Genomic DNA, 70,231 nt, shown 5'->3' with positions numbered 1-70,231 from the left:
GGATCGTAATCCAAGTCCTTATGCCCCCTGAACCATCTCCTCCTCCCCAGCTCCTCCAGGGAGTGTTGTTAGTGGTTTCTTCTGGGGGAAGAAGTTGTACATTATTAGCAACCCTTTAAAAAAATGATTTATTTATTTATTTTTATTTCCTGTGCATTGGTGTTTTGCCTGCATGTATGTCCGTGTGGTGGTGTTGGATCCCTTGGAACTGGAGTTACAGACTGTTGGGAGCTGCCATGTGTGTGCTAGGAAGCAAACCCGGGTCCTTTGGAAGAGCAGCCAATGCTCTTAACCGCTGAGCCACCTCTCCAGCCCCCTATTAGCAACCCTTGATTGCTAAGTACTCCAGCCTTTCAGAGCGGTATAGATGGGATCGGAACCCAGTGATCTGAAATGCTAAGGAGTCCAGACTTTCCATTTGCTGTTTTGGGAGGTAACGATTTTGGTAGACTAAGGTTAAAGAGGTGACAAAGAGTAGATCTTTCTCTCCTAGTTGCACAGTGTTTGCCGTGTCTCAGAAACCCATGTCTGTATGATGTCTATAGGTCAGAGGACAACTCTGGAGTCAGCACTCTTTCCTCACCTTTATGAGGGTTCCAGAGATAAAATGCAGATCATTAGGCCAGCACAGCAAGTCCCTTTACCTGTGAAACCATCTGACTAGCCCTATTAATCATTTTGCCTGCATGTATATGTGTGCACCACTTGCCTGAAGAGACCAGAAGAGGGCATTAGATCCCTGGAACTGGCTGTGAGCATGTAGATACTGGGAATAGAACCCATGTTCTCTGGAATAGCAGCAAGGAATCACCGCTTCAGTCCCAGGCCCTATTAATCTTGTCTTTGTTTGTTTGTGTTTGTTTTTTCTTTTGAAAAATTTATGTATGTATGTATGTATGTATGTATTTTTATGTGTGTTGGTGTTTTACCTGCATGTATGTCTTTGTGAGGGTGTCAGAGCCCCTGGAACTGGATTTACAGACAGTTGTGAGCTACCATGTGGGTGCTGGGAATTGAACCTGGGTCCTCTGGTAGACCAGTCAGTGCTCTTAACTGCTGAGCCATCTCTCCAGCCCCCTTTTGTTTTTTTCTTAAGAAAATGAATTTCAGATAAAATTTGCAAAGTAAGAAGTTTGGTGGCATGGTCTGTGGTTGGCTGGTACCTGTTAGATGTGAAGAGACCATGAGAGACTGCTTGGAGCCAAGAACAAACTGCAGGGACAGGCAGTAAATGCCTCCACTTCTCTGTACACACGACACTGGCTGATGGCTCACAGAGGCCTCCATATGCACCTTATTTTAAGAGAGTATCTTCTGGCACTGCTTAATTGTTAGCCTGTTAAACAGTGGGAATACAGCCAGGTATGCAATTGAGTTACAAAAGAGATCATTTTCCAGCCAACTTTTAATTAAATTGAATAGTACCCTTTCATGGTTTAAGCAGCCTTTGCTGGAGTTATTTCAGTAAACTAGTTTATTCAGAGGCAGGGCATGGTGGCATAATTAGACGACTGTAATACGGGTCATTTCCTCTCACCTGAATTAGATTTTAAAGTTATATTCAAGCAAATAACTTTATATATTTTAAAATTATACCCAGAAATGTAATCTTGGTGATGTTCTCTTACTGTGCACATTATAAATAGAATTTCAGTCTTGAAAGGGCTATTAGCTGCCCCTTGCTGCTCTCTCTCCTTCTCTTTCTTACACGTGTACCCCTTGCACCCATTCCTGATGTGCATGTGTCTTCCCTTTTTAGTATTTGACGTGAGGCTCATCTTGAGTCCACTCAAATGAGCGGTGCAGATACACTCATGGGAAGCCATGACTGGAAAAACTATCTTTAGGGTATGCTTCTTATAGAAAATAACCAGGTGTTCTACAAGGATGCCTAGGAATTAAGTCTGATCAGCACTTGGAGAATCCAGGGGCAGCCTCAAGAGGCCCGTAAGTAAGTGGCAGGCACGTGAAGTTTCTGGAAGGAGTTGTGTGGAGCCACAGGTTCTCCTTTAGCTGGGAAGGCCACTGTAGACAGATTTGTGGGAACAGCTTCTCAGAAATAGTTTAAGATCACTCTGTACCAAAATAAGTAAGTCTGACATGGTTGATTTCTGTTGTTGTTTTGTTTTTTAGACAGCCTCCTACCTCTGCCTCTGGAGTGCTGGATTTAAAGGTGTGCACCATCACACCCAGCACACACTTGAGTTGAATTTTCTGCTATCTTACCAGAAATGTAGCTTCTTTATTTAAAATTTATTTTAAAGGATTTATTAAACATAACAAATAATATGATGTATCTAATTATAAAAATAATAAAAGCTCTTTGTAAACTTTGAAGAAAACATAATAAAATGGAAAAAGACGAGTCATTTTGCTAGAGTAGGAGCACTTTTACTATTTTACTAGTTATCTTACAGTGTTATTTTTTTCTTGTGTACATAGATGCATTAAAACAACTTTTTAGGTTAACTTTTATTTTGCCTAAGTATATGTATGTGCACCCTGTCCTTCCTTGGAGTCCACAGAGGTAAGGAGAGAGAGAGAGATCCTCTTGAACTGGAATTGGGGTTGCTTAGAAACCATCATGTAGGTGCTGAGAATCAAACCTATGTCCTCTACAAGAACCGCAAGTACTCTTAATCACTGCGCCATCTCTTCAGCCCCAGAGACACATTTTTAAAAATCAAAATTTGCCAGTACTTGGCAGGTAGGTGGAAGCAGTTGGATCTCTGAGTTCGAGGCCAGCCTGGTCTATGTAGAGAGTTCCAGGACAGCCAGGGCTATGTAGAGAGACCCTGTCTTACAAAGGGTGTGTGTGTGTGTGTGTGTGTGTGTGTGTGTGTGTGTGTGTGTGTGCGCGTGCGCGCGCGCGCGCAAAGTTTGGATCGTTCTGTACATGGACTGATTTCTCTAATACTTCACTAGTCCATTCTCCTATACCAGCGCAAACTGACACTGTTTCCTGTTTGGTCATGCTGGAGGTCAGAAGTCCAAAATGAGTGTCATAGGGCTAAAGTCAAGGTGTTGACAGCTGGTTCTTTCTGGAGGCTCTCAGGAGAGAATCTGGTTCCCTCTGTTTAAAGACACCACCTGTATTCCTTGGCTCCTTGATTTCTTTTAACAAAACCACACCCTGGCTTTTTATCATCCCACCCCTGAACCACCCACCTGGATGTATAGAGTACCTTATAGTGACTAGAGGGTGGATGATGCCCTCCCCAGCTTAGACTCCCCATACCCTGCTGAGCCTTTGTGTAAAAGTCACGTCCACATTCTGGGGGTCAGGATGTGGACATCAGTGGGGGACCATGATTCAGTCTGGTTCAGGACATAGTTAGAAAAATTGCTACAGGGCATTATATAGTACAAACCAACCATAATCATTTTCCGTCCCCTATTACTACGTGTTTAGATAGTCTCTAATTCTTTCCTGTTACAGTCTTGCCCTGTATATCCTTGGATTTAAATATGTGCTTTCAGGTTCATACACGTTGGACTGAGTTCCTAGGGCGCATTTTTAAAACAGCAGGCTCCTTTCCTCTGCAGAATGTGAAGACATCGGGGTTCCTACACAGCTTTCCCACTCAAGGACAGGGTGCAGGGGCAGCAAGGGCATCCCTGCTTTAGGCCTTACCTGAACGTGTGGGTAGTAACAGGATGTTATGACAGTTGTGTGAGTTATTACACGGTAGTAAATTAGAATCCTGTCTGCTCGTGGAATGGTAAGTAACTGTTAAGTTTTATTCCTGGCCAAGAATCTTTCCTGTACACTTTGAAGGGTTTTAGTGCATATTGACAAGTAGTTTCAATATTTTAAAAATTATTGATAACATGAGAATACATGGGATTGTTGAGTTATTTAACATGAGTTGTATTCTGAGTGCATCACCTTTTTGCCCCAGAAAATTACTTGTTTTTTATGTTTGTTTACAATGTAAATGATAAAAGCATTAAAGCTAATTTGAACAGAATGTTTTTGACTGAAGCTTTTCAGAAAACATGGCAAGTTCTATAGAATGGGAGCTAAAGTGCCCCCTCCCCCAATAGCCCAATCCCACATTCATCTATTCAGCCAATTGCTGATTGAAATTGTTTGGGGGTGTTGGAGAGATAGGTAGTGGCTAAGAGCATTTGCTGCTCCTACAAGGAGCCTGGGTTCTCGTCCCAGTTCCTACATGGCAGCTCACAAACCCAATGAAACTCCAGCACCAGGGGATCCCACACCCTCTTCTAGCCTCCGAGGGCATTGCACACACATGGTACATGTATTTATGTGCACATAAAACACTCCTACATAAGCTAAAAGTAAGTCTTTAAAACATTAAGGATGCGTCCATACTGAGCCTGCCTTGTTCTCTGAACAATATGGCCTTAACCATTCAACATTTGCATTTTTGGGTATTGTAAGTAATCTGGTATAAATTAAAGTATATGTGCACAGTTTCTGTGGAAGTGCTGTGCCGTTTTATGTAAAGTATTTGCACATCTTAGACTTAGGGGTTGGGGAGCTTGAACCAGTCCTCGGTAGATCCCCATAGCCGGCTACACTCCCATTTCATTTGAGTCAGTACTGTCACCTGCCATGTTGTGGGTGCCGTGGGCAACTGGTGAGTGGAAGCTGCTTCATGATATGGCCCTTGGGGTTCATCATGATTTGGCTGCTGTGGAGTTTTGGGAGGGACCTCAGAAATAGGCAGGTTCTTTTCAGTGCCTCTGCTGGAGGGGGCAGGTTGGGCTCTTGCCTGTGGCTGGCTGGCGTGGATAATGTGGTGAAGTCACTCTTCTCCTTTGTAAATGTGCATTTTAATGGGCAGCATTTTGAAACTTTGTGTTGGGGTCTGTTTGCCCATTTTGAATTTTTGAAGAGTTGGGTTCTGTTATTACATATTGTGAAGCTCAGATTGTCCCAGCTTTGGCTAGGGAGAGTCCCTCCACCCTGGCTTCTGACAGTACACCCCCCATTCTCTGCATGAGCACGGCCTTGCTGTCTGGTACAAGGGGTTCTGTAGTCATCTCATCTAGTCCCACCCGCCTGTGAGCTGACTCCCTGGAGAGTGGTACTCAGCAGGCTGGGCCCAAGTAGAGCCCAGGACATGGCCCTGCTGCTGTGTCCTCTGGGTAGGTGGCCATGTATTCAGATTTGCACTCGCTTACTTCTACATCTCTGTGCACATCTGAAAACTTTGAGATTGTACCAGCATTTCAGTTCCAGCTCCATCCTGAGTGGCTCACTCATTTTCTTTTTTGATGGCTTTGCCTCACATACTTTCCCACCTGCTAGCGTCCAGCTCTCACTGGGTCTCTGTGGCTTTCTTGTTCTCAGCAACCTGACTCAGAAGGGAAGGACAGTTAGTGGCTTCTTTGTGTGAGCCTGTGTAAACACACTTGTGTAACTAATTCTGTTGTGCTCCTGCTTGCCACTAGCTGTTGAGCATGTCTTGTGGCTCATGTTTACTGATTTGGGGTGGTATCTTGGGCACCATGGTTGTTGATGAAGGTGGGTAGGTGTGTTACAGTCCCCCTGGAAATGTCTGTAGGTCAGAATCTCTCTAAATGCACAGGCCCAAGAACACAGGGGTTAGTGCTAAGTGGTTGGCTTCCTGCACCCAGGCCCTATGCACTGTCTTCTAACAGTTGAATGGTGGTTAAAAGCCATAAAGGAAAATGACTTGACCCTCTTCCATGATTACCTTGGGCTCTGTAATTTTCTACTGCAGGCCTGTCACAGTAATGAGTTCTAAAAGCCTGGACTTTTCACCTTTGAGGACAGTCAGCAGGCTACCTAGATCTGTCTACACAGCAGAGCTGCTTGAGGGTTTTTTGTTTGTTTGTTTGTTTGTTTGTAAAATCATTTCCATCCTGCTCTTTTATCCCAGGAGACTTTTGTACCTGAAACAGCTTCCTTTTTTCTTCCTTCTAGCCCTGGTGGGTGTGGAGAACAGGTTCCTAGAATAAATGGGGCTTGGTAGAGTGCAGTCAGACCAGGGCAACTTTTTCTGGAAGGGATTAGTGACATTTTATAACATAATTTACTGTGAGTATATGAATAGATACTAGTGTGGGGATCAGAGTGGACATGCATGGGGGAGTTGCCGTGTGCCTTCCACCATGTAGCCTCCAGTGGTGGAACTCAGGTCAGGCTTGGCAGTGAGTGCCCTTGTCAGCTGAGCCATCTCCCTCTCCAGTGGCCAGACTTCTCTTATGGAAGTCTGAATTTTGTTTTCTTTTGGTCTCTCCTGTTCCTCTGTCATATTCCCCAAAGAAGAGGTGCTGGGTGGCTGGGTGGTTCAGGATTCTGACAGGCTCTGCATGCTTCCCAGTGTTGCTGAGCATCCTAAACACAGGTGTTCACAACATAGTTCCTATGTGGGTGTGAGTTTGGGTGTTCCCTGAGCTGGCTTCTGTATAGCATGTATGTCTATGTAAGAGTGTCAGCTCTTGGAGTTACAGTTGTGAGCTGTCATGTGGGTGCTGGGATTTGAATCCGGGTCCTCTGGAAGAACAGTTAGTGCCCTTAACCGCTGAGCCATCTCTCTAGCCCTGCAAAGTTACCTTGTGGCTTTGATTCCGTACTTATATTCTCCCATATCTGGTCATCAGGAGTTTGTTGGCTCCACCTTCTACCCATAAGGTCCCACTCAGCATCTTCTCTCCCTGGGTTACTTATACCCACGATCTTCCATGGGGTCCCTGTCCCCTGTCCCAGTATTCATTTTTCCTAGAAGGCAGAGTGGTCAGCTGTGCCTTCCTTTCTCCCTTTCAAAATAAGAGCTGAGGTCCTCTCTGATGTGCCTTTCTGATGTGTCCTCTGTTCCTGGTCTGTCCCCAGTTCTTCATCTCATCATCCTTCCCTTTCTGCATTCTTTTTTTGTTTGTTTGCTTGTTTGTTTTGTTTTGTTTTTCGAGACAGGGTTTCTCAGTGTAGCCTTGGCTGTTCTAGACTCACTTTGTAGACCAGGCTGGCCTCGAACTCACAGTGATCTGCCTGCCTCTGCTTCTGCCTCCGAGTGCTGGGATTAAAGGCTGAGCCACCATGCCCAGCCCGCTTTCTACATTCTGCTCAGCCACACTGGCCTCTTTGCTTTTCTTCTCACTTAAGACTACTTCCTTTAGGTCCACACCCAAGAGTCCCTTCTCCGGGACCTCTGTGGCACTCAGGCTGAGGAGGCAACCATCTCAGCTGTCCTGCTCCCTTCCTTTCTGTTTCTAGGCACAGCACTTATTATCAGCTAAGCTGCATTTACTTACCTTGTTTCTTATCTGCCTCCCCACACTGGAAGATAAGCTGTGTGAGGTCAGAGGTTTCTGCCATGATTGGTCCAACACTCTAACCCTCCTGCCTGTACGGCTCGGAGCTCAGCAGCTTTGTTCTCGGGCTCTGTATGCTCATTCCCCTTGGAGTGATGTCTGCATTCTGGAGTATCTTGCTCCAACCTGGTACCTGCTTGAGCTTCCTTCTCCATGCCCTTTCCCGTTTCTTGCTCAGACAGGATGCCCTATTGGTCCTTGTGTATATTCTGTGTTCTTCCTGTCGCCAGATGCACCACTTCTCCCTTCATAGTGCCTTTTGTGCAGCTCTTTCCAGCTCCGCTTCTTCTTGTCACACCTGGAGGGACTTTTTCTCAGCTTAGATGACTTGTACTCTGGCACCTTCCTTTCTTGCATTTGGCCTGGTGGTTGGTTTGTACCTGGTCCTCTTTGTTTCCTCGCACATAGAGCACTGTGTCCTTGACCCCCACCCCTTCCCATGTGCATACACACTGCACAGCAGCTGGCAGCATCTTACTGGGTAAGCATTCTATAAAATGACATGGCATAGTGAGTAATAAAGGCAGTGTCCTGTGCTGTTGGGGTTTTTTGTGTATCCGGTTTCCTGGCACTGACTGGAGAAGAGTGGGCTGCCTTACAGGTTTCCGTGTGCCCTCTCTGCTCTCCAGGAACCTGCTCTGTAGACCACCTCAGCTTCAAACTCAGAGGTCTCCTGCCTCTGCCTCCCCAGTGCTGGGATTATGCGTGTGCCACAAAGATTGGCTGGTTCTTTTCTTTCAAAAAACTTCATTTTGTTCCTTTCCATTTCTTTGTTTTAGAATAGGCCTCTGCCTAATTGGTAAACACCAACATCTTTTCTGCACAGAACACATGCTAGTAGAAAGTGGCTGTCTACCTGTGGGAGAGTTATCAAAGACAGTGTTCAAAGTAACTTATCAAAGTCAGGCCTAAGATGCTCTCTGAAGGCAGAAGGGTTTTAAGAGATTATTTTTGTTACTTAAAAAAAAAATTATGTGTATAGGTGCTTTGCCTACATGTATGTCTGTACACCATGTATGTGCTGCAGTGCCCAGGAAGGCCAGAAGAGGGCTGTGGATCCCTTGGAACTGGAGTGACAGATGACTGTAGGCATTGGGGATCCTCTAGAAAAGCAGCCAGTGCTCTAACCACTGAGCAACCTTTCTTGCCCCTTTTGTAAAGTGCACACTTACTCCAGCATGAGAACTATTACACTTCCCCAGTGATGGGCTGTGCAGTCTTTAACCAGTGATCTTCAGGGGCTGCTTCCTGAGGTTCTGCTATGATAGCTCGTAGGTCTTCTGGCTTCTGCAGAGTGTGTACGTAGCTTTAGCTGACCTCTGGTCTTCTACCTGGGTCTTTGTTTTCCTCATTTGTTCTTGTGGTTGACCTTGCTGTCCTCTGTTGAGATAGGCATAATTGTTCCTCCTGTGTGTACATCCCAGCAGCCACAGTCTCTGTTGTGGGTTCTAGACTGGCCTGTCATACAGACTCTTGGTGCTGCAGCAGGAAAGGTCCTACTGGTAAAGTCTAAGCTCTTCACTTGCTCAGTACTGTTTCATCCCTTTCCTGTTTTGGAAGTAAGCAGGGGCACTTGCCGAAAACAAAAACCTCTTTATTACTCTAAAGTACCAGTTTCTGTTGGAAGGATGAGTTTAAGTGACTCATCTTGGTTGATGAGTCTGATTTATTTAAAACAGAACAGCCTGACTTGTTCTGTGCCTTGACACCGCCCCCAACACACACACACACAATTGTTCCCACAGGTATGGTGGTGAGCTGTGTGTGCTGAACACCTTATGGCATTTCAGCCCTCACTGCCACTGTTGTGAGAGAGAGCTGAGCCCATGAGAAAGCTTATACTCAAATAACACTTTTTTAGGAATGACTTGCCTCACAAACTGTCCTCTAGTCTACTTTCAGTGAAGAGCTGATCTGATTTTTGATAGGTTACACCACTTCAGTTTAAGTTTGATGCTTCAGGTAAAATAAATTTAATGGCTGCAAAAAACATCTGTGTCATTTCTATAAAATGGCAGAAAGTATTTTAAAATATAAGTATTTTTATCCGGTGTCTCTTAAAGAACCTATTAAAATGACTTGGCTAGAAAATACTTTGCACTTAGGTATAATTTACAACAGAAAGTAAGAACCTATAGACTACACTTTTGACTGAAAAATTAGATGCTGATTGGCAACATACCCTGGGCTATGGAGAGCTGCTGATGACAGGAAACACAGTCTGAGGAAGAAGTAAAGGGAGGGACACAACAGATAGAACTTCCTCTCCCTTGTAGCATCAGGGATGGGGCCTGGCCTGTTGATGCTCCTCTATAGGCTGGGGTCTCAGTCTCTTCACTTTCTCACTGATTTTTCCCTTTACTTCTTAGGTTTCCATGAAAGCAGTGAGGACTAAGTAAATCTAAACAAAACAATGGGGACTTCTTGCTGCATTCACATTTATCTGTTTTGTAAGTGGGATGTGTGACCCTTCTGTTAAAATTGCAGCTGTAACTGTCATGTCTGGCTTGGTCAGAATGCTACTGATGTCTCTGTGTGCTGTTTGTGTTTCAGATCGGCTCACAGAGTGGTTGCTTGGGCGTCCCCGCTGGATTTGGGTCTGTGGTGCAAATGGAGTTTAGGACTCAGTGGACTCAGCCCTAATGAGAAAAGCCTATGCCCAAAATGGAGAAGAAGCGGAGAAAGAAATGAAAGCCTCTTTTTGGGCCAAGCCGTGGGTGACCATGGGACTGAGGTTTTCCTTTTGTTGGACAAGTCTGTAGGATGGCCAATCAGTAAGGTTGCAGCTTTTAGCCAAAACAGAAATTCACTTCTGATCAAGGAAGAACCTAGTGCGATTTGAATTTATGCAATTCTGTGACCATATTCACTTAGGACCATGAAGCTCGTCAACATCTGGCTTTTTCTGCTGGTGGCTTTGCTCTGTGGGAAGAAGCATCTGGGTGACAGGCTGGGGAAGAAAGCTTTTGAAAAGGTCCCGTGCCCTAGCTGTTCCCATCTGACGTTGAAGGTGGAATTCTCCTCAACTGTGGTAGAATATGGTAATGAATTGTCTTCAGAGTTGGGTCTTCTCATCTTACTGTTTTCACACTTAATATAAATGTTAGCTTCCATTCCACTTCTGTGGTAAATTTCAAATGGAATGAGTGCACGCCACATAGGTATTAACCTTTGCTTAAAGTGTTTTCCCTATGGAGTAGGACTGGCTGCACCATTGTAGCTGGGAGGGTGCAGATGCATGCTCTAGGCTGACACTACAGCAGTCAAGCAAGACTCAGTCAGAAGGGCCAGCCAGAAGTCTGTGACTTGCTGCTGAGCTTTGTCTTCACCTTCTGAAGAACAAACAGCTGTACATTCTCTGAACTCCTTTCCCTGTTGGAAAACTATATTTTAGTACTATAGTCAAATTTCAGTAGATAGGGAGGTCTTATTTGATTTTACTTTATTTTTTCCAATTTGCAAATGTTTTGTGTGTATGAATGTTTTGCCTGCATGTTTTGCCACTCATGCGAGTCACATGAGTGCTTGGCACTTGTGGAGGCCAGAGTGAGTTTTGTCTCCTTTGGAACTGGGGGTTGTGGAGCACTATGTGTGTCCTGGGAACTGAAGCCAGGGTCTTCTCCAAGAACGTTATGCATTCAGAACGCCTGAGCCCTCTCCCCAAGCCCCTGGCTTATATATCTTAAAATGTATTTTGATTATATGTGTGTACAGATATGTGCATGTGTGTGCAAATGCCTGCGGAGGCTAGAGGCATAGGTTTCCGTGGAGCTGGAGGTGCAGGTGCTGTGAGCTGCCTGGTGAGTGCTGCAAGGGAGGTCCCTGCTCTTAACTACTGAGCTGTCTCATCAGACCCACTTACTTAAAAAACAAAAACGCACAGGTGTCTGGTTCTGAACTGTTTATGTGCTTGAGATTCATAGGATTCAGCTTTACCAAGAACTGGCATTTTACACTCACTTTTCTTCTTGCTATTATTTTGCTATGGGCTTTAAGGTACATTGTTCTTTTGCCTACGAAGGTTCAGATTAGGTGTACTCTGTTATGTATGTGAGTACTTACTTCTGCTGTGACCTTTGATTGCAGAATATATTGTGGCTTTCAACGGATACTTCACAGCCAAAGCTAGAAACTCATTTATTTCAAGTGCTCTGAAAAGCAGTGAAGTGGACAACTGGAGAATAATACCTCGGAACAACCCATCCAGTGACTACCCTAGTGATTTTGAGGTGATTCAGATAAAAGAAAAGCAGAAGGCTGGGCTGCTCACACTTGAAGATCACCCAAACATTAAGCGAGTGACACCCCAGCGGAAAGTCTTCCGTTCCCTGAAGTTTGTTGAATGTGAGTATGGGGGGAACAGGCTGCGCCCCTGCTCAGCTTTCACCACAGAGACACCAAGAGTGATTTGGGGACACCTGTGTCCTTTTTCACAATTCTCCAGGAGGGAATGTTGTCCTTACAGGCAATTACTTTGTTTTGTTTTCTGAGACAGGGTTTCCTGTAGCTCCGGCTTCAGATTCACTATGAAGCTAAGACTGGCTGGCCTTGAACTCCTGCCTTCCACGTACTTTTACCTCCACCTCCCAAGTGCTGTGATTGCAGGCACGCACTGCCATGGCCAGTGGGCAGCATTTTCTTGAGAAAAGCAGCTTCATGCTGTCTTGGAAGGAACTCTGAGCGTCTGTAATGGACAATGGTCGTGACCTGTATCTGTCTGTGTTCACCTGGGACTCTTGACTTTGAGTCTACCAGCCCTGTATGTGTAGAGTGGAAAGTCTTTTTAAAAAGAAAAAAGAAAAGTCAGTTCTGTTCTATAACCCAGGCTTAGAACTGAGACAGTTTTTTTTCCTGAGCCTTACAAATGCTGGCATTATAGAGGTATGCCACTCCACCTTTCTATGTGCCTTGCCTCTGAGCACAGGTTTTTATTTTTACAGCCCTTTTATAACATAGCTTTTTCCTGGACTTTGTTTTGTTTCTGACCAGAGGTGGCTGTTACTCTGTGGGCATTGACACTGAGTATGGCCAATGGAGTCTGGCTCTCAATTTCTTGGCCTAGTATTGCCTCCAGTTGGGCCTTTGAAGGTAGAATCTATCCTTAAGTAACAAACTACAAACTTGATGCAGTGCTTTCTGTAATGTAGAGGACCTGATGCTACCTGGGGAACATTTTTTTTTCTGTTTGTCAAACCAGGTTAGCACACTGCTAGCTTTAACAATTTACTGACCTCTAGAGCTCAAGGATGTTTTTTTGGAGACTTACAGTTGCCTGATCCTAGCCACTAAGCCTAGATTGATGGGGTTTCTTTCTATGGGGTCTGTACTGCATTGTCACATACTACCCCTGACACTCCCAAGGAAAGCTCCCTCCCCACATGCCCGTTCTTCCTGTGGCTAGCTGTAGTCTTGAGCAGGAAGCCCCTTTTCACTCTAAGTTTCTCTTTTCTCCCCTAACATAGAAGTATTGACCCACTGGTTCTCAGAGGATGAAGCGACACAGTGCCAGAGTGCAGTCCTTAGCAGCTTGCTCACAGTGTGTGACACAGCAGTTGAGCTCGTTTTGCTTGGTGTTGGGCTGTCTTGCTTTGGATCCTTGGATCCCACTGAGTTTTGTCCCACTGGCCCTAAGACAAAGCTAACATCTTTTCTGTAAGAGATGTTTAATAACATCATGAAGATGTCCACCTGTGCTGGCTTGTTTACATCAACTTGATATAAGCTAAAGTCATCTGAGAGGAGGAAACTTCATTTGAGAAAATGCCTCCATAAGAACCGGCTATAGGCAAGCCTGTGGGGCATTTTCTTAATTAGTGATTGATGGGAGAGGGTTCAGCCCATTGTGAGTGGGCTGGTGGTCCTGGGTTCTATAAGAAAGCACAGCAAGCGTTAGTGAGCAAGCCAGTAAACTGCAGCACCCCTCCCTCCATGGCCTCAGCATCAGCTCCTCCTCCAGGATCCTGTCCTGTTTGAGTTCCTGTCCTGTCTTCTCTTGGTGATGGATTGTTGCCTGGAATTGTGAACAGAAATAACCCCTCTCTTCCTCAAGGTGCTTTGGTCATGGTGTTTCATCATTAGTGACTCTAGCCAGGACATCATCTCTGTTGTCTGCAGATGTCTTGCTGTTCTTTTTACCAGTTCCTTTGGTCCAAGCTAATATTCCCAGTTTTCTCAGCAGTTGTTCATATGACACTCTGTGCCTCTCTCTGATTTTCTTTAAGTGCTCTGTTCTGTTCTAGGTCAAGCAGAGCAGACTACGTACATCATCTACGTGTTTTTACTCATTGTCTCTGGGGCTGTCCCTGCTGTTGACTTAGAGGCTAGAGTCACCCAGGAAACTCAGTGCAGATAGATTTGAGTTGGGTTATCAGCTGCTCCTTAGGGTTGACAGTCTGTCTTTTCCAGGTCCCATGTTTTAATGTGTTGGTCTTGAAGTCTTGAGAATGTGAGTCATTTGCTTTAGAGCCTGTACTGTAGGAGTGCAGGCTTATTCTTAAAATGATTTGAGTGCTAGCAAGGTGGCTCATGGGTGAAGTTGCTTGCGTGTAAGTCTCCAATCTGAGTTCAGTCTCTGGGGATGTTGGAAGGAGAGAACTAATGACATAAAGTTGTATGTGCTCCCCCACACTAATAAGTGAAATAAGGTTTTAAAGATAAGATTTGTTTGCCATTATAACAGACTTTGAAAGGTAAAATGAAAATTCATAATATTTATTTTATTTTATTTATTCATTTATTTTGTTTTTGTTTTTGTTTTTTAATACAGGATTTCTCTATATAGACCTGGTTGTCCAGGAGCTCACTCTGTAGACCAGGCTGGCCTTGAACACAGAGATTTGCCTGCTTCTACCTCCCAAGTGCTGAGATTAAAGGTGTGTGCCACCACCGCCCAGCACTCTTTTATTTAATTTTTAATGAATGGATTTTTCAGCTATTAAAATTCATCATTTAAATGTACAGTTTGATAGATCTTGACAAAAGCACACAGGCTAGGTACAGAGTATTCTATCACCTCTGACCCTCCTCCTTGCCCTCCTGGTTCCTTTAGTTTTTTTTTGTTTTTGTTTTTTAAAGAGAAAATTGGAAAGTAAGGAAATTACTGAGTTTGAGGCAGTACCTACCTAGTTTAAAATCCTGCTGAAGTTTGGCCAGAGGTGTTCAGTCAGGCAAGACATCTCTTTTCTGTCCAGGGTGTAGCACTGTAAAAGCTGCTAATAATCCAGTGGGCAGCTCCAGGCCACTTCCCTTTCTTCTGGCTTCTTGAGGGCAGGACACTGGTGGGGGTGGTTTTTGGCTTTAGTGTTTTGGTGTCACAGGGCTTTGTGGGATAGCCTAGGCTGGCTTTAAACTTGTAGTCCTCTGTTTCGGCCTTGTTCAGGCTGGGTTACAGATGTGCATGACCATGGCCCCCAGCCAGCAGGGCTTCTGCAAAAGTTACTGTAAATCTTTCTCTGCCTTCCCTTGTCTACAACATTTTAAGAATCATTTGGGAATAATATAGCAAGTAAATATGGTCTCATAGTTGTGATTGCCTTGAGGAAAATCCTGAAACATGACTTCAAGGTGACCTTGCTGCTTGCAGGAAGTGGCCTTGCCTTACAGCACTGTGTGCACTTTTCCTCTTGGTCTCTGACCATGCTCTTCCTTGACTCTAGCTGAACCCATTGTGCCCTGTAATGAAACCCGGTGGAGCCAGAAGTGGCAGTCATCTCGTCCCCTGAGAAGAGCCAGTCTTTCCTTGGGTTCTGGATTCTGGCATGCAACAGGAAGACATTCAAGTCGACGATTGCTGAGAGCCATTCCTCGCCAGGTTGCCCAGACGTTGCAGGCAGATGTGCTGTGGCAGATGGGATACACAGGTGTGTGCTGCAGGCTGGGAGTTTAGACAGCATTCAGGGACGCCATCCATTGGGTTGCCCACCACAGCTCTGCCACAATGTACGTCTGTCCTTTTCACCGTGTATGGAGCTGGGTACAGTTAACTCTACTGGCATCTGCCTCTTAATTCTAGCATCTGCTTCTGTGGCTTTTATTTATACATGTAAACATTTTGTGTGTATGTGTGTGTGTGCGCTCTTCTCTCCAACTCTCTGGGACCTGGGAACGGAATGCAGGGCATTGGGTTTGACCATTACTTTGCTGTCAACACTACACAAAACAGCAGGTCTCGCAGCTCACACTGCAGTGCCACATCACGGCCACACCTGCAAAGCTGCATTTTTCTAGGAAGGTCATATCATTGAAAGATGGACACCTGGGTTTGGACAGTCCCATGACCATTAGACTTACTCACTTGGTTTTGTGGAGTGACTGAGTGATCTTCCCCCTAGCTGACCACTTGTTTCAGGAAACTCAGAACTAGTAAGAATCCCTTTGTTTTTGCGTATGAGGCAGAAGAGTTCTGTCTTCACTGGTGTATGAGTTTCTGTGGGCTGTGTTCTACCCCAAGGACCTGTCCTTGGTTTCCTGTTTCTGTGGCTCCCTCAGAGGAATGGTGTTTTATGGGTAGGAATCAAAGAGTAATTCTCCCAATGTGATTGTTATTTTCTTTTTTGGGGGTAAGGTGCTAATGTCAGGGTTGCGGTCTTTGATACTGGGCTCAGTGAGAAGCATCCGCACTTCAAGAATGTGAAGGAAAGAACCAACTGGACCAATGAGCGGACCCTGGATGATGGTAGGTCCCAGTCAGATGAGGGCATGAGGGCAAGGCTATCAGTCTGGAGGCCAATGCTTGTGAGCTGGCCTCTAATGCACAGACAAGCCCAGGTACTCAGAAGCTTTGCTGAAGCTCTCAGATGATGTGGGGAAGTAGAGGCTGGGGGAGGAGGAAGTACGCGCTGAGAAAGGTTATTTGTCGGGTTGCCCACAAGGGGGAGGAAGTAAGTAAGTAAGACCAAGGATGTTTAGAGTTTGGGGTGCAGACTCAGCAGAGGCTGCTGCTGTGTTTCCAAGACCAGGTGGGTATGGTCAGTGGTTTTGAGTGCTCCCCCTTGTTGTGCATCCTCAGCTGTCTCATGAGACTTTTTTTTTTCTGTGGCTCAGGCCTGGGCCATGGCACGTTTGTTGCAGGTGTAATTGCCAGCATGCGGGAGTGCCAGGGATTTGCCCCAGATGCAGAACTGCACATCTTCAGGGTCTTTACCAACAATCAGGTAGGTGTTTGAGGGGCCTTGAGGGGCCTTGAGACATGTGAGTGGTCAGAGCTGAGGTATGAAGTAAAAAGCCATTGCACAGCCACTGCAGATGGCATGCTGCTGTAACAAATCTTCGTTACTGTAACGTGTGTCTCACTGTCCTGCTTTCTGTGTCCTTCCCCCAGCACTGTATTCATCAGCTTTCCCCTGTCCTGAAGACCTTTCTCCAAAGCCATGGTGATTCCTTGATCAGTTTGTCCTTCACAGGCTGGCCTGAGCTCTCTGGCCCATTGTCCAGGTCTTCCATGATAAAGTAATGGCAAGTTCATGGCATATTTGCCTCCCAGCTCAGTCCTCACTGCTGGAGAATGGGGTCTATATTACTGACCTCTGTATCTTAGCACCTAAGGTTTATGACTTTGTTCCCTTGTTTCATCTAGAAACAGAAAAGGGAGAGTTTGGAGAGGGAGGGAGGGAGAGAGAGAGTGAGAGAGAGAGAGAGAGAATAAGAATGAATAAATAGGAGAATATGAATGTGTGTGTGTTTAATTCATGGTACTCATTTATGTGTAGAGGCCATATGACAGCCTGAACACCATCCACCTTACTGCTTTTGTTGTTGGTTTGCTTGTTTGCTTTTAAGACAGGGTCTCACTTTTTTCCTTGTCTGGCCTGGAGCTTATTATGTAGACCAGGCTGGCCTCAAACTTATGAGCTCATAGAGATCCTCCTGTCCCAGCATCCTGAGTGCTGGAATTAAAGGTGTGCAGTGCCATACCCAACTTCACCTTGTTTTTGAGACAGGCTCTCTCATAGAGAAAGAGAAGAGCAGCAGCAGCAGGTTCAGGAAGGAGCTGACACACAATCCCTTCATAAAATGCTGCTTATTAGGAGAAAAGACCTTATGGTGGGAGAGAAAACATTAGACAGAAATAATACAGATTGTGGAGAGCTAAGCACTATACGACCCTGGAAAGAGAAGCTACCCTTTAAGGCCTGGAGAACAGCATCATTAAGAGTGACACTAAAGCCGGGCATGGTGGCGCATGCCTTTAATCCCAGCACTCGGGAGGCAGAGGCAGGCAGATCACTGTGAGTTCGAGGCCAGCCTGGTCTACAAATGAGTCCAGGACAGCCAAGGCTACACAGAGAAACCCTGTCCGAAAAACAAAACAAAACAAAAAAGAGTGAGACTAAGACATATGGGAAAACGAGGAGCTCACTACTACAGGTTGTGGGGAGGCCAGAGGAGCCTCTTTAGAGAGCAGCTTTCCAAGCACTTCCCTAATAAGCATATCCCAAGAACAAAGAAATTGTCAGGCTGGCAATAAGTTTCACATCATGTGATTTAGTTCAGGGTAGCGTACAAGGCAGTTTGGTACTATAAATTGAGAGCTGTCAAGTCTCCGTGTGGATTGTTTAACTCTGCTCCAAAGAGCGCTGCACCGTGGCCTGGCCTAATTCAGGGTTAGGGTCCAGTCTAAACATGAAGGCCTGTGTTGAAACAACCGGGACCTGGAGCTTGCTCATTAGGCTAGTCTGGCTAGCAAAAAGCTATGAGAGTCCAGATTTTAATGTGTGCACCGGATTCATGTTTGCATAGCAAGCTCTTGACTCACTTAATTTTTTTCCTGTTGCTGTGACAGAATACTCTGTCAAAAGCAACTTAATGGAGAAAGGCTGATTCTGGCTCACAGTTCAAAGTTTTGCTCATCACGGACTGGAAGTGGTGGTAGGACCTTGAGGGAACTGGTCAGAAGGATCCACAGTCACAAAGCAGAAAAGTAGTGAGTGCAAACCAATGTTCTGTTCTCTTTCCCCGGATGACCCAATAAAATGGGTCTTCCTGTGTGAAGTAATATAACGAAGATAACTCCCTCAGGCATGACCAGAGGCCCATCTCCGAGTTGGTTCTAGTGTCTTCAGATTGACAATTAACACTAGTGGTCACAACACTGAACCATCTCTCCAGCACATCGAAAGGCAGCACAGCGATGACACCTGCTCTTTTTGGTGGCTTTCAGCTCACTCCTCCCACCTCTTTGAGGTAGTGTTCTGAGCTTCTTATGTTGCCTCTTAGAATTTCTTTTACATGTCAGCATGCAGTTTAACTTTTAAAAGCCTTTAAAATCACCTCCTTACTATATATACTCCTCTGCCCACTCTGAACATGATTTTGTGTTTTTGTTGTTGGTTTTTGGTTTTGCTTTTGAGACACGGTCTTACTCTGTAGCCCAGACTGGTTTGGAACTCACTATATAACCCAGGCTGACCTAAGACTCATGGCAGTCTTCCTGCTGCAGCCTCTTAAGTGCTGGGATTACAGTTGTGAGTCACCATGCCTGGCTTAGCTTGTACATAAAAACAAACCAACCAACAACAAAAGCATCCCAGAGAGCAATTTAATGAACATAACGTAAGGAAAGTAGCAGATGAACGCTGGTGTTAGGATCTGTGAGGTGACTGTGGTTGCTCCTGTTTGTCCTTCAGTCTTTTAGGAATGAAGGATGTTAGATACCTTAAACTGTAGACATGCTTGCTGTGACAGCGATGTCTTAGGACGGGTTCTTTTATAAGGATCCTTCACAGCTCAGGCTCGTCCTAGAAGGCATGGTGTAAGCTAGACAGTTGCCTGTTGCCCTGTAGGGGAGAGACAGCATACAGCACGGCCCTCTTTCTTGGGCCTAGTTCCAGGACTTAGTTGGTGGATGTAATGTTTACATTCTAAAGTGTTTTTACCTGGGATTTGTCCCCATGCTTTGAAGAGTGTGCTTGTCCTTAGAAACCAGCTCTGTCATAGCCCTTTACATTTCCACTGAGGCCCTCAGAGGACTGTTTCCATTTAACCAGGTATCTTACACTTCGTGGTTTTTGGATGCCTTCAACTATGCCATCCTAAAGAAGATTGATGTTCTAAACCTTAGCATTGGCGGGCCCGACTTCATGGATCATCCCTTTGTTGACAAGGTTGGTCAAGTCACTGTGCAGGGCACTGTGTTGGGTGACAGCTCCTGTGCTTTTATACCTTGAGTTGTGCATCATCTCCACTGAGGCAATGACAGCTTTATGAAACAGATGGCTAATGATATGAGTGCCTGGGAACAGGTATTTTAAGGAGCATTACTGCCTCCCTGGTGCCTTGATGCCTTTCTGTTTAAATCTGTACTCTGTTTTCCTGAGCCTGGCCGCTGGGCCAGTGCACCATGCACTGTCCTCCAAACCCTTGTCACAATGTGCCCATCCCACTGGGCTTAGCACTGCTTTGGAGGGGACTTTTTTCTTGGGCATACTTGCTGAAGTTCCACAGTTTGAGGGACAGTGACTTCTTGATAGCAGCATTCATCAACTAATTGCTTAATTATTTTGTAGGTGTGGGAATTAACTGCTAACAATGTAATCATGGTTTCTGCTATCGGCAATGATGGACCTCTTTATGGGTAAGTCACCTCAGCAGGGTAACGTGAGGGATTCTTCTTCCCCTGAAGTAACTGAAGTTGTGTCTCCTGTGTGAGTGTTTCTGTGTGTGTCCTTGTTTATTTATATCTGTCTTAAATTTGATATTCTGTTTTTAATTTTAAAAAATAAAATGCATAATGACCCCCCAAGTCCTCATCGTCATTTATAATAAACAATTATAAATGGAAAAAAAAACAGTCTTTTTTATGTTAATTTAAAAAAGCTTAGCTGTATTTTAGAGGCCTTCACCCCCAAAATAGAATGGGTCTGGGAGCTGGCTCATTTGGTAAAGTGCTTGCCAAGCCAGCATGAGAAAATGAGTTTGGATTCCCTGAGCACCCACATAAAGAGCCAGGTGTGACTAAATGCACCGAGGACCCCAGCACTAGGGGTAGGAATGAAGAGCAGAAGATCCTTGGGGCTTGCTGGCCAGCTAGTCTAAGCAGTTGATGAGCTTTGGGTCAGGAAAAATCCTGCCTCATAAAATAAGGTAGAAAATAATTCAGGAAGACACTCAATGTTGACCTCTCACCTCCACCAATACACTCGAGTATGTACATGCCCACACATGCTAAAATATACATACGTTCCACACATACACAAAAGATAATCAGGAAGCTGGCTATGATGACATAAACCTGTAATCCCAGTACTTGGGAGGTTTTGGAGGCAGGAGGTTTTGGAGGCGGAAGCATCAGGAGTTCAAGTTCAGCCTGGATTATATGAGACCCTATTTCATAGAAAGCAAGATAGTAATTAAGATAGTGGGTCTCGTTAGGGACAAGTGAATTCTGAGTATTTTTTGAGACTCACTGTGCATAACAGAGTAGTCAAGAGGCAAATAGATATGTTTGTCAATCCCAAAAGAGCAGGTGTAAACATCTGGTGCCTGAAAGGAATACAAAGTCAGTGAGGAGAGCAGCAGGGGACAGGGTTAAGGTGTCAGAATTACGGCAATGTCGCCATGAAGTGCTCCCCACTGAAAAACAGGCCCTGTTGGGCATGATGGTTTATACCTTTAATCTCAGGCAGGCACATCTCTGTGAGTTTGAGGCCAGCCTGGTCTGCATAGTGAGTTCCAGCATAGTCAGGACTCTTAAAAATACCCAACAAACAAAACCTGGCCTCTTAACTTCTCTCTATAGTTGATGCGTTCCATCTGCAGATGGCATTCATAAGCAATCTCTGGGCACACTTCTGCAATAGAACGCTTGTCACTCTCAGCCAGAGTACTCAGGACGGGTGCAGTTCAATACTGGAACCAAGAGTATGAGGTCACCTCGGAAAAGAGAAGATGCAGGGAATGTGTTCTACATGCTGTGTGCAGTAAGGGGGAGACTGGCTGTGTGCACATATTCCCTTGTCCTTCGCTCTGAATCTGGCCGAGATGTCCTTGGAGCTCTTGCTGAGAGGAGGCGGGCAAAGCAACCAGGGCACAGGACAAGGCCAACAATGTGAAGCTGCTGTTTGAGTGGTGGTGCGGCATGGTGTGCACACCGTCCCACTTGAGGGTCCATGGCTCTTGTGCTGTGAGTCATAAATGTAAATGGCGTGAACTGCCCTAAGCGCCTCTTCTATAGGAAGCACCAGCTCTTGAGTCATCTGATGTCAGCTTTTCTTGTTCCTTTTTTGTGTTTTTCCTAGTGCCACATCTCCCATTTCTGACAACCCCACTCAATTTAGTTACCCAGGTTGTTGGTTTCTTGGACCCTCTTCTTGCATTTAGGCTATCGTACCTGGGCTGTGTTAACATGGACAGGAGTGGAACCAGGCATGACCAGACAGGCATGATGGAGCCTGTCCAGGCTACGGACCTTTCCTTTTGAGCCTTGGCTCACTGCTTGTCCCAGGGTCCTGGGCCTGCTCTTCAGGTGCGGTGCAGGTGATGCTGACACACGGGGGCCACCGAGGAGAAGTGCCCTGACTGGCTGCTGCCACTTCTCTCCTTGAGTCTCTGTTTCTGCTGTACAGGCCAACATTGCAGCAGTTTTCTGGTAGACAAATATGTTAGGCGTATGCACATTGTTCCTCTTTGATACACTATCTGGGACTACAAACTTTCTGAAATGTTAGTGTAAGTAGTGTAGACTTTGTGGTCATCTGCCCTTGCGATGTGACAGCAGCTACAGGAGATGGGAAAATGGACAGGCTTGGCCATGTTCCACTAAAACTACCCGTATAGAAACAGATGTGGTACTGGCTTGTGCTATGGCAGTTCGCCAGCTCTTTGCCGGAACTTTTGGCTTGCCCTTGTTTATCATTGACATGTGCACATCCTCTTTGGGTCTAGTCCCCACCTGTGCCCCGGGAGAAGCAACTGTGCCCACCTGTGCTACTGGCTTCGAACTCACAGAGGCTTGAGGACTGGAATTAAAGGTGTGCACTACCATGCCTGGCTATGACTAAACCTGCTTGTCAGTCATTTCACTATAGCTTTTTGTGCAGATCTAGTGTCCTGAGGTCCTGGCATGTGTCTGTTATCTAAGGTCTCAGGATTGCAGGGTGCAGGTAGCTGTCCTCACACGCTCTTGAGGAAGTGGCATGCATAAAGGAGTAGTTTAATTGTAGGGACTCCACTATGGAGCTGGGCTCACCTTAGGTAATGTTTGCTCTGGTGAAAGACACAGAATTGACGCTCTTAGATGGACCCCAGAGTGGTGTGAGAGTGTGTAGGTGAGTGTGCTCTGGGGAAGGCCATGACCAGGAGAGATTGGGGGGGGGGCCTGGAACCCAGAGAAAAGACATCCTCAAAATATCAAAATAGACTCATCCATGAGTGCTAAGGTAGCAAAATGGCCTTCCGGATAAGAGGCTGCAGCGTGAAGGTGCAGGAACATGGCATTTTACAGGACACCGCTAAGGAGCAGCCTCCTGTCACAGCTGTGTACCCTCATACAGATGAACCTAGGAAATGGCCTTAGATTTTCTGGGAGTGCTTGACCTGGCTTGAATTATTCATTTTAAATTATTTTTCTTCCCTTGTCTTTTCTTTTCTTTTTCTCTTTTGTGTGTCTCAATCTAGCACTCTGAATAACCCTGCTGACCAGATGGATGTGATTGGAGTGGGTGGCATTGACTTTGAAGATAACGTCGCCCGCTTTTCTTCCAGGGGAATGACTACCTGGGTATGCTTTTCTGTACTAGCCTAATGTGACTCTGGAGCCCTTGGTCTAAGAGCCTGTTTGTCAGTGCTGTGGGTATGTGCACCCCTGTGAGGACAAGAGATCAGGCTCCGTTGGTGTTAGCCACCTTAGTTCCCAGAGTTGAGCTGTCATTAAGATCCTGGGTGGATTCTGAGGAGCAGTTTCAGGTTCCAGCCTTTTTACCATCTTCTGAAGCTTGTGAGTAGGTGAAGTAGACTCAAGCTCAGTTGTTCAAACTGGGAGGAAGACAGCAATTTTCCTCAGTACAAGCTTAGATTTATCTTTGGCCATAAGAAGTAAATTTCGAAGTTGGTGATTTAGCTTCATGGAGAACACTGCTGGCAAGTGCTGGACCCCAGGGTCCTTTGCCAGCCCCAAAGTGAAAGAGAAAGCCCAGTAAGAATAGCTGAAGTCAGTTCTGCCCACAGAGCCAGTGCACTCATTGTCCCAGTCAGAATGTTCATGATTGCACTTCATGGGGTTTGAGTGTATCACTTCGCTTTTCTTTACCTTAGTTGGGTTCCCTCAGAACAACGCTTGGGCCCTTTAATCATCAAAAGGTGACTGAGAAGCACTGTCCTTGGTGTTCTTTGAGGTCAGGACCTATCTCCTTGCTTGAATTTGACTACATGCTAAGCTCTGGGAGATTTATTTATTTATTTATTGTTTTAAAGATTTATTTATTATGTATACAATATTCTGCCTGCATGTGAGCCAGCAAGCCTGAAGAAGGCACCAGATCTTATTACAGATGGTTTGTGAGCCACTATGTGGTTGCCGGGAATTGAACTCAGGACCTCTGGAAGAGCAGAAAGTGTTCTTAACCGCTGAGCCATCTCTCCAGCCTCCACTGGGAGATTTAAAGAAGGCCCAGAAAAATTGACAGCTTCTGGGAACACAGGTCTTGTGTGCCCCTGCAGCACTCTATAGAATAACCTTCCATGCCAGCCTCAGTTGTGCAGTGTGTGCTCCATTAGCTGCTAGGTCTCTGTCCCTCACACATAAGATGCCATCTCAAGAGCTGTCCCATTCAGTGCCTTGATACATGGTCTGGTCTGGTAGACTCTACTCTGAATCAGGCCTGCGCTGTACTGTGTTCTCTGTGTTCCTCAGCATGCCTTTGTACTGTCAGGTAGCAAGAAACAGAGCATCTCTTAGCATTAGTCTGTAGCTCCCTGCACCAGCTGTACATGATGCCATGTTCTTGGCCTTCCTCAAGGGCTTCTTTTTAGTACTTTTGAGAAATGTCCCTGAGTTACCTGTGCTACTGTGGCCAACGTGTCTTCACCCTTTGCCCATGCTTCTACACTCTTTATGACTGATTGCCAGCCAATGATTTTTATTTCAAATAGGTATAGTTTTTCTCATAGAATATAATTTAAGTTTTTGGCCAGGGTGGTAGCACATGTCCCAGCACTAAGAAGCCTAGAACAAAAAGATTACAAAAAAGTTCAAGTCTAGCCTGGGCTACCCAGCAAGACAATCTCTGGAGATGCAGGGAGAGAGTTAGTTTAAAATCCTCTTGTGCCGGGCGGTGGTGGCGCACGCCTTTAATCCCAGCACCCGGGAGGCAGAGGCAGGAGGATTGCTGTGAGTTCGAGGCCAGCCTGGTCTAACAAGGCGAGCCCAGGACAGCCAAGGCTACACAGAGATACCCTGTCTCGAAAAACAAAAAATAAACAAACAAACAAAAAATCCTTTTGTATATATGGGCCCACTTTTTAGGGCTCTGAAGAGAGTGATATCTGTTCCGTCATGTCTGTCCTCAGTGGTGCCTTACCCTTTGAAACAGCTAATCATAACCATGTTCTGTTTTTATCTGTGAAGAGACATACAAGTATTTTTTTGGTTTTAGTTTCCTAATTCTATGACAGATTTCTTGATTATCAGAAGATAGAGTAGGATGCTGGTTCTCTCTGTGACAAGTCGGTGACTGCTTTCTGATCTGAGCAGTTATTTGCTATTAGCAAAATTACTTTTTATAAGTTTGCTATTTTACTATTATAAAGCATACTAAAGCAGTTATATTTTTGTGTTACCATTAAAGTTTGTCTTTAGTTTACAGTGTATTTCAGGCTCAAAGCAGCATCTTCTCAGATGACTGTTTAAATCTGTCTGGTTTTATTCACACATAACCCTCCATGGCTAAGGGTTATAGATGTGATGAGAAACCAAGCTACCGTTGTTTGTAGGAACTACCAGGAGGCTATGGTCGTGTGAAACCTGACATTGTCACGTATGGTGCTGGAGTGCGGGGTTCCGGTGTGAAAGGGGGCTGCCGGGCACTCTCGGGGACCAGTGTCGCTTCCCCCGTCGTCGCTGGGGCTGTCACCTTGTTAGTAAGGTGAGTATTGCACAGCTGACCTTCGCTGCCTCTGCTCCCTCATCTCCCACAGGAGGCAGGGCTCCCTCTGTGTGCTAGCTGGAAGCAGAAGTCAACCAGAAAGCCCTGCGGGGCACATCTCTGTTGCTCTCCATGGTTCCATGATGGAGATAGTGTGCTAGGTGGGGAGTTGTTCTTACGTGTGTGTCAAGTGAGGACACAGAGCATGCAGATTTCCTTGCTGAACCCTCCATTTCCTCAGCAATACATATTTTTTCTTATTAAGTGAGTTGTATGCAAACTTAGCATGCAACATTACACCATGGGACACAGAGAATAACTGGTTTCTGCTGTGAAGCACGTTAACCGTCACTTCCTGCTTTGTTTCCATGCTCTTAGCTAAGGAGCCGTGAAGCCTCTTAGGTCCTGACAGCCAGCCAGTTTCTTTGATGACTGACAAGTGTCTCTGTGCCACACATTCTGTCGTGTGGAGTCTCATGTGTAGTTGGAGTGGAGCTTAGTCCTCAGCCTTCCTCCTGCAGGCGAAGAGACCAGAGCAGCTTCTAAGACACGGTAGAGCAGGCTTGAAGCAGGTTCCCTTTTCTCAATTATGTCTCTGATGCGCTTGCATTTCCCCTGACATCAGGCTTTCTCCTTCTCTACTTGAGGTCTTTGTTGAGATGCTATGTTGTGATAACACACACACACACACACACACACACACACACACACACACACACACACACACACACACACCTCTACATATTTCAAATCTGCATTCTATGCTCATTTTATAATTAAGCTAATTGCATCTTTAGTTTCTAAAGCAGAGATTTTGTTACTAATAAAGTTGATGGGAGCAATCAGTCTCTTGCCTGACCTTCCTTTATAGGTCAGAGCCAGGGTCTTGAAAGTGTCTGCATTGCTCAGAAGTGTGTGCCTTCTGGGAACTGCTTCCCTCTCTCCTGTGAGACAACAAAGGACGGAAGGCAGACCTGCACATGCCTGGCTCACTCACACTTTGTGTGTTCTGAGTAAGGGATCTGTGCAGGCTCTTGTTTCTAGTACTGTGGATTCTGGAAGCAAAATACTGGTCTTTTTTTTTCCTGTCACATAGTTACTATCAGGAAGCTGGGCTTCCCACTTCTCTGTAGAGCCCGTCATCAGTCTCCTGCCAAGTGAGTGGGAAGGTGAGAGTAGCAGCTCTCAGCATAAGTGGTTTCAGCATGGAGAGAGCCTTCACATTACGGCTCTCCACATCAGATGCCATTGTGGTAGTTGAGCTGGTTACAGGAGCCTGTGCAGTGTGGGCAGTGCTACCCAGAGAGGAAGTGCAGTCTATTGACCTGACTTCTAATAGTGTTCTCACTCTTATGAGGAACTGCTCCCACTGTCTCCTTTTACTGTTGCCTCTTAAAAAAATCCTGCCTTGGCTCTCTGATTAACCTCCACCATTAGTTAGTATTTAGGGGCCTAAGTAGGGAAGTAAGTTTTCCATTTTTGCCTAGCAACTGCTCTCACAATTTAGTCATGAGAACCTATTTGTGTATGATTCATCGATGTGAAAACATGAACATTTTAGAATTAGAGTGAGCCAAGCTGGCCAATCAAGGCTGGGTGTTAGTGTGTTGAGATGCAGTCTAATGGCAGCATGCTCGCAGTGGCTTCAGGCCCTGGAGGCAGTGGTCTCCCCTCATCCTGCACCTCCTGCCCACTCTGCATTGGCCCCTCTCCAATATCTGCCTGTATTTCTTTCCCTCTCCCAGCCAGCAGGTGTCTCTTCCTGGGGACCCTGCACCTCTTTGATGATTTTCCACCTGTGTGACTGATTATTCAGATTATTAGGAACTGTATTATTTATGAGGTTTGTATAAATCGGCATGAGCCTATGAAGTCACTGTTAAGAAAAGTTATGTGGAGCTTTACTGCGTGATCAGGCCTGCCACAAGGACCCATTGAGGTCACAGTGTTCTCATCTCATGGCTCCACCCGATCAGGAAGTCCTGCTAGATAGACAGACTGCAGGCCACATGCTGACCCTTTTGCCAGTTGGAGACAGTTTGGTTTTCATCCTACACTGAGAGAAAAGTGAGCAAATACTGCTTCTCCTCCCCCAGCACAGTACAGAAGCGGGAGCTGGTGAATCCTGCCAGTGTGAAGCAAGCCTTGATAGCATCAGCCCGGAGGCTTCCTGGTGTCAACATGTTTGAGCAAGGCCATGGCAAGCTGGATCTGCTGCGAGCCTATCAGATTCTCAGCAGCTACAAACCACAGGCGAGGTAGGTATGTGCTGGCATTCTCAGCAGGCCTTTCCTGTCCTGGGCCCTTGGGGGGCTCTCCTGTGCATAATAGTAGCCTGACATCAGGAGTGATGACCCCCACACTCAGGTTATTGTGAGGTTGTAAGCTGTTTCTACCAGGTGCTGCCTACAAAAACCCTGGCTTCTGTTGACCTGCTGATACTACGTTACCTTAATGGATGTGGCAAAAAGAAGTGTTTCCATTTCTTATAACATTTTTTAAACAACCTAAGTTTGCAGAATTTTTGTAAAAGTAGAACTGTGATAAACTGTTTGTTCTGCTTCCCCGATGAGGGGTGACAGCTTAGCTGACTTGACACAGCTGTTGGAAGGTACATGTAAGGCTCCGCAGAGAAGGATTCCATAACTGTTCAGACTGCATGCTTCTCTTGTGTTCTTTGCCCTATTGAGGTTCCAGGCTCTATTTTGTGATTGTTGGCCTGGTCTCTGGTCGCTGGCCCCTGACAGTTTGTCTGTGTTTTATTATTTATGCTTTGATTCTTGGAGCAAAGAGCTGGTTGCTTACATTACAGATTGTCTTCATGAGGATTTATGTGTTTTCTTATGGTTGATCTGAGGCTGTTTTTCACCAATTTTTTTTCGCATTTTATTTTGAAATGATTTTAGATTTACACCAAAGTTTCCGAAATAGTACAGAGGACTCAGAAGTTCTTCTCCCAGCTTTTCCTAGTGTCAGCAGGTTAGCGGCACCACTTTATTTAAACTGCCCAGTCTGCGATACCACCTGGACAGCATCATAGACTGCTCTGCAGGTTACCTGTGGTCCCACACAGGCCCTTCTGCTCCAGGATCCATTGGAGCACTTTTGTTTAGTGTCCTTCATGTGACTTTTATGTGGATTTGGACTTCTCTCTGTGCTCTCAGTGCCAGTCCGCTGCTCTCTCCATATGCCACTGCCACTCTCTTCTTAAGAGAGCTTTTATTTGTGTCTTAAAATGTGCAGTAGGGCTGGTTCCTGCTGTTTGTCTTCTTGGCTGTTCTTGGAGGGTTTTCCTTTCTCCATAAGAAAGTTTGTTGACATTTGTATTAGGTTATATCAAATTTAAATCAGCCAAGAAGGGATGGTTTGTTTTAATTGTTTTTGGGGAGGGGGAGTGCGGAGTGATTGTGACTCCAGTGCCCACAGAGGCCAGAAGATGCAGTCCCCTTAACCTGGAGTTAACAGGCAGGTTAACTGCGAGCTGTCCAACGTGGGTATTGAGAACCAAAATTGGGTCCTCTGCAAGAGCATTCTCTTATTTTATGTATATGGGTATTTTGCCTTCATATATGTCTGTCCACCACTTGTGTGTAGTTCCTGTGAAGTTCAGAAGACGGTGTTGGGTCCTCTGGAATAGGAGTTAGAGACATTTGTTAGTTCACATGAGAGTACTGACAATCGAACTTGGGTTCTCTGGAAGAAAAACCAGTGTGCTAACTATCGAGACATCTCTCTAGTCCCCCAGTATGTGCTCATAACGGCTGTGCCATGGCTGTAATGTCTTCGTTTCCTCAAGGTTTTTGTCTCCCAAGAGGCTTTACAGTTGCCTCCTATAGTTCTCGCATATTGTTTGGTCCATTTAAATGTTTTATCTTTTCATTTTCATTATTGCTTTCCTCTGTTATAGCTTCTAACTGGTTGATGTAATTCTTATAATTAATATCCTGCTGTCTTGTGAATTATGGCTTGATTCAGTTTGCTTATTGATTGTCTAACTTTTGAGTATACTAACATACCATGTAATGGAAACAGAGGTAGTTCTGTCTTTCTTACCAACCCTTAAGCCTTTGTTGGTGCTAGAGCCATGGTTGGTGTTTAAGAGTATGTACTGTTGTTGTGGAGGGGCCCGAGTGTGGTTCCCAGCATCCATGGTGTGTGTGACAGTTGCCAGTAACTCCAGCTCCAGGGGCATCTGATGCTCTCGCTTTTGCAGGTACCTGCACTTGGTGCATATACCTACACAGACACACAAAACTTTTTTTTTTAATATAAAGCCTTTGTTGACTCTTCTGTCTACTTGGACTGGGTAATGTCTCCAGCATAGTGCTGATAGCCTGGCGTGAGCCAGTGGCATCCCTATGTGGATACTCAGCATTTCTCCACTAAATACACTGCTGCCTTGGGGTTCAGTATGGGTTTTATCATGGTAGGAATTCCTAGGTCCTCTTTTCTATAGTGTTTCACACAAGACTATGCTTAGAGTTTTGTAAACTGGCTTGGTGTTGACAAGATGCCTGCCGTTTAGACTTACTGATATGACAACAGTCATAACCCTCCTAACATGAGACTAATCTTTGCTTCCTGAAACTACTACTGCTTGGCCATAGTGTGGTGTTTGCTCTGTGATGCTGAATTGTGCTAGGTCATGAATTCTCAGGTGAGTCATGATAGTTGGCTTAAACTGTTCATGAAGCATCCATATGTTTATTGACTCAGACAATGATAGCCACACACAGCCGGCCACTAGGAATGAGACTAGGTGGTATCTATCAGAAATGGCTGACTAACACATGCGGATTATAGAAGTCATTTCTCCATAGAAGTCAGAATCTCCCTAAAGATGTTGTTTGGGAAGCTAGGGATATGGCCCAATCTGTAAAGTGCTTGCTATGCAAGCCATGAGGTCACGAATTCAATCCCCATAATACATATAAAAAAGCTAATGCAGTGGCCCACTTCCATGGAGTTTGCTGGTCAGCCAGTCTATCTGCATCTATTAGACTCCAGGTTCCAGTGAGGCACCACACCCCACAAAACAAGTTGAACGTTCATTCTGAGGAATGATATCTGAGGTTAACTCTGGCCTCCATGTGCATACCCACATGTGCACTTCCACATGAGAACAGTACACAAAGATAATGTTAGGATTTTGTGTAGTAACTCAATTGCCCAGATGTGTTCAATATGAGTGTGCCATTGTAAGCTAGATGAAGCAGGAACAGAGTTGTACATCTACTGTCTGTCTGCTGCATCTGCCTCCTGTGTGTCTTCTTACGTGCACATAGATATGTGACACCAACATTTGCTAGGAATAGTATTGACCTGTCACAGGCATCAGACACACAGATGAAAGAATGTCAGCACTCGTGCACCATCTTGGCCAGGCCCGACATCACCAGACTCAGCATTTTGCTGGAAGGTTTTGGGTCTCAGCTGAGTGTGTGTGGTATAGCAGAGCAACCTGCTGATGGTCAGGGAGTCTGCAGGGATCCAGACTTAGGCTTCCTAGGCTTCATCCCCCTGCCCAGCCCCCAGGCAGGGCGTCACAGAACTGTCCCCTTGACTAAGCTGCAGGCTGCGTCAGTACGTGGATGTGTTTCTGTCCAAGAAAGTTCCCTGCAACTTCAGTCCATAGTTTCCCGCCATAGCAGCTGACAGAACCCCAGACTGCAGAAGGTGAAAGGTGCTTCGTGTGCATCTGTGCTGTTCACTCCACAGCGTCAGGGAGCAGCACAGTGGGCACACCCCTAGTACCAGCCAGGACAGACCTACAAGCAGTCTCTTGATGTGCATTTCCGCTGTGCTGCCTGTGCCCAGCTTACTGCCTGATTTCCTGTTGCTCTCTAGTGGGGTCTACAGTAACACTCTCTTCCTTGTTTCAGCTTGAGTCCTAGCTACATCGACCTGACTGAGTGTCCCTACATGTGGCCCTACTGTTCCCAGCCCATCTACTATGGAGGAATGCCAACAATCGTTAATGTCACCATCCTCAATGGCATGGGAGTCACAGGAAGAATTGTGGATAAGGTGAAACTTCTCAGTATGACATGGCCCAGACTCCATACCTCAGTTATCCTTCCTGCAGTTAAGAGAGAAGGGCTAAGCTGGGAGTGGTGGTGCACGTCTTTAGTCCCAGCATTCAGGAGGCAGAGTCAGGCTGAGTTCCGGGACAGCCAGGACTACAGAGAGAAACTGTCTTGGAAAGAGGGGACACTGCTTTCACCTGCTTAAGCTTCAGATCAGTGGTGGACAGCTCCTGTACAGAAAGTTACACTTGCTCCTATACAGAAAAGCCAGGGCCTCCCTTTATTCTGTGGCTTTGGCTCCTGAATGGAGGAGTAAGTTTTAGTTTTCACAGCCATTGAACAATGAAAATGACTTTGTTTCTACTGAACACTAGAAGGTCTGGTTCTGGTTTTAAATATAACTTTTATCATTTTCTAACTACTCACTCTGTAGACATCATAGTGATAAGGGATAGAGAGAAGACATAGAAAACTGACTTGCACCTTCAGTACCTAGCTACTCTTTAAAACATTCTTTACCAGACCTTATTGCAACAGCATGTCATGTTTGTTGTCATTGTGTGTTGAGCAAAAATTTATTTCAGATCTTCCACTGTAAGCATCTGAAAATTCAGTGTATTGTCAGTGTCTCGGCATGATGGAGTATTGGTTATCATTTGGTCACTGTGTGCCTTTACTTGGGCACTTACTTGTGTGGCTTTCACCTGTGGGTACTCTGCTGTTACACAGAGTTTCCTTGTCTTCTGAGTTACTTCCTCAGCATGTGCTCCCTAGATGAGCATCCCGAGCAAGGGTGTGGATGTTACAGTTGTTGGCATAGGCATCACAATCCCCCCGAGAGCTGGATCCACTAGAGTGCTGCTGCTGGGGCCCTCTAGGAGATGTCTGCACCATGCCTGCACTGGGTGACACATCTTTCTCATTGTGTTTCAGGAGGATCTTTTAAACGGTTAAGTGTGTTGCTAGTGTATTCGCATGGCTATGCCAGCATTGTATTCAGGAACATTTCTGTCACCCCTAAAGACACTATGCTCACCAGCATTTTCTCTATCCTCTCTTCTGCTCCTTCCCAGTCTCTGTGGCCATCAGTCTGCTTTTTTTTTTTTTTTTTTCTTTTATTTCCCTTTTTGTATTTGAAACAGGTTCTCTTTGTAGCCCTGGCTGCCCTAGAACTGCTATATAGACCAAGCTGGCCTCAAACTCAACAGAGATCCTCCTGCCTCTGCCTCCCAAATGCTGGGGTGAAGGCATGCGCACCACCACCTTGCTCAGTCTGCTTCCCCTCCTGATCTGCTGCTCTAAACAGTCCATTTGAGAGGACTTAGGATGTGTGTTCTGCTATGACTGGCTTTTCTCACTGCAAAGGTTCCTCATGTATCACTCAGTGCTTTACTCCTTTTTATAAAAGGTTGATTGATACTCTGGTGTATGGATGTTACCACTAGAGTGAGTGAGTGAATGTGTGTGTGTGTGTGTGTGTGTGTGTGTGTGTGTTTCAGAGATAGGTGCTCTGCTTAGTGAAAATTGTAAAACAACTATATGGGCTATGTGTGTTTACTAATTATCTTTTTGTGCGAGTTACCTTTGTGTTTTGTTGCTTATTTTCTACTGGAATTGGAGTTTGTTGCTGCTCTCACATTGTCTTTGTATCTTAGTAGAGTTCCCCACATGATGCCACCCCAGGCCATTGTTTTCTTGTTCTTTGATACAACTAACTGTGGTTGCTTTATTAATCATAACTTCTATAAGAGTTTTATATTTTGGTATGGTTGAATTTTCTTTTGTGATTTTTTTTTTTTTTTTTTTCTGGTTTGAAAAATTAGAATGCCCCCTTACAGAGGTACAATAAAAGTCAGTTTTATATTTATACTAATTCTATACTTATTATATGTATATTAATACTAATACTATACTAATTCAATGATTAAACATTGAATTTGTTCAACTGTTAATGTTTGTTGCATAAGAGATGGATGGAGATTAATTTTTTTTTCTCAGTTACTTTTTTTTTTTTCGCTCTGCCAAGTCACTTGGGCAGTTGTCCTGGCTCTGCGGCTCTGCGGCTCGTGAGGGAGTTCAGCAGTTTGGGTCTGTATGATTTCCAGGTGATCCCTTCATGCTTCCCTCTCATCTCCCCTCTGGCCCATGGTGGGCTGTGCGTGTCACACAGCAGGGCAGTCACCTACCGCCAGTGCACAGACCTTTCTCCAGGGGGCTCTCAGTGGATGCAGGATTTGGTTGATGACAGCTGCCATCTGTGACACTTTAGTGTGACTCTCTGAGGACAGGTCTGAGGGTGTCACTTGCGTCACTTCTTTTCGTCTGATACAAGTTCTTGCTCAGAGAAGTCTTAACATGTGCATCCTGTTTCTTACGGAATGGTGGAGTTTTATGACCTTGCAGAACACCCACAGCAGTGGTTGCTATGGACTGCAGATACCGTGTCTGTGTCCAAGACACCATCTACCCATAGTCCTGAGATAGTCCTCAGTAGGCAGCTTAGCTCATTCTTGTCTTCCTCACAACTCACTTCACTGTTGGCCTGCTTTCTTTTTCCTGCAGCCTGAGTGGCGGCCCTATTTACCACAGAACGGAGACAACATTGAAGTAGCCTTCTCCTACTCCTCGGTGTTATGGCCTTGGTCAGGCTACCTGGCCATCTCTATTTCTGTGACCAAGAAGGCTGCTTCCTGGGAAGGCATCGCACAGGGCCACATAATGATCACAGTGGCTTCCCCAGCAGAGATGGAAGTAAGGGTTCACCAGGAAGTGGCTTGTTTTTATTTATCCTTTACCAGCTCCTGCCAGGAGAGTGGAGGTGGGGAGTAGACTTAGAGCAGAGGATCTCCATTTAACAGGCCACTTGAGGTTGCTGGATTAGCCTCAGTGGCCATAAGCCATGGACTAGGGCCTTTAGCGCAGCTGTGTTCCAACCCTGCTCTGCTTAATGTTCTGCGGCTATGTCACAGCAGAACAGACCTACTTGGGCCTAATTTTAAGCTCAGAATTAATGTATCTGAAATTGTTCTCCCAGGAAGGAAATATGGGGTTGGCCTTTCATGGCTCTAGTGGCTTTTAGGAACAAAATGCCTGAATTTTAAGTCTTCAACTCTTCTTGGGTTTGAACAGAATTAATTGCAGCACACAGACATTATGTCACACATTCTTACATTTAAATTATGTGAGTTAAATTGGTAAACAGAAAACCTTTGTAGCTCAGTATGGTGCTGTTGCATGTAATCCCAGCATCTGGAAGCTGAGGCAGAAAGGTCCTGAGTTTCAGATCTTATCTTAAAAACAAAGAAGAAAAAGAAAAAAGTATTTTAAAACTTTTAAGGTTTTTTTTTTTCATAAAGGAGTGTACTTCAAGTTTTTGTTTTATCCTTTTTTTTAAGTCAAAAAATGGTGCAGAGCACACTTCTACAGTGAAGCTCCCCATTAAGGTGAAGATCATTCCCACCCCTCCTCGGAGCAAGAGAGTCCTCTGGGACCAGTACCACAACCTCCGCTACCCGCCTGGCTACTTCCCTAGGGACAACTTGCGGATGAAGAACGATCCTTTAGACTGGTGAGTGGCAGCTTTACCTGTGGCCTGTGACGCTAGGGCTGGGCGTCCCTCCTGCTGCCACTCTGTGTGGTGAAGACACTGACTTCTCTAACCTGCACTTTTGCAGCAGAATCTGTGACGATATCCTCTGTTCTCTTGTTTTCCTGTCTATCACTGAGTCAGCCGGCAAGTCTGGTTAGTCCCACTGCCGGGCTCTGTCCCCACATCCTCCCATGTGTGGCCTTCCTTTGGCTCTGGCTCAGGCCTGGATGGTGTCTCTGTCCTTTTGACAAGTCTTGGTTCTGTTATTCTTGCTTCCCTGCTTTTCACCTGCCATATGTTGGCCACCATGATCATCTGTAAGCGGGCACTCTACACAGCCAACTTGAGACTATACATTTACTGCCTATCGTGCCAGGCCTGTGTAGCCAGCATGGCTTCCGAGGCTGGAGCTCCCTCCCTCCCTTTCCTGCCCTCACATGCACTGCCCAGCTTGTTACTCCTGCAGGACATCTAGGCCTCCTTACTCCTGGCCTCAGGCTTGTTTCTCTTAGTGTAAAGTGAAGCTTGGGCTCCATGTTGAAAGTGGGGGGAGGGAAGGTATTAGACTGCTTTACCGGGTTTTTGTTTTTGTTTTGTTTGCTTTGTTTTTAATTGTTTTGAAACAGGGTTTTTCTGTGTAGCCCTAGTTGACCTGGAGCTCACTCTGTATACTAGGGTGACCATGAACACAGAGATCTACCTGCCTTTGCCTCCCTAGTGCTGAGGTTAAAGGTGTGTGCTACCATGCTGGCTTAACCCGGACTCTGGGGGTCAGAATCCTGATTCAGAGTCAGGTTTGCCCTTTTTTCTTTTTCTTTCTTTTTTTGTTTTTTGTTTGTTTGTTGTTTTGGGGTTTTTTTTTGTTTTGTTTTTTGGTTTTTCAAGACAGGGTCTCTGTCTGTTAGCCTTGGCTATCCTAGACTAGCTTTGTAGACCAAACTGGCCTTGAACTCACAGTGACCTGCCTACCTCTGCCTCCCGAGTGCTGGGATTAAAGGCGTGCGCCACCACGCCCGGCCCTGCCTTTTTTTTTTTTTTTAAATACTTATTTATTTATGTACATGAACACTATCTGTATGTATACCTACGTGACAGAACAGAACATTAAACAGAAGAGAACATCAGATCTCATTACAGATGGTTGTGAGCCACCATGTGGTTGCTAGGAATTGAACTCAGGGCCTCTGGGTGAGCAGCCAGTGCTTTTAACCCCTGAGCCATCTCTCCAGCACTTATTTTTAATGTTTAAAATTGTATATGTGTGGATGTTTTATCTGCACATATATTTGTATGCCTGGTGCCTACAGAGACCAGAAAAGGGCATCAGATCTCCTGAAAACAGAGTTATAGATGGTTATGTATCGCCATATGGGTGCTGGGAATTGAACCTGTGTCCTCTGTAACAACAACCAACTTAACCACTGTGCTGTCTCTCCAGCCCCAGATTTGCCTTTTAAAATAAGATTTTTCTGAAAGGTGGGTGGTGGGTCCAGATCAGAGACAGTTGATAGGGGAATAGGGGAAACTGACATCAGGCAAGGCTATGGGCATTGCTGAGGAGATGAGCTTTGGTTTTTTTCTGCCAGGCATTTAGACAATTATCTAGCAGTACAGAGGAACAGGAAACATATTTGGAAAGAAAGCAAGCCAAGGTGATAGGGAACCCTGTGCTGCACCTGCACAGCGGGCCCCAGCCTCTGCAGCCCTGTGGTTATTGTCACGGGCAGGTGGCTACTGTTAAGTTAATGATGCCTCTAAATACTGCTCAGCACATCTTAAGCCTTGTCTCTGCATCATTGATCACCTCACATGTCATGCACTTAGTTCTCTCTTGTACCACTTTAGTCTGTCTAACCCAGATGATGATACAATCCTGGAAAGGCTGGCTCCTGGCCTCCAGTCTTAGGAACAGCTCTGTGGTGCTATTGTGACCTGCAGAGAGTGGTCATCTGAACACTGTGGTTGTTGCTTTTCAGGAATGGCGACCATGTCCACACCAACTTCAGGGACATGTACCAGCATCTGCGCAGCATGGGCTACTTCGTGGAGGTGCTGGGGGCGCCGTTCACGTGCTTCGACGCCACGCAGTATGGTGAGCGGCCTTGCTGGCCAGAGCTGCAGCTCATACCGTACATGTGTTGATTCTCCCACAGTGGTCACTGATAGGCCAATAAAGGGATCCTGGGTTAGTCCCTGTGTCCAAGTGGAGGTGGGAGCAAGGCTCCCGTGGTGCTCATACTCACTGGTAGTTGAGCCAGAGATATTTGTCCCCTTTTTTCCCTTTACTATTTTGTTGTTGTTGTTAAGATTTTTTTGAATTAAGTATACAGTGCTCTGCCTACATGTATGCCTGTACTCCAGAAGAGGGCGCCAGATCACATTATAGATGGCTATTAGCCACCATGTGGTTGCTGGGAATTGAACTCAGGACCTCTGGAAGAACAGACAGTGCTCTTAACCGGAGCTATCTCTCCAGCCCCTCCTTTACTATTTTTATTAAATTTATTATATTTATTTCAAGTGTGTTTGTACTCAGAGGACAACTTGGAGGAGTCTGTTCTCTTCTTTGTATGGGTTCTGGGGATTGAACTCAGGAGGTTGTGGAAGGAGCTTCTACAATTTGAGCCATCCTGCTGGCTCAGTCTGGTTTTTTTTTTTTTTTTTTTTTTTTAATACTATCACTATACATTACTCTTTTCCTAAGTAAATGAAAAATATTTATATATATGAAAACCAAAGAACAGAGTTAAGTGGTCCTTGTGGCTTGCTGGACCCGGGCCCTATGTGGCTCACCTCCTCCTGTAGTGGTGCAGGGCCTGCAGCTCGACTCCTAGAGGTAGGACACCAGTGAGAGATGGCGTTTCTGAATTGAGAGATGGCGTTTCTGAATTGTCTTCTGCCACTCAAAAGTGACAGTTCTCAACTGAAGCATTCCTCCTCCCCTCAGGCACTTTGCTCATGGTAGACAGTGAGGAAGAGTACTTCCCTGAGGAGATTGCTAAGCTGAGGAGGGACGTGGACAATGGCCTTTCCCTTGTCATCTTCAGTGACTGGTACAACACTTCTGTTATGAGAAAAGTGAAGTTTTATGACGAAAACACAAGGTACAGTTGCAGTTGGCATTGGTAGAGTAGTATGGTTTTGAGGGTTAGAGTTCCCCCAGCAAGCTCTTGCCTGTCTTAACTGGGGGTGGTTCTTCCAGGTAGTGGAGTGTGGGTGGAGAAAGCTCTTGTCTGTGTACAAGAAAGCTCCTTGTAGAGAGACTGGTTTCTGGACTCGGTCCTCACTGATGGGTGGTTGTCTTCGCTTGCTGAGCCCAGACACTGGGCTTTAGTTTCTGTTTCATGCTAATCTGTCCTGCATCCTTCATACTGACATGTGAAATTTACATGCACCTAAGGAACTGTTTCTCAAAGAGACATCTAATGTATGTGGTTAACTGCATAGCTAAAGTGCTGTAAATGTTAGTGTTGTGTGGTGGATTTTCTTTAGCATATCTATCCTCCTGTCTCACTTGTGCTTTGCTGGTCTGGCTAGATCTAGACTAGGCCTGTGTGGGTTGCATGCAAGTGCAGTACTGTCTGTGTGTAAAAGCATACAGTTGGCTGGAGCAATAAGCTTGCATATTTCTCATACCAAACAGCTTGTTTCAGTTCAGGCTTCTGTATGTATGTATGCACAGGATTGTGACAGAGACACCGTGTTTTGTCAAGGAAAGGGGAAGTATATGGGAGAATTTTAATTCTTGCCTTCTCTGTGCCCGCTGCCACTTTTACAGGCAGTGGTGGATGCCAGATACTGGAGGAGCCAACATCCCAGCTCTGAATGAGCTGCTGTCTGTATGGAACATGGGCTTCAGTGACGGCTTATATGAAGGGGAATTTTCCCTGGCAAACCATGACAGTAAGGTTTTGTATTTGTGTATACAGGCATGAAATTGGCAGAAGGGTGATGGTGTGAGCTACATGTTTTTGAAGTCTAAGTTTCAGAAAGAGAGATGGTATTGTAGTGCGGGGAGACCCAGTCAGTCTTTTCAAAGAATATACCTAGAACTGGGGCTGTAGCTCAGTGGTTACATGTTTTGCATGTGTAAGGATCTAGGTTCAGTTCTATCACTTAAAAAAATGAGCTGGGCTGCGTAGCTCAGTTGATAGAGTATTTCCCTAGCACATACAGAGCCCTGGGTTTCATCCTTACCACATAAACTGGGCATGGCTGTTCACACCTGTAATCCTAGCACTTGGGAGCCAAGAACCTGAGATAGGTGTTTGAAGTCACTCTGGGGTATATAATAAAATTCTGTTTTCAACAAACAAAAAAAAGTTTATATACTTAAATTTTTGTTTAGAAGCTGTATGCTACCAGCATTTTTCACTTGAAGTTTAAAATGATTGCTTCTGGTTGATGTGCCACAGGCAATAGCCGTTTGTCTCTTCAGGTTAATATCTTTAAAAATAAATAAGTGACGTAGAACATGTCTGAAGTGCATGCTGTGTCAGTGAGTCGAGTGCTGGGCATCGCTGTTCCCTTAATGGCCAGCAACTGTTTTCCAGTGTATTATGCATCCGGGTGCAGCATTGCCAAGTTTCCAGAAGATGGTGTTGTGATCACACAGACTTTCAAGGACCAAGGTAAAGAAAGGGTGCTGTTCCCAGGCCTCTCCATCCTTTATCCCTCCCTCCCTCCCTCCCTCCACCAGCTTTACTGTGGACTTCACCGACTTCACTCACTCTCCTGAAGTGTCTGGTTCAGCGGTGTTTGGTGCATCCTTGTGTGCACCTCACAGCCCACTGTGCATGTTTTGTTGGGCATTAGGAGTGTTATCAGCAGTCCTGGGCCTTCCCTTTCATCTGCTCTGGTTCCTGGTAAACTTATTGCAGTATTATTCGTATAGTACCTACTGTGCAATGGGCTCTGGGGGATCCCAAGATGAGCAAGACAAGCTTGCTGATAATTTGAATATGTGTGTACAGTCTGCCCAAAAAAAGCAGTTTCTCCATAATGGGCTTAAGATTGTCTTATGTCTGTGATTGGTGCACTGCTGTAGCATAGTCTCCATGATCTTGAGAGTTGGTTTGTTTGTTTGTTTTTTTCTGTGTGGCCCTGGCTGACCTGAAACTCACTTTGTAGACCAGGCTGGCCTCAAACTCACAGAGATCTGCCTGCCTCTGCCTCCCAAGTGCTGGGATTACAGGCATGCGCCACCACACCAACCTGATGAAAGCTCTAAGGTTAAAATGCTACCTTCCCTTTCAGGAGACATTGCTGTTTGTCTGTGTTGACCATCAGCAAACATCCTCAAGCATGGGCCAGGCCCCTAGTGCAGGTGACAGACCACTGAGTGCACAGAGCCCCTGCTGAGTAGAGAGGAGAGCAGGGAAAAACTAGGCTGCCTGTGGTTCTGAAAGTTTAGGTGCAGGGCAGTGGGACAGAACTACAGGACGCTCTTCTATGGCAGTCATTGGGATTCTGTGTGTTAGACGTACCTTATCTCTGCTAAGTTCCAGGAGACTGACATGTCTCAGGTGACAACTTGTGAACATGTGCTGAGGAAGCCGTTTCCTCCTGAAAACTGATGGCTTTTCTGTAATTGAGAGACAGTTTTATCAGTTGAAAATGATGAAACTAGGTTTCTCAACTTAACTGTTTGAGGCCAATTTAAGCACATACTGATTTTATCTTCTCTGCCCAACTCATCATAAAGTAGTCCTTTCTAAATGTTGCTCTCACAGGCTAGCTGCTTTCCAGGGCTAAGAGCCATGGCCTCCTAGCTTACTTGCTGCCTCCTGCAATTCAGTATTTTCCTGAAGGGAGTAGCAAAAATAGATCGAATGATGCATACTTTATTTTGTGTTTTAGTACAGTCTAAAAAGTCAATTGCTTGGTGTTAACTTGGGTAGTCTTTGGATATAAGGCAGGACTTTGTAGTGCATGCCACCCTGGAGCAGACAAGGCTGTACTTTGAAAGCTCAGCAAGGGTAGCATACCATACAGCTGAGGTAGGAGAATCACATGCTTGATGCCTGCCTGGGTGACCTAGCAGGACACCCTGTCCTATCAGACGTTAGAAAGAAAGAAACGGAGTTGGTTGTAGTTCATTGGTAGAGTGCTTGCCTAGTCCTAGGTTCAAGCCCCAGTATCAGCTCCACAGAGGTGAGTCTTCTCAGAGCTGACTTATAGACAGTCCTGGGTTTTGATCCTCTCCTGCACCTAGTGCTGAGGCAAGCCTTGCTTCGAGCACACACAGTGTGGCTACACTGTTGGGAGCTTCCCAGAGTACTGGTACTTTTTTACATCTCAGTTCCTTAAGCGTTTCAAGTTGTGCTGTCTGCTTGATAGATCTAAATGCCATGTGGATGGACACACATTCTAAAGTTAGCTGCGTTCATCCCACTCCTGTAATACAGCATAGAGCCTGCAGTGTCAGTACACACTGCATTTGGGGATGCTAGTATTGTGAGAGCTGGATTTTGTTAAAATCAAAATTAATAACGCTTAAAATACTGCTTCCCTATTCTAAAGATTTGCACTCTTTTGATTAAATGTTGTATTTTGCTAGTCTTGTGTTAGGTAGGTCAAATCTCAGGTCAAGTGGCAACTAGAAAATCAGTAATTTCCTCATGAGAACTTACTGCTGTTCTCATTTTTTACTGCAGGATTGGAGGTCTTGAAGCAAGAGACAGCAGTTGTTGAAAATGTTCCCATTTTGGGACTTTATCAGATTCCAGCTGAAGGTGGAGGCCGGATCGTACTGTATGGAGACTCCAATTGCTTGGATGACAGTCACAGACAGAAGGGTAAGAAAAGATAGGAGGACTGGGGTTGCAGCTCAGCGGCAGAGCGAGTGCCTCAGACATGCAAGGTCCTGGGTTCAGTACTCAGCGTGGCTGTAAAAGAGAAGCAGCAGCATGTGGGCTTAATGGTTTGGGTACATGGTCCTCTTTCCTTTCCCCCTGAGAAAGAATAAATAGGTACTTGCCCGTGGGAGCCAGACCTAAGATTCCCAGGTACTTTGATTGCTGGGATATTTCTGCATATACCTGAACTGAAGGTTAACACATAGAATAGATACACAAGCCTCCACAGATATCAGTATCCCACCTCTGATAGTGACAGGCATGAGTCTTTGTCACCTGTGTGGTAGAAAGTCCTTTAACCCAGGTGACCCAGGTTTTGCCCTTCTCAGGCTTCCTGCTAGGTTGTCTGACCTCAATGTGTGTTTCTTCTCTGATCTGGCCTCTCTTCCCAGCCATCTGTCTTAGAGGCCCTGCTTGTTGAGACTTTGCGAAGCTAAGAGCTTTTGCCAATGAGGGGCTCTGATACTTTCTGGAAGACAGGAAGCAAAGAGGGCAGAATTGATTCTCTTTTATCCCTCCTTTGCAACTTGTCCCTTGTATCCTCCCAAGTGTGCAGCTCACATGCTTGGTTGGGTATGGACTTCATTTTCATACTGGAGGAAGGGGACAGTGGAAATGCCGCAGGTCTTTATCTGGGAAGATGCTAGGAAACCAGGTCTTGGGTCTTGTCTTGCACACTGCAGGTGCTCAGACAGTGCTGGGTGAGCGTCACACCCTTCCCCAGCTTCAGGTTGGTGTTGATGGGATGTCAGCAGCTTATGGAAATCCTTAGAATAGGATTGGTTTTATTTTTAAAAATGAAAAATAAGGTTTAAAGTCACAGCAGATAGGAGGTTAATGTTTTATTTCCACAGAAATTCTCTTTAAGACCTGAGCTTTCCTGGTAAGAGTCTTCATTAAAATTTCAAATGCCTGAAGGGACTGTCCGTGCCTGTACATTTCAGATGGCAGCTCTTCGGGTCCTTGGGGCTTTTGGCACTTGGCCAGAAGTGCATGCTCTTCCAAGAGTAAAGTGCGGAACAGCCTTTTCCATTCCTGAGGCTGCTGTAGTCCAAACAGGTGTTAATGGGATTTGGGCTGTGTCAATAGGGGGAGGGAGGGGCAGAAGGAGACCAGGTCTACAATGGGGCGTCTGCAGCCTCCTTAGGAAGGAGCCTTTGTGCAGCTCAGAGTGAGAGTTGTTGCTCGTATTCTTGAACTCTGAATGTCCAGAAAAGAGTTGACTGACTGAAATAATAGACTTTCCCATGTGTGTTCCCTCATAGTGCAGACCTACTTCCTGTTCCCAGAGCAAGGTTGTTGGTGAAAGCTCATGACCTTGGAGCTCCTTTTGTAGAGGCCATTCTTTTTTCAGTGAATGAACCCTGATCTGTCTTTGCCCACGAGCTGTCAAAGCTGTGTGACACTCTGGTAGGAGGTCCAATCCAGTCACAGTGGTGCTGAGCTGCCCAGAGCCCTGGGACATAGAGTAAAACCCACCTGTGTCAGCTGGTGTGGGAACAGACTGTCCCGGGTGGGCTGGAACCCTGCCTGCGGAGAGAGCATTCTTGTCAAGCGTATGAGAGCCTGGCGGGGTATGGCTTCACATTGACCTAAATTTCTGACCTCTGAACCTCCATTTCCCCTCTTTATGGGAGCTGGTGTTCTTCAGTTTTCCTGGAGAGGTTTCATTTTGAAAGTTGGATCCTAAGCTGGGCTGGGCACACCTTTAATCCCAGCACTCGGGAGGCAGAGGCAGGTGGATCAGTTCGAGGTCAGCCTGGTCTACAAAGCGAGTTCAGGACAGCCAAGACTAAACAGAGAAACTCTGTCTCGGGAGGGGGGTGGGGCGCGGATTGGACCCTAAGTAGTGTGCCTGTTGACTCTGCAGACTGCTTTTGGCTTCTGGATGCACTCCTTCAGTACACATCATATGGCGTGACTCCTCCCAGCCTCAGCCATTCAGGGAACCGGCAGCGCCCACCCAGCGGAGCTGGCTTGGCCCCTCCTGAAAGGATGGAAGGTGAGCATCTCTCATGATGCCTCAGCAGGGGCTTGCATCTTTTAAAATAATTTATTTTTGTGTATCTGCATATGTGTGCAAGTGCCTAAGGAGGCCAAAAGAAGGCTTTGGAGCCCAGAGAGCTGGAGTTACAGGGAGTTGTAGGCCGCCCAGCATAGGGGATGGGACTGAACTCCTGTTCTCAGTAAGACAGCAGCACTCTGAGCCACCAAGTCACTTTCAGCCTGAAGGCCCAGCATCTTCCAGTAGTCTCTGGGCAAGGCAGTAGGCTGGATACATTGTAAGGATTAGCTCATGAATGCCTCTCAGTAATCTTATAAAAAGAGATAGCATTATTCTTTGTGTACAGATGAAGAAACAGGCCGGAGAGAGGTTAATCAGGTACCTCAGGTCCCTTGGGCCACAGAAGGTGAGCCCGAAGCTCCCTGCACTTCAGGGTCTGTGTGGGTTGGTGCTCATGTCCTCAAAGAACTGAATGTTCCCTTTCTTGCAGCACTGTCCGCAGAATAAGGATGTAGGCCATGATGTCGTTTAGAATTTTACAGCAGCAGCCAGCCGTGCTGTTGCATGCCTATAATCCCAGCACTTGGGTGCCTAAGGGAGGAGACTAAATGGAGACCAGACTGGCCTGTTAATAGTGAAACCTCATCTCAAAATAAAAGCCAAAACTGAAGAAAGAAATCCCAACAGCTCCATTAAAGTACAAGGAGGCCTGGGGAGGTGACTCAGTTGACAAAGTATTTGCCAGAAAGCATGAGAAGTTGAGTTCAGATCCTCCCTCAGCACCTGGGAATGGAGGCACACAACTTTAATAGGGAGCATAGGGCAGGCACTTGGGAGGCAGAGGCAGGCAAATCTCTATGAATTTGAGGCTAGCCTGTTCTACAGAGCAAGCTCCAGGACAGCCAAAGCTATCCAGAGAAACCCTAACTTAAAAACCCCCAGATTCTCCCTCAGATCCCCCTAAACACTGGGTGCATCAGAGCATGTCTGTAACCCCAGCTCTGTGTGAGCTGAGACCCTGGCCATCCAGTCTAGCTGAATCTGAGTTCTAGATTCCATGAGAGTAATTCAGAGTAAGGATGACATCCAACATCTATCTATTGCCTCCACACATACATGTCCACACACAGGAACACATATGGACATGTACCACACAAAATAGAAAAGGTAAAATTCATTTTGATGATATATTTCAATATAATGCTTTAAAATTACTTATATGTGAGACACCCATTCCATTTGCTCAATAGCAGTGTGTGGGTGGCTATAGTGTGGCGTAGCACAGATTTAAGAAATGTAAATACCAGCTGGGTGGGGTAGCACACACCTGTATCCCTGCACTGAGGAGGCAGAGTCAGGCAGATCTCTGAGTTTAAGGCCAGCTGGCCTACAGAGAGAGTTCCAGAACAGCCAGTACAACATAGAGGAAACCCTGTCTTGAAAAACCAAAAGACAAAAAAAGAAAGGAAGGAAGGAAGGAAGAAAGAAATTTAAAACCTAGAAATGGAATTGGTTTGTTTACTTGGCCAGAGGACTAAGTATTGCAGAAAAGAGGTTTTTCTGTGGCACTGTCCTTGGCGGTCTTGTGTGTGTGAGTCCACTAAGGTTCACTAGCAGCACCCCTGCACATAGTGTGGCTGTGTTGAAGGGAGCCAGGCACCTTGTTGGGTGTGGTGAGCTGTTGGCAGAAAGGTACACCCACCTTCTCTCTTTTATTTTTATAATGGTGACCACCTGCTCTGTGCTTACTGCTGCTGACCTCAGGAAACCACCTTCATCGGTACTCCAAAGTTCTTGAGGCACACTTGGGAGACCCGAAACCTCGGCCCCTTCCAGCCTGTCCACACTTGTCGTGGGCCAAGCCACAGCCTTTGAATGAGACGGCACCCAGGTCAGTGTCTGCCTATGTTTTCCTCATCATTCCTTTTTTATGGGAGCGAATACAATTTTGCCAATGTCACTGTTAAAGAGTCTGGTCTAGCTGTCCTTTTCTGACAACTGTGGAAACGAGCAACCCCCATACTGTCCATTAGAAGCATACTTTGGTGGTATCCTACATTAGAGTGCTTTGGAGAGAAAGGAGGGGTCCAGCCAGATGCTGCCACTTGAGCAGAAGCGCAGTTCTGGCTCCAGTAGGGATTTGAGAGCTGTGGTTTGCAGCTGTACTCCCTGTCCAAGGTGTTGGATATGGAGTGCAGGTGGGTCTCTCCTGCACCCAGCCCTGAAGCTGCTCCTAGGATAGTTCTGCCTCTCTCTCACCCAGAATCTTCACCTGCCTCACTCCCGTCAGTGTCTCAGACCTGCATTCCCGTGCAGTCTCTCTCTAGCCAGGCCAGCCTGTTTATCCAGCTTGTTCCTTTTCCTTTCTCTCTCTCTGGCATCTTGCCTAAGCAGGACAAGATGGAGAAAGTTAACAGGACCTGGTGTCCCAGAGCTAGCTGGCAGGGCAGGTGCTCCTCTCTCAGCCCCTCCCGATATAGGCTTCCTCTAGAAAACAGTGTCCCACCTTTCTCCCTCTCCCCTTTCCGAGTCAGTGAGGGACAGATGTGGCATAACCAAAGGCTGGATACCTGTCCGTGCTGTGAGGAGGTGACAGCCTGGCCTGGTGTCACAGCATGCATGCTTACTCATCACTATGAGTGAAGGTCCTCTGTTCTCTCAAGAGCCATGTCTCAGAATGTTTGTTACAGAAAACAAAGTTGGCACCATGGAGGATTAGTAAAGTGTTTGCCATACACTGAGTTTGATCCCTAGAACCCATGTTTTGGTTTTGTTTTGTTTGTTTGTTTTAAAATGCTGGGTGCATCAGCATGCACCTGTAATCACATGTTAGGGACTGGAAACAGGAGAGTGTCTGCAGCCTACTGGCCAGCTAGTTGAAACAGCAAGCCCCAGGTGCCATTAGAGACCTTTTGCCTAAACAAATGCAGAGCAAGGAAAACACCATTGTTGACCCCTGTGTGGCTCAGGCACATGTGTGCACTCACACATGGTGCTTGGTCTTTATGAGCCTTTAATTGAAGAATGCTTTTCCATTCCAGTCACCCTGCATCTTTTAAAACTTGTAACAGATTTCCAATTTTGAATCTTTATTTATTTATAGCCTTCACTTATCTTAGCAGTCAAACCAGGCTTTATATTCTAGACATGCTCAAGGAGCAGCCGTATTTGCTAGAGTGCCAGAAGCTCAGTTCTTCTCCGAGGTGTGCACTGGTGGCTCTGAGAATAGATAACAGTACCTTTGGTATCGGCTGGCCACATCAGATAATCCCTCGTGCTCTAAGTCTATCCAGGGTGCTGATAATGCCCAGCTTCTGGGATTTAATTTTTATTTTTCTCAGCAACCCCTCTCCTTCCCACACCGCTGCATTGCTCTCTTATCTTACACGTCACATCTTGAGGGAAATTATTCTCAGTCCTCTGAGACTTAGATCGAGATATATTCTGAATCTCTAGAAGATTCTGCACCAGTGTCAGACAGCTGCAGGTTGTCATTGGCCATGGTAAGGACAATTCTTGTGTCTGAGGCGAGACTTTGTTCCAGTTCTTGGAGGGGCATCAGGTGTCCTTAGCAGTCATTGCTGTGGGAACATTGACTCAAGGCAGACCCTCCATCCCTCATCAGAGTGCTGTGAGCCTCCAGTGCTAACATGAGTGCTTTTACTTCAGTGCTCCACTAGAAAGTGTTGTCAGTCCTCAGCAGCAGCTCCAGGCCACAGGACACTGTTAGAATGTCCTCTTAGCAAGACACTTGGGAAGCCTAAGATGGTTCCATGACATTGTCAGCTGACTTTTCAGATGGATTAATCCTGAGCAGTAGCATTAAGTAGTGCAAAGCAGCCTGGGCTACAGCTGTGTTGGAATCCACCAAGCTGAGCTCAGCCAGGGGCCTCTGGGGTCTCAAGTGACAAGCTTTATGCCTGGCTACTGCTGCCATTGGGAGTGGTTGCTGTGCCTTCCCACAGCTAAAGAAGACGTAGGTCAACAATTTCTAGGTGGGCTGACTACAGGGAAATAAGGAATTCTTCATTTCCATATCTCTTCCTTCCATTGGTGTCCTTAGCTCGCCCTGAGGTACCAACAGGCTGCCCATGGCTGTTCGCAATGTGTCAGTCACTGGATTCTTCAGCAGCTTTAGCTGCATTGGCCTAAGCTGCCTCCTAAAGAGGAAGCAAAGACGAATGATGCCTCACTCCCACCCGAGCACCCGCAGTCCAGCACACATTCTGTTGGTGGTACCACAGGCAGGCAGATGTTTCCTGCTTCCCTGTGCTTGAGTACTTGAGCAGATCTGTCCTCTTCTCACTGTGGGTGCTGGTGCCTCTCGGTCCACAGACTGGTTGGTCTGGCACAGATGCCCGAGTGTGGTTGTTGTGGAGTTCCTTCACTGCATTGTTTTGCAGCAAGCAAGCTGTAATTACTTGAAGCCTGGACTGTCCTCTGGCCTTGCTTGGCAGTGTTCCCAGTGTTGAACAGAAATGAGCTTCATGGGCTGGGTTATATCCTGTAGGACAGACCTTCCCAGGGTACTGTGGTCTCGGCCATAGATTTGGCTTGTACCTTTCTCAGGACCTGGAAGCAGATGCTTACTCCAGCTGCTGTGCTGGTGGCCAGGTGACCAGGCGTGGAGGGTCTCATGCTGCCCTCTGTGCTGCTTGCAGTTTGTTGTGTATCAGCTAAGCATCCTAGGTGAGGGCAGCTGCTTATCTTTTTTGTTTTAATCTATTTCCCGGAAGTAATCTTTGGAAACATCAGAAGCTGCTCTCCATTGACCTGGACAAAGTAGTGTTACCCAACTTTCGATCAAGTCGCCCCCAAGTGAGACCTTTGTCCCCTGGAGAAAGTGGTGCCTGGGACATTCCTGGAGGTGAGTCCTTAATGGTATCTTGCTAGGCTAGATCTTGCTGTGGATTTCCAGGTGGAGGAGAGCCAGGTATCCTGGGAGTGTGGTAATCTTGGCTGCCTTTGTGGTATAAACTGGCAAAGTGAAGAGGGGGTCTAGAAATGAAGATGCCATTTTTCTTAGAAAATTCTATATAGACATTTTAAATTTTTTTGGTTTTTGGTTGGTTTGGTTGGTTTGTTTTGTTTTTTTCTGAGACATGGTTTCTTTGTGTATCCCTGGCTGTCCTGGACTCACTTTGTAGACCAGGCTGTCCTCAAACTCACAGCAATCCACCTGCCTCTGCCTCCCAAGTGCTGGGATTAAAGGTGTGTGCCACCACCGCCCGGCTAACGTTTTAAGTAAAAAAAAAAAACAAACTTCTTTTTATCTGTGAGTGTCTACATGCATGTATGTATGTGTATCACTTGTTGCCTGGTGCCCATGAGGATCCAGGCACCCTGTCCTTCAGACCCTCTGAACTAGAGTTACAGATACATGGATGTGAGCCACCATGGAGGTCTGTGAAGCAAGCCCAATCCTTTGTACGAGTAACAGCCACACTCACCACTGAGCCATCTCTCCAGCTCCTCTAAATACATGCTTTATTTTGTTTATTTATTTATTTTATTTGGTGGGTTTTTCGAGACAGGGTTTTCTCTCGTAGTCCTGACTGTCCTGGACTCACTTTATAGATCAGGCTGTCCTTCAACTCACAGAGATCTGCCTGGCTTTGCTTCCTGAGTGCTGGGATTACAGGTGTGCACCACCTCACCTGGTGATTATATACAAGTTTTAAATATCAGTGTTTAGAGTGTTGGCTATACTTAAATTTTTCTGAAGTAATTTAGATGCTCTTTGCTAAAGTTCTGCAAGCAGGTATGTATTGTGAACCCTGGGAAACAACTTTTCTCTGTGGGGTTTCTCTGTTATGCTGGCCCCTTGGCTCTTTGGGTTTTGTGTAGCCTGTCTTGATAGCTGGACTGGCGCATGGCTGAGCTGCACCAGACTCCTGAGGTGATCCATCTTGTCATCAGTTCACATGAGGTCTTTGACCTAAGTGGATTTCTTACTCCGTGTTCCCATATTTTAGCTGGGAGAGTTGGTCTCAGGTCCCTCCAGCTGAGTGTGTGGCCCTTTTATTCTGGAAACTCCCGTGGCCTCCTCAGAGATTCATAGCTCCCAATGGGATTTTCTTTGTGTTTCAGGCATTGGCTGGGAAATGGTACCCCAGCCCTTGGAGGCCAATCATGGGAACTTGATGAAGCCAAGATCCTGAAGGCCTGATGATAGTGAGCTCCTGGTGAACGGAGCCCTTGACATTGCTCAGTTACAGTGTCATTGCCGCCTGGGGAACATGGCCATCAGGCCTTAGTACCTCTCTGCCTACTTATCCTTCTTCAGCTAGTAGGACTGAAGTGCTGTCCTTTTTCTCTCTGGGCTGAGATCAGTATGTCCATTGAGCTTCCCTGGGCCCCGCTGACACAGGCTGGCAGTGACAGGATCAAGGCCTGTCTGCCCCCTCACAAGCCAGGATTAGAAACAGTCTGAGATGCCAGGCAGTGGTGGTGCACTCCTTTAATCTCAGCACTCGGGAGACAGAGGCAGGTGGATCTCTCAGAGTTCGAGGCCAGCCTGGTCTACAATGTGAGTCTAGGACAGCCAAGGCTACACAGAGAAACCCTGTCTCGCAAAAAAACCAGAAAAGAAAAAAAGAAAAAAGAAACAGTCTGAGATGCCCCTCCTGACACACAGAGGTGTGCTTGGGCTCAGCTGATGAAAACAAGCACCATGACCCTCTCACCCACACTATGCCTAGCAGCCTGGGCTACTTCACTCTGGCTCAGAAGTGATGTCTGCCTTGCCAGCCTACCTAATGGGGTCAGTTAGCCTTTGGTCTCTGATGAGCTGATTCTCAGAAAGGCTGAGAAGCTGTGGTTTTGTGGCACCATTGACCAATCACTGTCCTCTTGCAGGGATCATGCCTGGCCGCTACAACCAGGAGGTGGGACAGACCATCCCTGTCTTTGCCTTCCTCGGAGCCATGGTGGCCCTAGCCTTCTTCGTGGTACAAATCAGCAAGGCCAAGAGCCGGCCGAAGCGGAGGAGACCCAGGGCAAAGCGCCCACAACTTACACAGCAGGCCCATCCCCCAAGGACTCCATCAGTGTGATCACAGCGGCCAGCCACAGAAATCAACAAGCCTTGGACCACTCTGGCAGCCACACAAAACATCAGAGAACTCCCTGGGTGGTGCCTGTTTCCAAGGGATCCCATCTCCAGCTTGTGGCTGGGTTAGTGTGTTCTGCCCAGGCATCTCTGAGGTACATCCCTTAGTGCCTCATTGTGCTGGGCTCTGGCAGGAGGTGCTCAGTAGTGGCTGAGCCTCCAGTGGCATGCTGCCCAGTGACAGTGCACCAAAGACATAGAGCCTAGAAGGGCTGTCGGGACACACTTTCTACATAATGCTCCAACCCTGACCGAGCGAAGACATGCTTGTGACAGGCTATTTTCTATATTTATTGTGGGGAGAGTCACTTTAAAGGCTTGTGCTTCTTGGAAGCAAAGCTGTTGTTTTTGTTTGTCAGTTGAGTGCAGTTTTCTGCAATGAAGGAGTTGGATTCTAGGACCTCCTTTTGATGAGAGGACAGACTGAACTGAAGGGAACTTGCACAGATCCAGGAAATGCAGGCCTTCGCTTTATTTTTATAAGTATCAACTGCCATCATGTTTTGTAATTTGGGGTCTTGATTTCACCGTTGTTGGTGAAGGAAATTTTCAATAAATATGCATAACCTTACAAAGCTGCAACGTGTTGTACACCAGAGCCTTGCCCCCTCCCATCCTCTGATAGCCCTGAGTGGAGTCTACGTTAGCTAGCTCACACACTGTAAAAATGTCCATGTCAGGCTGTGCCTCAGCGAGCCCTACTTTCTCACAAGATGATGTGGCCAGTGCCACTTTACCCTTAACTCCAGAACATTCTTATCACTCCCAAGGAAAACTTAGGCCTGTGAGCAGTCAGTCTCCTGTCTTCTTGCCCAGCCCTGCGGCTAGTCTGCTTTCAGGGGTTTGCCCGTCTGGTGGTCTCTATTATGAAATTACCTGTGTGGGCCTTGGCAGCTGGTTTCTGTTTGCATCATGCTTCATTCATGGTGTAGTTGGTGTCAGTGCCATTCCTTTCTGTGGCTGAGTAATACTCTGCTGTGGGTAGACCACCTGCCAGCTACTGTGCACAGTGTCCTCATTCGAGTGTAGGTAAGCCAGTATCTTCATGTTTCTCTTGGGAGTCTTCCTAGGAGTAATGATGTCATGACTAACCCTGAGTTTGGAGGAACTGTCAAACTTGCCAGAACAGTACAGTAGTCCACACCTTAGCCAGCAGTGTGACGTCTGGCCCATGTTTGTCTCTGGTGTTCAGTTACAGTGCTGTAGAGGCATCCGTGTAGTCCTGGAGACTGAGATGGAATAGTCATCTGTGCAGCTTCCACCCTGTGTTTGGTTTAATGGGGTCATTTGAGTCTTTGCTACTGACTTGACATGTCCAGGTAGGAGTTCTTCATCAGACTTGAAGAGCCTTCCCTCCTGAGAGGCCTGTCACTTCTTGACGGTGCCCTTTAAAACATGACATTATTAATTTTGGTCAGGTTTGGGCTTCCTCCTAAGATTGCTTCTTTAAGCATGCTAAGTCCCAGCATCCTCAGTGTGGAATCTGTGTCTAGCCAGGCTGCCATGCATGCCAGCTGCCTGGAGGCCTGTGGCTGTGACCAGGGCTGCTATGTGTTGTGAGCAAGAGGAAGTCCAGGGCGAGAAAAAGAAAACTCCCCTGGTATCTTGCGCTTGGCAGGTCAGTGGGCCACTCATAGCTGTAGCTGCTCTCATGGCTGCTGTTGGTCTGGGAGGTATCACTAAGGCCCATGAAGTGCTGGATCCCTGTTCTGGGTACTTCAGGATGTCACAAGCAGCGTGGGCTGTGTCAGCATACAGTGCTCTCTGTCTGCATGTAACTCCCGCTTACCCCAAGAGGGATTAATCTGGAGCCTTTTGTCACTGTCAGGGCTCAATTATTACCGCTCAGCTCCGAGGACCACTGGGATGGTTATTCCACTAGTGCACAGGGCCCAGCAGAGCAGGAATGAGACGGACTGGGAGCTGAGGCAGTGGGGCACTGAAGTGTGGAATGTGTGAGATCCTCCAGTTGAGGTCCCATCTCAGCCACTTGTCATGAGTGCAAGCCACATCTCTGGACTTTGACTCGTGTGTGAAGCAGCCAGTGACAGCCCCTCCACATTGACATGTGAAGATGAGCTGCTGTGGGCTTGGGACTAGTGCAGCTCTCAGGACAGCATGCTGGCTGCTGGACTGACAGGTCATGCCTGTACCCAGCTGCTACCCACAAGCTTGCCACAAAATCACTTCACCGCATTAGAGTGTCTCCAACACAGTCTTCCTTCCTTCCTGGGTCTCTAGACAATTTGACCCCTCAAGCCCCGCCCTGCCAGCTCCTGAGTGCTGTGTGCTCTTGGGTCCCATGCTTGCTCTCTGTATTGGACACCCGTATCCAAGGCTCTACATGCAGGTTTGTCCATGCTGGGACCGGACAAAAAGCGAGGACTCTGATACCTCCTGAAGCTGAGGACAGGCCCTGGGGGCCAGTTAGCTCCACAGCTGCTGCACGGGACCTGCCAAGCCCTGGGCACCAGCTGAAGTGGGCAGCATGCTGAGGCTGCTCAGCAGCCTGCAGTACTCTGCTGTCCTGGGTTGCCTGAGCAAGGAAGCCCACTGAGGTGAGGGAGTCTGGGCCTTCGATCTGCTGGGCCGCATTTTGCAGGAGACTGTCCCATTCTCCCTCTGTGGATTAAGTTGGGGTTCCCAGAGAAGTTATTGTTTTCTATTGTATATACTAATAGGATGTTGGTTTCATCCACTGATGCCTAGAAAATACAGAGGACTGGCCTAGAAACACAAGTTCTGGTGCCTTGCCCCCATTGTCCTAATGCATCTGGAAGAGTCAGTGGAAACAGTAAAACCCTGCAACCTCATTCATAGATGTGCCAGAAGTGGCTGAACCAAAGCTGCAGGAGATGCACATGGTTCTACTATAGCTGAGTGGCAGAGGCCACTGGCAAACCAGCCTTGAAGGATGCTCAGCCCCGTGCTACAACGTGAGGAACCCTAAACACACGTGGTGAGATATGAAATGCTGCATCTCCTGTGACTGCCTTGGCGTGAAATGTCCAGAACAGACAAATCCATGGAGACAAAGCAGATTAACTGTTGCCAGGGCTAGAGGAGAAGGGGCTTGAGGTGGGGGTGGTGGTGGGTGGTGTTGAAAATACTCAGCAATTAGTGGTAATGGTGGCACAGTGCTGGGAATGTACCTAAGCCCCTGAGGTGCATTCAGCGTGGTTAACGTGCTGAGTTGCTGAGTTGCATTAATTCTGCACCCCACCCCACTCCCGCCTTTTCACAGGCTCCAACATACCTTCCCAGGGCATCCTTGTGGTTGGGTCAGCCCCTGGGAGCAGCTAGCTGGGAGCATGGAAAAGGGTCTGTGGCCCTACAGACCTGAGTAGGAGCATTAGTCTGTGACCAGGCCATGGTGGATGCAGAGGCTGTGGGCTTGGCAGAGGCTCTAGCTCTATCCCTGTCCCCTGCCGCAGCTGGAACCTGCCGCAGCTGTGCCCTGCCCCAGCTGTGCCCTACCCCAGGCCTCTTGGTTACCTACCCTTCCCGCTTTCTTCCTGGACACACTGTTGGCAAGAGGAAGGTGAACTCGGAAGTGAATCTAAGGCTTCCCTGTACCTCCCCTTCCCCCACTCTTTAGACAGGACTCCTGATTATTCCTGCAGAAGGAACCTCATGGTCAGGGGAGGGGGACAAGAGGACCCAGGAGGATTGTAACCACAGACCCGGCCCTCACCCAGGAGCCTGAGGCCTCTGCTTTCAGATTTCTCAGAGATCAGGGTGGCAAAGGACCTGGTAGAGCACACTGCAAACAACATTAGTTGCCTGATACTAGCTCTGGAGATTGGAAGCTCCAGAGAGTTCTTATTTGGCTGAGTGGCCGGGTCACCGAGAAGGCTCCTAGAGGACTGTCTCCTGCCTGTCTCACCTCCAGTGGCTGCTACACATAAAGATTTATGGCCTGGCCTCATCTCCCAAGGACACCACAGTAGGCGCTTTGATCCGTGATGAGCCCTGAACTCTTACAGGGACACCTGTTCTAAGTGAAGGTCGGTGAAGAGACACAACGACCTGTGTACCCCAGGTAGGACACTGAGCCCTTGTTGAACCAGTGAGCTCATTGGAGTTGGTTACAGAAGTGTGGATGACTCAGACGCTCACCCCAGTGTGGGTGCTGAGCCCCAGCGTTGCCCCAGTCGACCCTCTGCAGGAAGAATTGAGTAGCTAGGATCTCAGACAAGGGTCTTTTTGTTTTTGTTTGGTTTGTTTTTGTTTTTCGAGACAATGTTTCTCTGTGTAGCCTTGGCTGTCCTGGATTCACTTTGTAGACCAGGCTGGCTTTGCACTCACAGCCATCTGCCTGCCTCTGCCTCCCGAGTGCTGGGATTAAAGGCGTGCGCCACCACACCCGGGTTCAGACAAGGGTCTTATGATGGTGTCATCTAAGGAGATTTCAGCAGGGCTGACCTCTATGCGGGTATCCTGCAGTGGTTCCAAGACACCCCAGGCTCACGTCTCCATTTCAAGAGTGTTCATCTTATTTGCAGACCCCTCTTGCCATGTGCGGTCACATCACAAGGACTGCAGGGTTAGGATGGAGCCATTTTTGTGCCCTCCTCAGCCAGCCACTTAAAGCCTGAGGGGCCTGCCATGGATGCTGAACCCTAGCTCTGCATTCATTGGGTTGCCTCTGCAGGCTGTGGGGCCCCAGGAAGCCCCACCTACTCAGCATGGTGTCATGCCCCCTTTTCAACACCTCAGGCTTTCTTAGACAGCTGTTAGGAGTCCTCTGTCAAACCAGTGTTGCCTGGGGTGCTGATGGACTGGCACTGGCAGTTTTTAGAAGCGCCCTATGGGGCTGAGGTTTAAAAGAAAAAAACAACAAAAACAAACCATAGGCAATGTCATGTGACCTGCACCCCTGCTGAAGCACTAACTGTAGTGTCTCTTTCTTGCTTGTCATGAGTGACTATAGGCTGGAGGCACCGTTTTCGTAGGTGATCAAGCCAGAGACCCAGTGCCAATAAAGCGGCCACTCCCACAAGCTGCCTCACATGATTCAGGACGTTCTAAGCATCCATGAGACTCCCTGTTGTACATTCTCTGTGGAAGAGTAGAACAGCCCTCAGGAAGCCCCAGGCACACAGCTAGCAGAGTGAAGGGAGACAGCACAAAGGCATGGGTGCTCCTGAGCAGTGCCCTTCGAGCAGCCACCTGCAGGATCCCCAGGGTGCCTGTGCACACCTCCCTGCCTGTCTTCTGCTCTAGTACCGTGAGCGGGGCTGCGCTGGGCTGAGCAGAGGGTGGCCTCCCACCCTTCCCTGGCTGCAGATGGAGCCCTGCAGGGCGCCCCCTCCACAGCTTAGGAAAGGTCACAGAGCCCCAGGAGGGCGGCAGGAGGCGGATATCAAAGCCCCAAAGAATTAAGAGATCATGGAATTTTACAACCCAGTGGCCAATTTCTAAGTCATGCACACTAATGGGCAGCTAATGAGGGAGCCTGGGCAGGGACCAGGGAGTGCCCTGAGCCCCTGAGCCTGATTAAGGAGTACAAAGCTTTATTTAGCCAGTGACTGACCAAGTACTTCTTATGTTTTTTCCTTAGGAGGCCAGAGGTGGGGATAGGGGTGGATGTTGAGCCTCCTGGCTCCTGGAAGGTGTCCCCCCACCACCACCACCACCTGTGTGTGCCACCTGAGCTCCTGCCCTGCCCTACTGCCTACTGCCCTTAAAGAATCCACCTCCACCTTCCCCAGATTCAACAGCCTCACTGTAGTGGGAAGGGTGTGGAGTTGGAAGGCCTTATCTGGCTCAGCATAGCCATGCCCCCTGCCCCCCCCCCCCCCCCCCCCCCCCGCCAGCCTGTCAAAACCGGGCCATAGCCATGGGGCACCAGTAGCCCCAGAAGAAGCACCGCCCAGATGCTGCTCAGGGAGAGTGGCCCGACCAAGGACTGACCTCAGACCTGAGTCTCCAGAGAGAGAGAAATCCCTGATGTTTCCTGCCACCAAGCTTGTGGCATTTACTTCCAGCTGCCCCAGGAGCTTTCCCGGGGGGGGGGGGGGAAGGGGGGGAAACCAAGTGACTTTGCTGATCTTTCTTGAGTCCTTTCCTTCCTCCTTCCTTCCTCCTTCCTTTGGTACTTCCTGTGTGCTGACTCTTGTCAACACAGGGCAGGGGCCAAACAGAATCACAGCCTTCCTAGGCAGTCATGCTGAGATGCCGTCAGGCATTTAGTAAGCACCAGCTGTGTGATGCCTCAAGGAGGTCACCAAGTCAGGGTTGAGGTAGTAGGAAAAACAGGAGGAGATAGCACTTTGGGGGTGTCCCTGACAGATAGGCTGATTGGGTGGGGCAGGGCTCTGGGCATAGAAAATGTCTGATGGGAAGCAGTTCTCAGCAGGGTCTCTGGGCCGGCAGCAGGAAATGTATTAGGCAGGCAGAAAGATTCTCAGATCCCATCCCAGGCCCACTGAGGCAGAAATTCCAGGCATGGACTGGCCACTGGTCTGCAGTACTCTTTCAGGGGATTCCCAAGTGAGTGGTGGCCAGGCTTCCAGCGACAAGCCCAGGAAAAATGCCAGGTTTGATTTTGACATTTTGACGTGTGTCTTCCAGCGCAGGGGGTTGTCTTCTGCCAGCTTAGCAGCCGTACATTGGTTCAGAGAGCAATAAAGATTGCCTTCTGCTCAGTGTGGCCCCTGCCTGGACCTTGTTAGAAATCAAGGTTAGGCTTCCCCAACGTGGAGGCAATCAACTTGCCTTCCAACAAGGCCCCAGGTACACCGGGGTTAGTTTGAGGAGCGCCCACCCACTGGCATTGTAAGAGGCAGGGAGTGAGAGGGCCCACTAGGGATGCTTAGAAGCCCATCCACAGAAAACCCTCAATGAGACAACTAGAAACAGACTCAGCCTTCCATGACCCTCCCCAAGCCACAGGGCTAGGAGGGGCTGCTGAGGGCAAGGGCTCTGAGGAAACTGACCCCAGGCCTGCAGTGGATGGGATTGGCTCTGAGTGCCTGGTCTTGATGGATCCCAGCTGAACTCTATCCAGCAAGCCTAACAAAGCCACACCCCAAGGAGGGGCTTCTGCCCCTCAGGAGAATGCCCACATCCTGATCAGGCCAGAAGCCTCCAAATTTGCAAGCTCTTGGGGCAGGTGGTCTTGGTCTGTCTCCTCTGTCCCTCAGACTTGGAGCTTTAACTGGACACATGCCCTTAGGCCTCCCTAATGACTGGCTCAGCAGCCCATCCCTGAGGAGGTAGACTCTCAGCCCACCCACCCAACCCCCAACCCCAGGGCTGCAGCAATGCAGCTGAAGCTCGGAGGAGAGGCAGCCTAAATTGGAATCTGCTGGTCCAGGACTGTGGCGCCCCTTGCTGGGTCTGGTAAGGATTAGGGCTCCAGGCACTGTGGGAGCTGAGTTTGGAAGCACGGTTGTGGGTGGGAGTTGGGGAGTAAGCATCTATCGGGGAGAGGAAACCAGGGCTTTAGTTGTAAGGGGGAAGGAGGGATGAAGTCAGGGTCGCCTTGGGGTTAGAGGGAGGGCAGGAGAGAGAAGAAATGTAAGTTAGAGAGGCCAGGGTGAACAAGCACCCTTGGAGCTCTCCTCTTTGGAAAGGAAGGAGTGACGCTAGCCCCTTCCTCTCTGTCCCTCTGCTGCCCCAGCCATGGAGGGACAGCCCAGAGGGAGCAGAGGTCTTCCGGAGAAGCCCCTCCCTGTCACCCCCAATCCCACCCTGTCCTCACTGGGCGCCGTATTCATTCTCCTGAAGTCTGCTCTGGGTGCCGGCCTGCTCAACTTCCCCTGGGCTTTCTACAAGGCTGGAGGCACAGTGCCCACCTTCCTAGTGACCTTGGTAAGTCACAGAGGTTGTCTCAGGGCAGGTGGACGATGGCTCCGGCTCTTCCAGGCAGGGTTTTTTTTTTGTTTTGTTTTGTTTTGTTTTGTTTTTTCTTTTTTAGCATTGGTTGCTTCTGCAGAGCTCGCTGTCTTGTGTGTGGGGGGGGGGGGCGTGGGATTTTCTTTTTCAGTCTCTGTACCTGGGAGACATGTCCCACTCTGAGTGGGTCACATGCAAGTACTGTCCCACTGAGTCTCCACGGGTTAGGGTTAGTATGAGACCAATCCCGCCCTGAAGTATTAGCAAGAAAAAGACACAGGCTGCAAGTGCACACAATTGTACCTCCTAATGCAGCACGGGCACAGTACTAGATGCGGGACTGTCCGGGGGTAGTGCCAGGCCATGTGCTGAGGGGCTGGGCTTGCACAGCCTGGGGCCGCCCGGACACTTCCATGTAAACCACCCTGGGGAATTACAGCGATACCTGCAGCCCATTCATACACCTTATAAACTGAGATGGCTGCAGATGGGAGCCTGTCTGTGGGATCCGGGGTGGATCGTGGGTTTGGGGCAGCGTTCTAACTCATGTATGTGTGAAGATTGTTTACTATAAAGATAAAGAGATCCCTGGAAGGCAATAAGACCCCCCCCCACTGCCACATACAAACCACAAAGCCCACCCTTTGCAGAGCACTCACCCTGTCTGCGCCTGAATGCACAGCCCCCAGCACCCCTGAGAGGCAGGTGGGTGGGACTGTCACCATTTCCCCGAGGCCACACAGCAGGGTCTAGAACCTGTTTCATACCAGGCTGGCCTGAGGCTCTGACGCAGAAGTCCCTGTTCTGCCCCACTTTCCTAGCCTTACCTCTCAAGCCAACAGGAGAGAATTTCAACTCCCTGGCTTTGTGGGGTTTCATTAGTGCCCAGCCCCTTGAAGTTCTTGGGCAGGGCCCTGCTAGAAGCCTAGGCCATGCACAGCTCTCTGCAGAGGCTCCATGGGGGGCACACTTGGGCCAGCTGACCCGTGAGTCACGCTTCTAATGCGCAAGCCTCATCGTCTCCTCTGCAGGTCTCTTTGGTCTTCCTGGTCAGCGGCCTGGTCATCCTGGGCTACGCAGCTTCTGTCAGTGGCCAGACCACCTATCAGGGTGTGGTCCGGGAGCTGTGTGGGGCAGCCATGGGAAAGCTGTGTGAAGCCTGCTTCCTGACCAACCTGCTCATGATTTCTGTGGCCTTCCTCAGGGTGATTGGGGACCAGCTGGAGAAGTGTGAGTTCCTTTCCTAGCACTGGGGTAATCCAGGGTGCGGGTCCCGTTAATGACTCTCAGGAGACGGGGGGGTCCCAGCTGATGAACAGGACAGCGGGTAGTTGATGGGCCTCAAAGGGGACAGCAGAGCCAAGGCTTCGCCTGAGAACCCAACAGAAGTTAGGAAGGGAGCAGTCATGAAGGCATGGCTGCAGATGGGATGGCTCATGGAGACAACCCATTTCACAGATGGCAAAATTAAGGCAACTGCACACAGACCCTCCTGAGAGCTTCCCGTTAGCACCTTTCATCTGGGCACAGCAAAGACACATGATCCTGGCCTCTGCTCCTCTACTAAGTCTTCTCCTCTAGGCCATAGCTGCACCTGGCCCACTTGTCCTACCTTCTGTTGGCACCACAAAGGCACGAGCTTAGTTAGAACCTTGTCGTGCCTTCCGCCCTGTCTCACAGGATCGCCACACCTGTCTTGCTTAATATCCATTCGGGAGTCATTCAGTTTCTCCGGCTCCCTTCTTAATTGTAGCGCAGACTAGACTATCCCCTTGCACAACGAGGAGATTGAGAGTCTTGAGACTCACTCGTGACCCAGTCTTGGTGACCGGTCCATGCTGTGCTGTTTTATTCCGTTTTGAAACCGGGCTTCACATAGCCCAGGCTGGACTAGAGCTGAGCTCTCTAAGGAGCTCGGGATAACCTTGAGCTCCTAGTGGCCCTGTTCCACTTCTCTTAAAAATATTTATTTTTATTATTTTTAAAAATTATATGTGTGTTGATGGCGGGGGTAGGGGTGGTGGGGGGAGCGGTATGTGCACATGTGAGTGCAAGTGCTCACAGAGACCAGAAGTGTCAGGTCCCCCTGGAACTGGACTTACAGGCAGATGTGAGGCACCCGATGCAGATGAGCCTAGAAACCAAACTAGACCAAACAAGGGCAGTGCATGTTCCTCGCTGCCCCGCCCCATCTCTCCAGCCCCATCCCTTTGCCCCGAGCACTGCGATCACAGGCATGTGCCACCACGCCTGGTTTACGCAGTACTGCTCATGGAACCCAGGGCCTCCTGTGCTAGGCATGTGCTCTATTCACTCCACTACATCCCCAGCCCATCTCTTCTGAGTTTTTAAATGTCCTGGTTAATCTACTGCCATCTAAGAACTAGGTGTTGACACCTCCAGCTGTGACTTCCGGCCTTGCTACCTCACCTTTTAATTCTGGTCTCCGCTCTGCGGCTTTTGAAGCCCCATGATTAGGCACATCCTTTATTAATATGGAATATTCTGCTTTATCTCTGGCATGAAGCCTCTCTCTCTCTGTGTTAATAGATTCACCAGTTTCCTCAAGGTCAGCGTCCATGGGTGCCCCTCCTACTCCTCCCTGAAGCCAGCTACACTTTAGGATTGTAATTGCATTCTGTGTAGACAGCATATGGCTGAGTCTTGTGGGGATTTTTTTTTCTTTAATTATCTTGACAACCTCAGGCTTTTTAATTGCAATATTTAGGCTTAATTGGAATATAGCTGTTGCTAGGGTTAGATTGCAGCGTGTCTGTACTGCTGTGTGCATCTTTCTCTCCTGCCGTTGCACGGCAAAGCTCCTGGCTTGGGATTTTAGAACCTCTGACACTGTCTAATGCCAAAGAATATGGAGGATGGAATCTCTGCACCTCCCAGGGAGTGAATGGTCAGGTACCAGCAGTGGCAAGTGTAACCCCTCCCACACCTCAGATCCAGGCTGGGTTGAGAAGCCAGGGGCTCTGGGATAGAGCACTGTGCCCAGAAATGAGCCACCCCAGATCTCGGTGGACTGAGAGGGGGACAGAGCATGCTCACCTCTTTCTGGTCTGTCCCCCGGGGATGTACCTGTCCTTGACATCCCACACTCTTAGAAAGAAGATGCTAAAAAGAGCTTAAGCACCAAGGGACAGTCACTGTGTGAGCTAGGCACAAAAATGACCCCATTGGTGCCGAGGACTTCATGGGCTGTATAGACAGTTCAGGTTTGTGAAGGAGGTGGCGTCATACTGATGATGAAAGGGCTGGTGTTTCCTGGCTGCAGGTAACTCTGGGGGTGAAGGGTTTGCACCCTACCCAGTGTGGCATTCTAAAACCCACCTAGGATCTGTATGTGCCCTTCTCTACCTGCCTCCTTTTGGTAGCACAGGGGTGACTAACTTCTGCAGGGTGACCTGGCTGCGGGACACTTCCTTGCCTCACCAGCTGAGGGAGCTGTTCCCCAAAGGCAGTTCTTTCTTTTTTTTTTTTTTTTTTAAATTTTATTAATATATTCAGATTACAACTCAATTGTTATCCCATCATTTGTATCCTCCCATTCCTCCCTCCCTCCCGCTTTCACCCTATTCCCCTCCCCTAGGTCTATGACCGAGGGGAACCTCCTCCCCCACTATGTGGTCATAGGCTATCAAGTCTCATCTTAATAGCCTGCTTATTCTTTCTTTGAGTGCCGCCAGGCCTCCCCACCAAGGGGAGGTGGTCAAATATGGAGCACCAGAGCTCATGTCAAAGTCAGTCCCCGCTCTCCATATAACTGTGGATGGAGAATGTTCTGTCCATTGGGTAGATCACCGAGGGCAGTTATTTCTATGTGAGGCTTCCTTTGATGAGCTCTGAAAGGGGTTTTCTCACAGTGGTGTGACCCTGTGACCCTCTCCCAGCCTCACCTCTGTCCATTGGTTGCCTTGCCTGTAGTTCCCAGTCACTCCAGTTTCAGGCTGCCTGCTACTCCCTTGCTCCCCGCCCCTACCTTAGACAATGTTAGCCATCTTGCTGGTTTCCATGGTGCTTTCACTGAGAGGTTGTTGATGATGATGTCGATGTCCCCTGCCCTGGAGTCAGGCGTTTCTGGTATGGCTTTGTCCTGCAGCATGTGGCACAAGAGACCTCATGGCAGGTCCTCGGTATGGCTTTTAGGAGGCTGGGCAGCTCCTCCCAGCTTTGAGAACTCCTGGCTGCCATGGGCAAAATTGAGCCAGCAGGAAGGTCCATGAGGAGAGACAGAAGCTGAGGCAAGGGTTCTGGGGTCTGCAGCAGGCATGAGGAGGGGGCTCCTGCTGTCCAGGGGCCTCCATACCAGCTCTGCCATCAGCCTCGTGGCTCCTAAGGGTCCTAACCACCATTGATGGGATGGACGTGCCAGCAGAGGCACCCCCTTACATTTACCCTTCAACTCACAATGTAAGTAAGATCTACAGGTCTCAGACCCCCAGCTTTGGAGTGGTCAGTTAGCTGAGCAGCTGTGCAGAGCTGTGGCAAGCACCCAGGGGCTCACTCTTTCCAGTAGCCATCTCGTTGGACACAAAGCTAGTCAGCTCACAGTGCCACAAAGGCTGAGAAGGAAGCTCAGCGTATGTATGTTGAGTGACTTAACAAAATACGGGGTTTCTCCCTTCATGAGATGGACCCCATTTCATTTCTGATCCCTTCACTCCCAGGCTAACTTAGCCACCAGTCCATGTGTCTGTGCCTTATGGTTCCTGTGGGCTCCAAGCCTAGCTCCTATCCCTGTCTCTAACAGTGTGTGACTCTCTCCTGCCTGGCGTCCCACCGCCCTGGTATGCAGCCCAGCAATTCACCCTGCCCCTCATCTCTGTGCTGGTCATCTTTCCCCTGTCAGCATTGCGGGAGATCGCCTTCCAGAAGTACACCAGGTACGGGGGGAGGGGGGGGTGCTTGGTGGCTTCTGGGCAGGGCAGCTGTGGGACAGGGCCCCAGCTTTGGGTAGTACTATGTCAGGAGAGAGAAAGGAAGGACAGGTTTATTTCCATTTGAGAAGAAAATTGGAAGTTTTACAGGTTCTATGTACCCACAGTATAAAATATAAATAAGCTAAGAAATACTAACAGTAGGTTTAAAAAATAATAATTTTAACTGGGCATGGTAGCACATGCCTTTAATCCCAGCACTCTGGAGGCAGAGGCAGGCAGATCTCTGTGAGTTTAAGACCGGCCTGGTCTATAAAGTGAGTTCAGGACAGCCAGGGCTACAGAGAGAAACCCTGTCTCAAAAAAAAACAAAAATGAAAAGAAAAAATTAGTAGTAGCAGTAGTAATTTTAGCACTGGTATTAAAAGTGGCACATGCCTTTAATCCCAACACTTGGAAGGCAGAGACAGGTAGAAGATCTCTGAATTCAAGGCCACCCTGATCTACAGAGTGAGCTCCAGGACAGCCAGCGCTACACAGAGAAACCCTGTCTCTAAAAAACCAAGATGATAATGATGATGACGATATAAATTTATTCTTCAACAATTTTCTTCATTGGTACGCTGTATCTTGATTATATCTGCTCCTCGTTCCCGCCTTCCTCTCTCCCTGGATCCAGACCTCCCCTTCCCACCTCTCTCTGTCTCTCTCTTCCTCTCCCTTAACATGAATTGCCTGCATGTATCCCACCCAGCAGGTTGGTGTTGTAGCACACAGTGTGGCATTGACATCTCCCCCTCCCCAGCAGCCTGCGTAGCACCCACCACCACTCTGAAAGCTAGTCACCAAGGAGGAAGTTTCCCAGTCAGTGGGAGATTTATTTCTTTAACGTCCTGGACTAAGGTGTAAACAGCCTCCTCAGGAAAGGGGCCTTCCTATCTTGTTCTGTTTTTGTTTTGGTTTTGGTTTTTCGAGACAGGGTCTCTCTGTGTTGCCTTGGCTGGCCTGGACTTACTTTGTTGATCAGGCTGGCCTCGAACTCACATTGATTGATCCACCTGCCTCTGCCTCTGCCTCCCAAGTGCTGGGATTAAAGGCGTGCGCCACCATGCCCGGCTCCTATCTAGTTCTGTAGTGCAACCAAAATTGCAGCAATAGCCTGTGGTTCTGTTGGGGTGCAGGGGGGGGGGGGGGGGGGGGGGCGTGTTCTAGGACCTCGCTGATCAGTGACTTATACAGACAGATCTCATTCCTGGCATTGAGGTTTTTGCGGCATAACCCATGTCTTTCAGAAGCAGTGTTGTCTGAGACAGCACCTTACTATGTAGTTCTGTCTGGTTTTGAGCTCAGGGACCCACCCTCCTCTTCCTCCTGAGATTAAAGGCACATGCCACTTACACCCAACTTAAACTCCCTTTTAAAAGAAAAAGTTTGCCGGGCATGGTAGTGCATTGTATGCTTTTAATCCCAGCACTCAGGGGGCAGAAGAAGGTGGATCACTGTGAGTTCGAGGCCATCCTGGTCTACAAAGTGAGTCCAGGACAGCCAAGGCTACACAGAGGAACTCTTGTCTCGAAAAAACAAAAACAAAACAGAAAAAAAAATTAAATTAGCTTACAGAGTAGTCATTTTCTGTAAGGACTTTTTTTTTTTATGTCCTTAGCTTTGGTTAGACCCATGCCAGGCTTTTTCTTTCCTCTACTCCCACCCCAAACCCATGCTTCAACCTTTAACCTCAGTATTACCCCTCTATACATTAATATCATGTGTGTTCTACCATCATGGGTAGAGTTTGGCTGACTGGGTCTGAGTCCCCTACTTTAGTGTGTTTTCCAGTTCCATTCATTTTCCTGCACATTTCTTCATTTCACTGTTTTTGTTTGTTGGTTGGTTGGTTGCTTGTTGGTTTTTTCGAGATAGGGTCTCTCTGTGTGTATCCTTGGCTGTCCTGGACTTGCTTTGTAGACCAAGCTGGCCTCGAACTCACATTGATCCGCTTGCCTCTGCCTCCTGAGTTCTGAGATTAAAGGTGTGTGCCACCATGCCTGGCATTTCACTGTTCTTTACAGATGACTAAAATGCCATTGTAACAGCGCATGTTGTCCTTTAACTGTGGCAGGCTTCCCACACACACAGCCACACAGGTTATACAGTCAGATGGGCATGGCTTTTAGTTCATTTTTGACCTTGAAGCTTCCAGGGATGGTGTTGAAAAACTAAGCTAATGACAGACAGACTTGGCCCAAGATCAGGTTCTTTGCTGCCTTGTGTGTGAGTAGCAATGTGCTTTGTAACCCTGTGACTCTGAGCAGAGGCCTCAGAACCCAGTCCCTCCACACCTGCAGCCCACAAGGCTTCTGTGGCCTCAGGCCACACCAGACTCTTCTTCCTCTCCCCTGTGCCCAAGCCTGAGACTGTCCTGTCTTGAATATCAAACTTTAGCAGCTGCCTGGCACTCCTGGTGAAAGAAGAGGTGTCCTGGTTGCTCTCCCCAAGGATGCTGGGCCACCTGGAACCCATACCTCTGAACTCTAGGCCAAGACAGCATTGAGCAGCCACCCCCTGGTGCTCCACATACGCAGAGGGAATGGTGGTTGAGGAAGAGAGCTTCCTGCCTCCATGCTAGCCAGGGCAGAGCTGGGATGCCCATGTGAGCGCTGGCTGTGTGTCTCTGGTGAGGCGTCTCTGATTCTGTCTTGTGTGTACCAGCATCCTAGGTACTCTGGCTGCTTGCTACCTTGCCTTGGTCATCACAGTGCAGTACTACCTGTGGCCCCAGGGCCTGGTGCGCCAGTCTCATCCTTTGCCAAGGTGAGTCTGGGAAAATCCAGGTGGGGATAGGATTCTTGAAAGGGGATCTTCTGAGGGCTACAGAACTCTGACTAGAGCTGAAAGTGAGGTAGGGTGTCATGTAGGGACTCAGAGCTACTATAAAGACTATTGATTTTGCCATGGGAGAACTGGGGAACTCTTGGTGTTCTGAGCACCACAGGGATGAAGCATGGCTCATTCCTGAAAAGGATTGCTAAATGGGCTTTGGGAGTCAGGTGCAGGAATAGGGGCCAGGCCAGCCCAGCCCTGATGCCTCAGATGGAGGAGCATCCCAGGTAGGGGAGCATCCCAGGTGGGGGAGCATCCCAGGTGGGGGATTATCCCAGGCAAGGGGAGTATCCCAGGCAGAGGAGCATCCAAGCAGGGGATACGATGTGGTCAGATGCCAGGTGTGTGGATGTCTGCTTCTCAGGACAGGGACAGCTCAGTGGCATGTAAGTATGTAGTCATCACTCTTGGAATTTTCTCTCCTGATTGAACCAGGGTCCATCCTCGATTAGGACCTACAGTGATATGGTTAAACAGTCAGAAGATGTGCATCCCAGAGTGAAACCTGAGGGCCAGGACATGGTAGAAGTGGCTTGGAGACATGAGCTAGATGCCCAGTGGCTGGTCAGCCATGTGTGCCTACAGTTTGAGGGAGCCAAGTTAGGGGGAGCAGAGTTGTGATGTCCAGAGGACAGTGTTGGAGGCTGTGGGTACTGATGTCTGTGCTGCTGGGCTGTGGAGCTGGGGTACAGGGGCAGGAGGTAGAGGAGATGGAAGAGCCTGGGTACGGTTTTAAGACAGGTGGGCTTCCTGGGCCTGCTGTGACAAACTAAGGTGCCCAAAAAGCCAGGAATGTTCCTTCGGCTCCCCAGGAGTATGTCTTCCCTCACAGTCAGACATCAGATCATATGTTCAATCAGACCATGGCATGGGTGGGTCCATTCCTTCTGGGGTTTTGGCCTAGGTTAGCAGAAGGAGGCAGTAAGCTTCCAAGACAACAATCAAACAGGAGAATGAAAGTTCCTTTGACAGCCACCAACCTTGCATCTGGGGAGATGTGTCAGACAGTCTGTGTGTGCCCTAGCACCCCCATAACATTGGGAATGGGCAGCCTCTAGAGGGAAGATGGGGCTTGTGTCTTGCCCAGACCCCACCCACACAGGCCGTGTCATGTCACCTAAGGTCTACAAAGATGTATTCAAAAAGTGCAGCATCGAACAAGCCTCCTTTCGGCCCTGGAGCATGCGCACAGACTTGGCCGTTCAAAGCACATCTTGCAGCCACACTCCATCACATTTCTCTCATTTCATTTAAAACAGATGCTCTCAGGTCGAAGGTTGTTTCTAACTCCCTAATGAACACCTGTCCCTGTCTATTCCCAGCCCGTCTCCCTGGACCTCTGTGTTTAGCGTCTTCCCTACCATCTGCTTCGGATTTCAGGTACGTTTAGAATGTGACATTTTCAGGCTTCCGAGCTCTCTGGAGGGCACAGCTCTGCTCTGCAACCCCGCCCCCCCGCCACGTGCCCCCCTGCCACTGCCCCTGGGGAGAAGTCTGGGTGCCTATTCTCTCGGTGCTCAGCTGTGCTTATGGGCTGTCTTCCAGAGGCTGTGACATCTGGGCCACCTAGAGGGGACATGGGCTGTCACTGAGTTTCTCCCTCACACCCCCAGTATCAGCACTACCAGGGTGGTTGGGTGTGGAATCCAGAGAAGGGGCGGGGACCTGGGACTTGCTTCTCTGAAGAGTGATCACAGAACTGCCACGAGGCCTGGGGACGGAGCCACTTGCATATGCTTGCAGAGTAGGTGGCTTCTGCCCTGGGCCTTAGAGAAGAAAGATCTATGTCTCTCAAGGTGTTACTGCCTAGAGGATATAGGGATAAGACAGGAGGCCAAGTGATGACAGGACAGGGGACCAAACAGGCAGAATGTCTCTGGAACACAGCCACAGTAGAACGTCACTGGAGCAAAGCCACCATTCTGTGTAGGATCTGAGCAGAGGATGAGTGAGAGCTACCCAAAGGAATCTGGAGGGGATAGCCTCCTGGCCTCGGGCCTCCTCCCCTTACCTTCCGATTCCGTTATCCACCTTGCATTTTCTCTCAGAACTGTTTTTGATAACCCGCTGCCACACTGCCATTTCTCAGCCTGGTAACTGACTCACTGTCACTTCTGAGGTTTGGTGAGCCGCTCCTGAGAAGCTCTCACACATGATATTTTCAAGGCCGCGTGGGGCTGATTTTGCTCTGGGCTGTTGCCTGGGTGTGGTCACCGTAGAGTGGCAGTCGGCCTGTGCAAGGCCCCTTCTGAATGTTCACAGGCCCCACCTTGACCTCAGCTCCCTCCTTGGCTCTCCTAGCAACCAAGCTGTGGTTTCCAGGGTTTCCAGGGCTGCTGTGATTGGGGAGCCTGGAAGGACAGGATGTGGGGGTGGGGGTGGGGCTCTGGCCATGGGTGGATGAAGGATCTGGAGAGTCAAGAGTCTGTGAGGAGATAAGATGGAGGAACTTGGCAGGTTGGGCTGTGAGGGGGAAAAAAAAGGCAGAAAGGCTTATGGCCGTCAGGACTTCTGACAGGATTCAAACACCATCTCTCCTCAAACACATTTAAAAATAGGGCACCACCACCCCTACCCCGCCTTCCTCCCCGCATCCCAGCCTAAACTGCATCAGCGAAGGGCCTGGGGGAGCATAGGGCTGCAGACTGTGTCTCTAGCCACCCTGGCCACCTTGGTACCTGCTGGTTTTGATTTAGACAGACTCACTGTGGGTCAGTTCAGCTCATACAACTGCCCTTCTAAAGTGTGGCCACCAGCAATGTGAATAGTGGCTCCTCCTCCTCCTCCTCCCCCTCCTCCTCCTCCTCCTCTTCCTCCTTCCCCTCCCCTTCCTCTCAGCCTCTAGTGACCATGGCTCTTCTGTCTGTGGATCTTCCTGTCACGGGTGGCTTGTGGCCTTGTGCAATGCTTCCCTCTTGTCATCTGAGTCTTGGATGTCATCTGGTGCCTCGTTCCTTTTTTTTTGTTTTTGTTTTTTTGTGTGTTTGGTTGGTTTTGATTTTTCAACACAGGTTGCTTTGTGTAGCCCTGGCTGTCCTGGAATTTGCTCCGTAGACCAGGCTGGCCTCAAACTCAGAGACCCACCTGCCTCTGCCTCCTGAGTGCTGTGTTTGAAGGTGCGCCCTTTTTAAGGCCAAGTGACATTCAATTGTGTGGACCGAAACTGTCGTACTTTTTGGTTCATGTGTCCCCTCCCCTGTGCATTGACTAGGGACTGGAGAGCCTGGCTGCACTGGCTGTCTACAGAGGCTTTCTTCAGATAGGCACATAAGGAGATGTCTGTGCCCCTGAACATCTTCACGTTGTATGGGGGTGGGGTAGGGTGTTGGCTACATTGCTGCCTGCAGAACTGGGGCTCTGGATCCCCCAAATGGGGCACTGTCTATAATTCCTAAATAAGGACCTATGACAGAGCCAAGGTGCTGATGTCCCTTCAGGAGCCACAGGGCTGTTAAGTGGCCCTGCAGAATCCATTGGCTGTCCTGCCAAGTACACAGGGTACACACAGACGTGCTGCTGGACACTGGTCTGAGGGGTTTACCCTGAGGCCCACCACTGTCAGCCAAGGATCTGGTATAGTTGCCACTGCCAGGGCTCCTGGCTGTCAGAAAAGCCCAGGGCAGATGGTGGGGGTAATACTACTGCCCAGG

At 47.9% G+C, this 70,231-nt stretch overlaps 2 protein-coding genes across 2 annotated transcripts in view; both read left to right on the top strand.

Moving 5' to 3' along the window:
- The first annotated feature begins 9,643 nt into the window (after positions 1–9,643).
- On the top strand, positions 9,644–51,566 carry Mbtps1 (membrane bound transcription factor peptidase, site 1). Its single transcript, XM_051169203.1, has 24 exons — positions 9,644–9,758; positions 9,862–10,082; positions 10,183–10,349; positions 11,395–11,652; positions 14,964–15,167; positions 15,872–15,982; positions 16,351–16,460; positions 19,293–19,409; positions 19,812–19,879; positions 22,921–23,023; positions 25,234–25,385; positions 27,482–27,643; positions 31,268–31,412; positions 33,974–34,162; positions 34,807–34,979; positions 36,977–37,092; positions 37,948–38,104; positions 38,779–38,903; positions 39,554–39,631; positions 41,657–41,797; positions 43,728–43,859; positions 45,627–45,753; positions 48,599–48,729; positions 50,721–51,566. Exons 2-24 carry the CDS (start codon positions 10,072–10,074, stop codon positions 50,915–50,917), a joined length of 3,174 nt encoding a protein of 1,057 aa, XP_051025160.1. The 5' UTR covers positions 9,644–9,758; positions 9,862–10,071; the 3' UTR covers positions 50,918–51,566.
- A 6,694-nt stretch (positions 51,567–58,260) lies between these two features.
- The window catches only part of Slc38a8 (solute carrier family 38 member 8), a 19,909-nt gene continuing 7,938 nt past the window's right edge, over positions 58,261–70,231 (top strand). Inside the window, 6 exon segments of the mRNA XM_051168730.1 lie at positions 58,261–58,320; positions 58,601–58,791; positions 59,847–60,045; positions 63,575–63,707; positions 66,411–66,512; positions 67,904–67,961. Of these exon segments, the coding sequence (XP_051024687.1) occupies positions 58,603–58,791; positions 59,847–60,045; positions 63,575–63,707; positions 66,411–66,512; positions 67,904–67,961 (681 nt within the window). The 5' untranslated portion in view covers positions 58,261–58,320; positions 58,601–58,602.

The sequence above is a fragment of the Acomys russatus genome, chromosome 26 (genome assembly GCF_903995435.1).
Source record: "Acomys russatus chromosome 26, mAcoRus1.1, whole genome shotgun sequence".
NCBI lineage: Eukaryota > Metazoa > Chordata > Mammalia > Rodentia > Muridae > Acomys > Acomys russatus.
This window is presented reverse-complemented; position numbering and strand designations above follow the sequence as displayed.

What these genes read in the sequence shown, in the direction of transcription:
- Mbtps1 (XM_051169203.1), top strand. An exon ending in CTTCGACGCCACGCAGTATG is followed by an intron (nt 37,093 to 37,947) that starts GTGAGCGGCCTT and finishes TCCTCCCCTCAG; the next exon opens with GCACTTTGCTCATGGTAGAC. An exon ending in ACAGACTTTCAAGGACCAAG is followed by an intron (nt 39,632 to 41,656) that starts GTAAAGAAAGGG and finishes TTTTTACTGCAG; the next exon opens with GATTGGAGGTCTTGAAGCAA.